Source organism: Henckelia pumila, chromosome 1 (genome assembly GCF_033568475.1).
Source record: "Henckelia pumila isolate YLH828 chromosome 1, ASM3356847v2, whole genome shotgun sequence".
NCBI lineage: Eukaryota > Viridiplantae > Streptophyta > Magnoliopsida > Lamiales > Gesneriaceae > Henckelia > Henckelia pumila.
Window position 1 is genome coordinate 86,577,400 of NC_133120.1, and position 70,495 is coordinate 86,647,894.

Here is a 70,495-nt window from a genome sequence, read left to right on the forward strand (position 1 = left end):
CTCCTGAATCTACTCCTTCAACTCTTTCATCTCGGTAGTAGCAAGTCTGTATGGTGCCTTTGAGATAGGCACCGTGTCTGGCAATAAGTCAATACTGAACTCCACCTCTCTCACTGGTGGAATCCCTGCAACATCCTCCGGAAAGAAGTCCGGAAAATCACGAACCACCTCTATCTCTGATAATAATCTACTAGCTGGTTCTGAGGCCGTGACAATACTCGCTAGGAAACCTAGGCAACCCCGTTTCAACAGCTTCCTCGCCTGAATAAGAGATATCACCTGAGGAATATCACAGCTCTGAGATGCATGAAAAGTAAACGTGTCGCCTCCCGGCGGTTTCACTGACACTGTCCTCCGACGAAAATCAATTGAAGCTCCATTGACTGTCAACCAGTCCATACCCAATATCAAATCAAATCCGCTCAACGGCAAAACCATTACATCTGCGCGAATGGAGTGCCCCTGTAGCTCCAACTCCAGCTCTCGAATGACACTAGAGGTAGAAATAATCTGTTCTGACGGCATAGTGACATCATAACCATTGTCGGCAATCTCAGGTGTGATGCCTATCCGTCTGATAAACTCTAGGAAGATAAACGAATGCGTAGCCCCTGAATCTAGCAACGCAAACATGGAGTTGCCTCCAACTAGAATTCTCCCTGCACGCAGAAGAATCCCAACAACTTCATACCACTACTAAACTTTTCCCCCAAAAATGAGTCACTAATAACCCTTAATTCTAATCACAAGTAAAACATGCTTCCTATTCTAACATGCAGATAGAAAAATCCCAAATAACAAATTATTCCACAAAGAAAAATCAAAATTCTTAACCAATAGAAGAAATTATAAAATACTAGGGGTAAGATATACCGGTGATTAAGGAGGTATCTGGGTCTGCCTCCTCAGCCTGTATCACGAACACTCTCCCTGTAGTGTTCTTCTTCCTCGGGCAATTGGTCATCTGGTGCCCTGGCTCTTTACAATGAAAACAGACGCCCGCTCCTAGAAGATATGGTCCTGGATGCATCTTCTGGCACTTCGGGCAAGTAGGATATCCTCCAGCATTAGGGGCCCCGCCCCTAGGCTGCTGTCTCTGCTGCTGTGGCTTCTGCTGATTCGGGCCATTAGACGGCCCAGTAAACTGCTTCTTCGTAGGAGGCTGCGAAGATGGTCGCTGATACCCAGACTGAAACTGCCTCTTACTCTGCTGCTCCCTCTGAATCTCTCTCCTAACCTCCTCAGAACGCAAGGCTCTACTGACTGCAGCCTTATAAGTGGGGACGTCCGCCATGCAAACGTCATGCTTGATTTCTGCCCTGAGCCCCTCAATAAACTGTCTCATCTTCTCGGGTGCACTGTCAGCAATCAATGGCACAAGGTGACAGCCCCTCTTGAACTGTCGGATGTATTCCACAACGGTCTTGTCCCCCTGTCGGAGACTCATGAACTCTCGGATCATGCGGCTGCGCACGTCCTCAGTAAAATACTTGGAGTAAAACATCCTCCAAAAGTCTGCCCAAAGCATAGTAGTCAGATTCGCTCCTCGTGATGCACTCTCCCACATAAGTCTGCATCACCCTTCAGCATGTACACTGCGCACCTCACCTTGTCCGTGTCAGTCAACCCCATATAGGCAAAGATACTCTCCAAAGAACGGATCCACCCTCAGCAACGAGTGGATCTGTGGCACCTGTGAACTCCTTCGGTCCCTTCTTCTGGAACCTCTCAGCCACGTCCTCATCATGGGAAAGTCTCGGACGCGCCGCCTACTGCTCCAACAGAGCAGTAATCCCAGCCATCATGTTTGCATTGGCTTGCTCCAATGCTGAAAGAGGGTTTTGCGGAGGTGGGGATCCTCCACGCCTGTTCACTGGTCTCGGAGGCATTCTGCACCACCACATATTTCTTTACGTAAATCGACATGCATAACTAAGTACTTAGAAATTTTCGGCTAACATAAATGCTTAAGTCTTAAACATGATACGACTAAATCATACTAAAAGCAATTAAAACTTACAGACCGGTAGCATGGATTTCTGAGCTCGCATAGCAGTGATGACCCCTCCAAGAACGCGGCTTTGATACCAATTGAAACGACCCAAACATTCTAAAATAATATATGCGGAAATTTTTTTTTTTTTAAATAGTACTAAGTAAAATAGATGTACATACATGCCCATACATATATGCACAAAATAAACAGATTTAAAAATAACATAAATAAAATGCAACATTTTTACTTAAATAACCGAGTCAAATTTAAATAAAATACTGCCAAACAATCCCCTTAAAAGTTTGCATGCAATAAAAATTAATTAATAAAAATAGTACTAAAATTCACCACTGGAAAGACATAAAAGAAATAAATAAGAAACAGAGTTTAAAAATTCTTAAAATGTTCATAAAGACTCAGCCGACGGTCACGGGGGATCACTGCATGTCCGCTCATACATCCTCACCACTGGTAGGAACTACATCTTCCTCTACGTACTCACCTGCACCATATAAGTGTAGTGAGCCTAGAGGCCCAACATTCTAACATAACAAGGGTTTAAAATAATTTAATCACTGGAATACTAATACATAACGAATACATGAATGAGCATGCTTAAAAATCATAACACATAACTTAAAATCTTGCTTAAACTTGAACTTAAATATAATCATATAATACATACATAACATTGTTGAGCATATCATTTTTTTCTAACATCGCATGGTCATATCCGTAGTGTAACCTTAAACTTAAAAGGTTTGACTGATCAGTCTCTTAAAACCAACGTACGCGGCAGTGACGAATCACCTATTACTGGTAGTAAACTACCCTTAACATGTGGGGACTTGTCCCCCTTAAATTGTCACACTACTTCAACTTCCAACATAAAAATTATTTTCTAGCTCAACCTTAAACATTAAATCATGCCATAAAATTATTTCATGAATGCATGTACTTAAAAAAAAATGTGTGTCCTTCCTATATATTTAATTTAATTTTTATACTAACATATAAATACTAAAATAACTTTCATGCATAAAAGAATTAAATATATAATTAGGACACATGCAATTTCTCATGGTTTGTGCTGAACTGCTGGCCCTAACACTCAAGCCCATTTTCTTAAATTCTGGCTCATTAACACTGAGACTGGCCCATTAACAAACTTAAGCCCAAAAATACATTTCTAAGCCCAATTAATTTATTCAAGCCCATTAACACACACTTGGCCCAATAACAACTTAATCTGGCCCAATGGGCCCAAAAGCCCAAAGACTGGCCCAATAACTTTCATGGGCCCTCAGGCCCATAAAAATTATTGGACTACCTTAATTAAATTTATTTAAGCCCAATAATAATTAAATTCAACTCAATTAATTAAATGGAACCCAATTAAATTTTTTGGATTTAATTAGGCCCATTTAACACTTAATTAAACTTAAAACTTAAAAAAAATAAAATACCCGAGCCCGACTCACTTAACCCGGACCCGGACCCAACTAACATAACTCATGACCCACTGACTTGACCCGGACCACCAAACCCGACCCGGACCCATCACTGAAACCCTAACCCGATCCCCCCCCCCCTTACCCTTCTTCCCCTCGGTCGTGAGCAGCAGGCCTTCATGGCCTGCTGCCGGCCAGCTCCGGCCACCCCTGGCCGAAGCGCCGCCGCCCAGACGTAGCCCACGTCTGGGCGGTCCTAACCCATCATGGCTCAGCCCGAGCCATGGCCCCTACCTCAAACCCGAAGCCTCCTTCCACTGAACCCTAGACTGCCGACTCCCATGAACCATCTCGATCCCAGCCTTGAACCAGGACAACTCCAGCCCTTAGCCCGACCATGATTCTCTTCCTAGGACCCTAAATCACCTCTTGACCGAGCCCTAGCCCCTGGACCGAGCCATGAAATTAAAAACGTGAACCATGAGTGAAAGAATCATCAACATGCATCAAAACCTTACCCACATGTATAAATCGAAAAGTTCATGATGATAAAAAAAAAATCTGGAATAAAACCATCATGCATGAATAGTAGCTTATATGGTATTCAAACGAAAGAATAGACATGCCTTGATAATTAAATCGACGAAGATAGATGCGTTTACGGGCTTCGGGACGACGAACGGACTAAAATATTCAAAGATGGAGCTTGTTTGGATCGACTATGGGTGTTTTCTGCTGAAGAAAACGTGAACAAGTTTGAAGAAAGGGGTTGGAGGTGGCTGATGGTTTTTTAATCGGTCATAGGGATTTAGTTTAGGTTTAAATTTGAGTAGATAATAGGTTTAAAATATCTCAATAATTTAATATATAAATATTATACCTTAAATATAAAGTTTTAAACTCCTAAAATATTTAAAAGTCTGATAACACAGCCAAAATCCCGAAATATTAATTTTAGAGAATTTTAAAGGTAATTAAAAGTCAATATTTTGGCTAAATTTGGATAAAAATGGACTCCTAAAATTATATAAAATTAAATACTGATAATTTTGAGGAAATAAAACTCAAAATAATATTTTTGGGCTCCTAAAAGACTCATAAAATAATTTGGGTAGAAAGTTGTCATCTCGTCCGTCCACGGTCCCGTCTACGCGATAAAATAACTAAATTTCCATAAATCATGAAAATCACTAATTTTGGGTTAAATGCTTAAAAATAACTTAAACATGCACAAATAATTTCACATAATTATTTAACCTATAATCTAAAATTCTAAATAAATAAAATCCCTAATTATGCATGCGAATTTACGTACTAAAAATACTGGGTGTTACAACGATACTATATATGAACTTCAAAACCGTGTGACAATCTCCTCATACTCGAAGATTTTTGAGAATCCGTATTGAGGTTCCGGTCACAGACTTGAGCAGACCATAGGCTCTCTCACTGTGCCAAAAGAGTTGCCTTTCCTTCTCTTGCTCTTCCACCACAGAAGTATCTGGTTAATAGCCTCATTTTCTCATTTTTGAATCCATCTCTTTAAGTAAACTGGATATCTCATCTTTCATGGGATGCATCGTTTCACAAGCATAGAAAACTTCATTCTCTTTCCCCAAGTCAACACGACTGTACCCTGGTTTCTTTTTCGACTCCATAGCCCCCATATATTTTCGCGTGGTAGCAACATTGTGCCACATAGTAGGTGGAAAATGTTGGACATCAATATACATGTTGGGGTATTTTTGTGTCCTAGTTTCAGTAAATCATTAGCTATCCTAACCCCTATTTCTTTTTTTATTTTTTTTCCCCCCAATTTGAGTGCAAGAACTTAACAAAGCAGGTTCAAATGGCATTGATTTAAGCACGTTCTCAGCCTCTTCAAGTTGTCCTGATCTACCATAAAGATCCACCAAGCACGTATAATGCTGAAGAGATGGACTTAATCCATATTCCACCACCATAGAATCAAAAAGCCGACGGCCTCTTTCGACTAGACCAACAAATGTTACTTCATTTGGTTTCAAACCAACCAAATTCATCTCATCGTGTACACTTTTATGATGAGATTATAAAACAATTGACGTGTGAGTTGTATACACTTAATGAATTATCAAAAATAATTATAATGTAATTAAATATACAAAAAAAGTTTTTAAAAAACATAATCATTAACAAACTATATTTTTAATAAAAGACATCTTTTTGTTCATACTTGTAAACGTATTTGATTTTTATTTATACCCCAATACAAAATGAAGCTGAAAATATATTCTAGATATATAATAATGTAATTGGTATCCACATGCTAGTATAGTAGGGAAAAAAAAAAGACGAGCTTGTTTGAATTTTTCTTGGAAAGTTAATTGTCAAAAAATACATACTTAGAAATATAGCAGCACATATCTGAGAAACACAATTCACAGTTTACCGAGTAGATCAAATAACATGAATAAAATGTAAAAATATAGATGAAGTATTCTAAAAAAAGTTTCTATTTTAGCGGCGTAGATAAATGGCTTTGCTGAAACGTAGCTCAGCTCGGAAAACATTGGAACTCTTCTACTTCCTAGGCATCATCGGTCCCCTGTTTTGAACATCAAAACAAGAAACAATTGTTAGATGAGAGAAAATGAACCAAAACTTGTTTAAGACATTCGCAGTCTACCAAGTCGATCAAATAATATGAAAAAAATGTAAAGTTCTAAATGAAGTATTTGAAAAGCAGTTTCCATTTGAGCGGCTAAAAGTAAAGTAGATAAATGGTTTGTTAAGGCGTGGCTCAGATCAAAAACATCGGAACCCTTCTACTTTCTAGGCATCTTCGGTCCCCTGTTTTAAACATCAAAATAAAAAGTTGGATGAGAAAAAACAAACGAAAATCTTCATTGTGTTTAGGACGAGTGCTTGCATACTCTTGTATCCCTCTATTGGCATTTCAAATTTATCTGCTTTCTCAAAATCAACACGAGCGATAATTAATTCGGCTCAAGGGGATCCGAATATGTTGGAAATTTGAGTAATTTTTCAAACACATAATATATTCATTATCATGCACTTGACATTAGAATCATTCCAAGAACTCACTTGAATTCGTGATCAATGAAGAAGAGGCGTCCCAACCTTGGGACAAATCCAAGCAAGTGTCGTGGGTTCTCCAGGCACATATGACGTATCAACAAGCAATTGCTTCTACAAGTTTCAAAAAAGGAAATTTACTTTTTATTAGAGGAAAAATAATTAAAACCAAGCAGTTTTTGACACAAAATCACACGTCAACTGTAGTGCAGAATGGCAGCTTCTGTGATACATTATTGAACACGAAACACTCGTAAAATCATGTCCCGCTGACCACTTCCTTGTGTTCAACAAGACCGACCAAAGCAATTTTATGTGTGTTGCTCTGTGATAAGTAACGTTCAATTACCATTGAAATTCGTAAAAATTGAAAGAAACACGATAAGGACTATTACCTCGAGCTTGTATATGTGCAGCGATGATTCAATAATCATCGCCACGAAGCGTCCTCCACGAGCCCAGTAAATGTCCTGCGACCACGTAGCCGAACAAATTTTCAAGCAGTGATCGTAACACTAAAAGACATTAATTTTGGAGTTTTATATTACTTACGTTAACTTTCAGATTGACTATCCGTATAGTGATAGATCCACCCCGATCATAAAAAGCAACAGTGTCATTTGTGCCGACACCCAAGAAGGTACCGCCGTATATGTGCTCGGCCAAGAATCTAGATGGATGTCTTTTTCTCCTGCAAATTCTTCTGTCAGATTTTTCTTGTCATTTCAATGAGTACATAACGACTTAAGAAACCTTGAAATCGGGTGTGGAAATCGAAATTTTAGACGTGTTGCATCGAGAGCACTGCCAAAACATTCGACAAAGCTATTTTTGACTGAGTAAATTATGTAATTGTCATACTCTATGTTTTTATTTTGTTTACTTCTACGCAGAGCTTAACGTATAGCCCGGATGGAAGGTTTGTATAATTACCATCCCCACAATGCATTACAAACCTTTCCATGTGGCTATACTCTAAGCTCGGCGTAGAAGTAAACAAAATAAAAGCATAAGAGTATATCTGGAAATTACATAATTTACTTTGTCAAAAATAACATTCTCGAATGTTTTGGCAATGCTCTCGATGCAGTATGGTCACATGGACGATATGTTGTTAAAAACAACACGTCTAAGATTTCGATTTCCACACCAAAAGGTAGTCGTTCCTCTTCTTTATCATTGAAATGACAAGAAAAAACTGACAGAAGAATTTGCAGGAGAAAAATATCATCCATCTAGACTTCTTGGCCGAGCACATATACGGCGGTACCTTATTAGGCGTCCGCACAGATGACACCGTTACTTTCTATGACTGGGATGGATCTATCATTATAGAGTCTGTCTAGTCAATCTGAAAGTTAGAATAAGTAACATACAACTCCAAAATTAATGTTTTTTTTTGTGTTGATGACGACTTGAAAATTTGTTCGGCTACATGGTCGCAATACATTTACTGTACTCGTGGAGGACGTTTCGTGGCGATGACTACTAAATCATCGCTGCACATATACAAGCTCGAGGTAATAGTCTTTACCGTGTTCCTTCAATTTTTACGGATTTCAATGGTAATTGAACGTTTTTCATGGCCGAGCAAGGCACATAAAAATGTTTTGGTTGGTCTTTCTAAACACAAAGAGGAAGTGGTCAGTTTCGTGTTCAATAATGTATCGCGAAAGCTGCAGTTCTGCACTATAGTTGAGGTGTGATTTCGTGTCAAAAACAGCTTGGTTTGACTTAATTTTTCTCTAATAAAAAGTAAATTTCTGCATAGAAGTAAACAACATAAAAACATAGAGTACTGTCAAAAATTTTGATTTCCACGCCTGATTTCAGGTGCATAACAAACTCTAAGCTCTGTCAAGTAAACAAAATAAAAACCTAGAGTCAAAAATGTCAGGGACCATACCACGATGCCACGATTCCACTATTAAAATAAAGGAAAAAAAAGAGGAAAAACTCGTACAACCTTTGGGGGTAAGTTCGACCCTACCAGTCAAGGTAGTGCCTGAATCCACTTATTGGCTGCCATGTGTCATTTATTTTTTGTTTAAAAAAAATTCCGAATTTCTTAGTTGTAGGCCTCTTAACCCAACTATGGTTTGACCAAAGATAAAAGAATTCAAAGTTCTCATCTGTCTCACAATTTCCATATCCACCGGTTTTCTCATCACAGTAATTCCACCCATTTCCTCCAAACGCCCCTCGCCGACAAGTGACATAGTTCTGCTGCTGCTGTTCGATATTCTCTATTTTTTACGGGGCTCTCATTTGAAAGAAAAACACCTCACTTTTTTGTGCGGTCATTTTTTTGATCTGGTCATTTAATGAAGAATCTCGAATGTGTCGACGATTGAACTACGACTTAAGGCGGAAGAAGAAGAAGAAGAGGGAGGTGTTTTTCTTTCAATTGATAACCCCTTTCTTTACTGTGAAAATGGAGAATTTCAAATTGGCGTCGGTAAAATTAGAACGGCAATTTGAAATAGAGTGAAGAGAATTTTTTGCCTGTCAAATAAGAAATCCTTTCTTCACTATAAATAATCGCCGGAAATCTCAAAAACAAAAAAAGGACTGGAGTCTCGAACGGGGCGGCGGCTGTTCGAAATAGTGGAGAGAATTTTTACCCGTGGCCACAAAATTGATATTTGACATTCTCTTTTTTAAATATAATAATTGTAAATACTATTTATTAACAATATAATATAATTTATATCATAATTATGTTATTAAATTTTACGAAATAGTGTATGTAAAATAAATATATTATTAGAATATTTTTTGGGGGTAAGATTTAAAGTGAATGGGTCAGAGATTGATATTATACAGCTTAGTGAAAATATTACATTATTTTATTTTAAATTTTAAACTAAAATATATTTATGGTTTGGAGATGATCTCGAATTCTTTTATTAAAAAAACCTAATGTACGTTTTTAATTAATGTGTGTGTTTAAAATTAATGTTCGTTTTGTATTTGTTATCCCACGTATCCAAATTGGACTCTTAGATTTAATATTGTTGAGGTATATATATATATTGATATCATGCACACTAGTGTGCGAGGAATCCATGTACATCACGTGATATTTGTACGAACATTTTAGATGTTCGCGCGAATTAAAAAAAATAAATAGATGTTCGCGATGCATGTGAGGTTCGTGCGAACATCTTAGATGTTTGCACGAACATCTAAATTTTTTTAAAAATGTTCGTGCACATGGATTTTCCGCATACTAGCCTAAGTAATAAGAATTCAAAATAAAATTAGCATCAAAACTCTTGTTAATTTTGTATGACGGATTTTTTATTTTGGTCAACGATGAAAATTTATTATTTTTAATGCTAAATATTATTTTTATTTGTAAATATGAGTATGAATGACCCGTATCACAAGAGACTTACTTCAAAATTAATTAACACAATAAAAGATAATGATAATTTTATTGTAAATACTGACAATTCATGTTAATTACTTATATGTAACTAATATGGATAAAAACATGTTTAAAATTTTTGTTTGAACTACTCAATTTTTGTGTTATTTCTATTATATGCACTGGTTAAACCTTTCTTTTGACCTTTTTATTGATAATTGCAGAAAAGAAAGAACATAAAACAAAAACAATATATTTCAATGAGTATGTGATAAGTATGCATGCATTTGGTGGACATGGTCCGTAATGTACTCATCAGATGTGAAATGGGTTGAAAATAGACGATGACCCAAAGTGAAAGGCCCAAGAGTCCAAAGCAAAATAATAGTTATGCCCATGACCCTTTTTTTGAACTGCGTTTATCATATAGTATAGACTATGGTACATGCTTTATTTTTGTAATATTGCGGCCAATATAATTTATGATTATTTGAAATCATTTAAAAATTAAAAGTACAATTTTAAATCTTGTTATTATACAATTAGTATCAACAAATTTCTTTTATATTGATTAATTGAAATTGTTCAAGCTTTATTATTACCATTATTTTACAAAATACATATAAAGGATAGTTTGGAAAACAATATGATATTTCCACTGGGCTTTCAAATATACAAGACGACAAAACTAACCCCAATTTAAGAATTAAAACATTTGTGAATCATAATTTGGACATCGAAATTTGAAAGTGTGTTGCACATTTAGTTTTCTTAAACAAAAACAAATAAATAACATCGAAACAAATTTTAACACTCAAATGTAGGCTTAAAGACATCCAATCTTATCACTCATGCACAGCAAAAATAATTTCAGAACGCTATTCTTGAATCACGTACATCGCCATGCAATGACTGACTCTATCACACATAACACATCGCTTGACAAGATACAACAACGACAATCAATTTATAAAACTTGAATCAATCATTAAACAAAAACAAATAATCAATTAACGTTTTATTTTAAGTGCCAAAACACTTATATCAAGTGAAATCACGGTTGAAAACCATAATCATAAAAGGCAGACGACCAAGGCATATACCCACCTGAGCCGAAACTGTACGCGGTAGGCGGCAGCGTCCTCGGGTCATATCCGCCGCCGGGGTAGCGGCCATACTGCTCCCACGGATTATTGGCGAAATGAAACGGTGCACCCGCGTTGTGAAACGGATGCCCGAACATTCCTCCACTCGCGCCAGCAGGCACTTTATCGTGAAAAATCGGTCTCTGTTTATGCTGTTTGCACCAGAAATCTCTGCAAATCCTCGCGTCGATCTCGGGAGGCACGTAGGGCTCGCATTTATGCTCTTCATCATCTTTTTCGAATTTGTGGCCGTTGTTGTTGTTGTTGTTGCAAGGATTTCCATAGTGTTGATCGTGATTTCCGGTATCATGTGGGAATTTTCCGGTGTCGTTTGTGTTTGCATTTGATTTGCTCCTCGTGTAGCTCCGGCTGAAGTGAAGGATTTCTGCGTGTTTCCCTGTTCTTCCAATGATATCCAGCAATAAATCTGCCTCAACTGATCTGCCTGTGACCGAAACATGATTCTTTTCTAGATCTCTGGAGAGTGAATATTCCACTGCATTTAGGAAACCAAAATCAAATCAATTGATAAAAACCAACATAAAATCGTTGTTCATACCAATTACCATTGAGTTTTTTAAGCTCTTCCCCCAGTTTCTTCTTATACTCTCTGCAACACATGTCGTGCACTTCCACAACAATAAGCTGTGATTCAACAAGATTCGATCAAATGAAAACACGAAACAATTTTGATAAATTTCATGGAATAAATCAAATTTACTCACACATTTGGGGCTTTCCATTGGAATCTCGATAGCCTAATGTTGTCCTGTATCAATGTTGCTCTCGAGCGGATGGATTTGGGTTATGGACAATTTACAATACGTGTATATAATTTCATTGGCAATTTCCTTGTGGATTTGAATTTAAATTTGTAAAGAATGAATTAAAATTGGAAAGTTAACGGATTTTTATCGAAAGATTGATTTTTTTTCGGTATTCTGTACATCTTGAATCTTGATAATTGATAGAATATCTCATAATTAATTAATTATTAAAATGGTCAATTAAAAAATTAGTTGCGTACAAAAATAAATAAATATTAAAGCACTGTATGCATTTTGACTAAAATAGACCTACCTTCTGTCTTGCCGGCCATTCAATAATAATCGTCGCATACAACGATGGATGGCGGCGGCGGTGGTGGGCCGGCGCCTTTCCTTCTGAAGACGTACGAGATGGTGGACGATTCATCGACGGACGCAATAGTATCATGGAGCGCTAGCCGGAAAAGCTTCGTGGTCTGGAATCCACCGGAATTCGCCCGAGTCCTTCTCCCCTCCTACTTCAAGCACAACAATTTCTCCAGCTTCATCCGTCAGCTCAACACCTATGTATGTGCCCCAATTCCCAAGAGATATGTGTATTTTGTTTTCTGCGTTAAAAAAAGAAATCATCTTTTGAATTTAGCTCAAATTTCTCATGACTTCTGCGTGATTAATTTCGATTGGTGATTGGGTATAGAAAATTGTCCGATTCATGTAGCTGATGATATTGTAAAGAGATGATCCTCATATCCATGTAGCTCGATTAAGTTCATTGTGGGGAGGGGTTGTGATTTAATAAATATTACCTGGGGAAAGACTCAAAATGGTTGGTGCGCGCTAGTCTTTTAGCACTCTGAAGAGAGATTCAAATGGTATTTTTTTTTATCGTTCTGTTGCACCAAATTTCTGTGTTTCGGAAACTTACTTAGCTTCCTATAGAAATAGAACTGTTAGGGTAACCTTTGCTTCAATGAATGATAGAAAGAACATCTTGGTTTGTATTGATCCTCTCGGAGAGTTCTTGGCGTGGATAGAATAATGGGGTCTAAAGGCAATCTATCAATGAGAGGTTAAGGGGGGTCAGCCATCGATTTATGGCCCCTCAATGAAGGGAATTGAAGGAATTTGCGGTGATACCTTAGCTAGCAAATCAGTGTTGGTGCAGTGATTGAGATGAAAGAAGAGAGATGATAAGTTGGGGTGATATGAGACGATTCATTATTTGCTTTACCACTCATTTTCACGCGGACAAGTACCAGATATTCATTTTAATGACTCATTTTTACAATTGCCACTGATCTTCTCTCACCTAAAAAGTTTCAGATGCTTTTGTTTCAATTTGGGTTTGGTACATGGACACATTGTCGGTAAATTACAGATATTTCTTTCATTTGTAGGGATTTCGGAAAATTGATCCCGAAAGATGGGAATTTGCAAATGAAGATTTTGTGAAAGATCAGAAACATAATCTTAAGAATATTCATCGTAGAAAGCCTATTCATAGCCACAGTCAGCCTCAAGGTTCGGTTGATCCAGAAAGAGCTGCTTTTGAGGAGGAAATTGATAAGTTGTCCCGAGAGAAAGCTGTTCTTAAAGGAAATATATTGGCGTATGAAGAGCAGGCTGCTGCAACGGTGCAGTTAGAAAATTTATCCCAGCGTATAGTTGACATGGAGCAGAGGCAGGAGAGATTATTAAGCTTCCTCAACAAGGCAGTTCAAAATCCCGAGTTTGTTGAACTTCTAGCTCAAAAGCTCGAATCAATGGATTTTTCGGCGTACAATAAGAAAAGGCGACTCCCTGAGGTAGATCACGCTCAATCGGTTCAAGAAAACATTTTGGTTGACAATCAAAGCAGCTGTAGGCCTGAGTTTGGGAACATTTGCCCTCAAGATTTTTGTGACAAGCTGCGGCTGGAGCTATCACCGACTGTTTCAGATATCAACTTGCTTTCACGTAGCACACAAAGCTCCAATGAAGATGGTCCTCTAGGAAGGATGGATAGATGGCCAAGAGATGAGTATGCAAGAGCCGCTGGTTTCTCATGCCCTGCCGAGACATTAGAGCTGTCAGACACCGGGGCATCGTTTACCTTAAAGATGGATTCATCTTTGCCTTGCCAAGTGGGACCTGAAAGCCCAAAACTTCATTCCTCGCAGCACAATTTAGCTTCGAACATGGATGACGATTGTCATATTTCCTGCCATTTAAATCTCTCCCTCGCCTCTTCTCCTTTGGAACCGAACAGAAGTCAAAGCTTGGCGCCAATTCCACACTCAAGTCAAGAAACCAATACAGAACCAAGGCCTAACACTGACGAGAATGATAACTCTCATAAGTTGCCAACAAAGGGGACTTCTTTTGATGATGCTAACGTCTCTTCTTCCTCTCAAGATGTTCATAGTAAAAAACAAGGGCCTGTGAATGATGTGTTTTGGGAACAATTTTTAACGGAAAAACCTGGCTGCTCAGATGTCGAAGAGGCTAGCTCGGGTTATAGGCCAAATGCTTACAGTGAACAAGAAGAAAAAAATTCAACAAAGGGAGTGACTAGAAACACAAAAGGTCTGGAGCATCTCACTCTTTGAAAGATTCCATTATGTGTAGGTTCCAAGAAAAATCCTATGCTTTTCATCACTTCCTGTGTACTTGTCTGAAACAGAGTTGCTATCTTGTTTCTTTCATAGTTTCTTGGTATCATGTTATTTTGTCTGAGTTGTTCAAGTATCACATGTCTCTCTCTTAGCTTTTTCTCCTTTATGAATATAATGTATTGATGTCTATGAGAATCTTGGTGGGTACACCTTCGATATTTTCTTGCTTGGTAATCAGAATGTCCTGTGTTCAAAGCATAAGGTAATTTTTTTCCTGCGAGTTCGGGTTTGGTTTTAGATTCTGGGTCCCATTGTCATCTTCAATCTCCTTGTGTGTATTTCCATCTACCAATATTTTTACACTGTAAACATTTAATTTCGCAGTGTCGCGATTGGGGCTCCTTTCCTAGCTTTTTGGCGTCTTTTCTTTCTTTTTCTTTCTTTTGTTTTTGTTTTTGTTTTTGTTTTTGTTTTTAACATCAATATGTATATATTAGAAGTCAAGAAAAGCAAAAAAAAATTGATCTCTAGTGAGTAGGACCGGAAAAAAAAAAGAAAAAAAAAAGGAATAAAGTTGAGAAATTTTGCTATTTCAAAATCAAGAAATTATATGCCAAAATAAAACAAGGGCAATTTGCTCAAAAATCCCCAAATGCAAACATGTTTTGATTTGGGGTCCCTAGTCATAAAATGTGGTACAAAACAATACAAGATGTGGTACAAAATCATACAAGATGTGGTACAAATTAACAAAAATTGTGGTACAAAAAAGTGGCTAGGGAATGCAGAGCAAAACATGTTTGCATTGGGGATTTTTGAGCAATTTGCGCATAAAACAAAGAAAAAAGAAATTTATGAAGTTTTGGTATTCGATTATTATTTGTGAAAAAAATTTAATATTTTATGAACTATGAATCTCTTTGATTTATACTCGCTCAAAAGTCAAAACATTACAATTTATTCATCGATCAAAACTCATAGGGTCCAAATTAAATGGAAATTCTATGCTAAACAAGTGATCTTCACTCAGATAAAGATAATCCGTATAGCAGCATCCACCATGCACCGAATAAAAAATGAGTGTAATCTACAAGTGTGTTGATGAAATATCTCACATGATAATCACAGAATTTCCTATAAAAATTTATAAGGGTCTTCCAAAATTATAGGGTGTTGTTGACTTGAAAGCAAATGGTGTACTTTAATTACGAGAGTTTTGAATCCAGTGTCTAACCTCGTACCAGATACATCCTCTCTTGGACACCTATCTCGAAATCATGCCCACATACGAACAAATAGTCCCATTATAAAAAATAAAAAAATAAAAAAAAACGACTTGCCTGTCTGTCACCTCATCCCGGCATTTACTTTGTTGCGAACGTGGCCTCTGTGATATCGACCGACGACAGGTAAGGCAATTTCACGTGATCCTCCCGAATTTATTTATTCTTATAAAATAAGGGACCAAAGCTGATGCTGAAAAGGGTGGCTTTATTATTTTGATATAGTGGTTTTGGCTTCTGGGTTCTGCTTGGTTTCTTGATAATCGCGGAGAAAAATGGCGACTGATATGGTGGTGTTGCAACATGCGACGGTGGATAATGGGTGCTGCAAGAAAGGACCGGGGTATGCTTCTCCTCTTGAAGCCATGTCTGGGCCGAGGGAAGCTCTGATTTATGTTACTTGTATTTATACAGGTATTTAATTAATTTGAGGTTGTTCTTTTTATTGTTTTTTCTTTGCTGAATTTCTTGGATTTGGTTATCTGCTGATGCTTTACTGGGTGCTGATCTTTTGAATCATGATGGATTCTGTCTTCATGATTTTATTTTATTTTATTTCATTTTTATTTGGAGTGGATCTCCCGAAAAGTAAATAGCTGGAATCAATTGAATATAGAGCCAGATATTTGGTTCTGATTCTTTGAAAATTATTCATAAAATTGAAAATTTTAGATTCGAAGTTCCTACCGCAAAGTGAGGATCTTTACACTTTTATTGTTGGAAAAGTACTAAATTGATTGTTTACACGATCAAGAATTTACAAGATTCAGATGGTCTCTTGCCAATTTTTTTAATAAATTAAGCTGATTCTGAATGTCAACCTTTGTCATCTATTTAATTAATCTTTGTTGCGACGAGTGTAAACAATTCCTGTTTTAAAGGTAAGATTGATTCAAAGAATTTGATTTACCAGTTAAAAAAAGTTAGTGGGGATTCGACATTTTCCCATATACTTTCAATGATTAACTTGCAACTAACACTATGATTATGTTGCTATACAAAATTTATAGGGACAGGAAGGAATAAGCCAGACTACCTTGCTACGGTGGATGTAGATCCAAGCTCACCAACTTACTCGAAAGTGATCCATAGGCTGCCTATGCCTTTCATTGGCGATGAGCTGCATCATACTGGATGGAATTCCTGCAGCTCTTGCCATGGCGATGCATCTTCTGCGCGCCGCTTTCTTGTCCTACCTTCGCTTGTGTGAGTGGCCAAATTTGTCAAAGATAAATCGATTGCTTCACGAAACATTTACCTTAAACATGTTAGGAAAATTGTGTGTGTCATGGTTTCTTTGTCCACTTTCTGTGTATAAAAAGTTACAAGTAGCCATTCGTGCCACATCCACATTTGCGTTTTGTTCATGTGTTTTTGTGTAGAAACCTTTTTGACAACAGAGGTTATTACTCTTTTTTTGACATGTTCCTCTAATGCCTTTATCTCAGGTCTGGCCGTATTTATGCGGTCGATACCCTAAAGGATCCAAGGGCTCCAAGTTTACATAAATTTGTTGACCCCAAAGATATAATACAGAAAACTGGATTAGCATTCCCGCACACAGCTCACTGTCTTGCTTCAGGTGAGATCATGGTGTCGTGTCTTGGAGATAAAGATGGAAAGGCCGAAGGAAATGGATTTCTTCTGCTCGACTCGGACTTCAATGTCAAAGGAAGGTACCTTTGTTATGATTCGTGCCCTAAATATAGACTTAGTATTTCATATTTTCATTGGCATTTCTTCAAACTTTATAGATTCACATCAATGGTCTGGAAACTAAAGATCGTAAATTAGTAAATGACTTCCATTTCTTCATGATAGGTGGGAGAAGCCAGGTCACAGCCCCCTTTTCGGCTACGATTTCTGGTACCAACCTCGGCATAAGACCATGATCAGCACTTCATGGGGAGCCCCTGCTGCCTTCACCAAAGGTTTTGACCTTCAGCACGTTTCGGATGGTCATTATGGAAGACATTTGCATGTATATAGTTGGCCTGAGGGTGAGTTGAAACAGACTTTAGACCTTGGAAATTCCGGTCTCTTGCCTTTGGAGGTATATTACATTTTATTGTTATCTGCGGTTGTGTGTTATAATTTTCTCCGTTGAATTTTTTCTCGACTCACGTGATGCCGTACTTGAATTCAGATTAGGTTCTTGCATGATCCGGCTAAAGATACCGGATTCGTGGGATGTGCTTTAACAAGCAACATGGTCAGATTTTTCAAGAATTCGGATGGGTCATGGAGCCACGAGGTGCGTCAAATGACTCTTTTTTCTTTTTTCTTTTTTTTCAGTCTCACGTTTAATGATTTAAAGTGAAGAGAATTCAATGCATTAATCTAAGCTTGTCTATTGCAGTTATCAGCATCAGTGAAGCCTCTGAAGGTGGAGAACTGGATTCTACCTGAAATGCCTGGACTTATCACTGATTTTCTGATATCTCTCGACGACCGATTTCTCTACTTGGCTAATTGGCTTCACGGTGATATTCGACAATATAATATTGAAGATCCCGCGAATCCTCGACTGACTGGCCAAGTATGGGTTGGAGGTTCGATTCGAAAAGGAAGTAACGTCGTTGCTGTGGCAGAAGATAGCACTACATACCAGATTGATGTACCTGATATTCAGGTACTAATCATTTTTCCAAACCAAGTAGTAACTGGCTTGTGTTATTGGGTATTCCATTTTCAGTGATAATTAAAAAGCTAAATTTCAGGATTCATTCGATAAGTCTGAAAGCCTTTTTTAAGTCTAATGTATATGACAACATCTACACTCATAATGATGTCTGATGATAAAAAGCACCTCTTTCGAAAACTGTTTCGTGATCAATCATCAATGGAGGAGTTGAATTAGTTGTTTCTTTTTCTTTTTGGCAATCCAGGGACATCAACTAAGAGGAGGACCTCAAATGATACAGCTGAGTTTAGATGGGAAACGTCTCTACGCAACGAATTCGCTCTTCAGCACATGGGACAAACAATTCTACCCTGATCTTACGGAGAAAGGTTCCCACATGCTGCAAATTGATGTAAACTCTGATGAGGGTGGGCTTACCATCAACCCGAATTTCATCGTGGATTTCGGATCTGAACCTGACGGCCCTTCTTTGGCGCACGAAATGAGATATCCCGGGGGAGACTGCACTTCCGATATTTGGATTTAACTCTGATATGGCTAGCTATAACGTGCGTTTGACAAAACGTAGTCATAAATTTATATAAACTTAGCATAAGATGTGTTGTTATACACATTATACATTATGTTCTTGTTTATTTAACTTGGATACAGAATTTGCAACTTTGATGAAATTTTATTTTGGAGATTAACTGTATCCCTTTCGTATAGAACCTTTACAAGAGCGCTGGAATCGCAATAACAGACCGATATTTGAATCTGGTTGAAAGTGGCGATTCAGCTAGTTTAGATGTACAAAACTTTAAGCCATAAAAAACAAATATTAAGCTCAAAAGTTTCTTTGTTCGAGGTCACCACGCAAGGCCTAGACCTCATCGGAAACATTAAGGAAGCAGGAATGCTAATCTTAAATCAAGCACAGCCAGTGAGTCGAGAAAAAATGCGACAACAGGCTCGAAAATTCTTTTGACAAGAAGATTTCATGTCTAATAATTATCTCCAAAATCCAAGATCACCAAAAGTCCTTACAAGAGCACACGCCATTCTGGAAATGATGGAATCTGCTGGCATCTCTGACAACAATTTCTCTACCCACGATGCTGCATATGAACTTCAAAACCGTGTGACAATCTCCACAAACTCGAAGGTTTTTGATAATCCGTATTGAGGTTCCAGGCACAGACTTGAGCAGACCATAGGCGACAGCCACTCTCTCACTGTGCCAAAAGAGTTGCCTTTCCTTCTCTTGCTTTTCCATATCATGCAAAACCACAGAAGTATCTGGCTCATAGCCTCGTTTTCTCATTTCTGAATCCAACTCTTTGAGTAAACTGAATATCTCATCTTTCATGGGATGCATCGCTTCACCAGCATAGAAAACTTCATCCTCTTTCCCCAAGTCGACACGACTGTACCCTGGTTTCTTTTTTGATTCCATAGCACCCATATATTTTCGCATGGTAGCAACATTGTCCCACATAGCAGCACGGGCAAAAATGTTGGACATCAATATACATGTTGAGGTATTTTTGGGTCCACGTTTGAGTAAATCATTCGCTATCCTAACCCCTAGTTCTTTTTTCCCAGTTTGAGTGCAAGAACTTAACAAAGCGGCATACGCAGCTGCATCAGGTTCAAATGGCATTGATTTAAGCACATTCTCAGCCTCTTCAAGGTGTCCTGATCTACCATAAAGATCCACCAAGCACGTATAATGCTGAAGAGATGGACTTAATCCATATTCCACCACCATAGAATCAAAAAGTTGTCGGCCTCTTTCGACTAGCCCAACATGACTACAGGCGTAAATGAGCCCAACAAATGTTACTTCATTTGGTTTCAAACCGACCAAAGTCATCTCGTCGTACAATGAGAGTGCTTCTTTGGCACGACCATGCTGTGCCATTCCAACAATTATAGAGGTCCAAGAAACAACATCTCTCTTCCTCATTTCAATAAAAATCTTCTCTGCAGATAAAATATCACTTAGTTTAGCGTACATATCAATCAAAGCATTATTGACATACAAGCTTGACTCATACCCGAGACCGATCACTAATTTATGAATTTGTTTTCCAACCTCCAATGTAGCTGAACTAGCTGAACCGGCGATCAAACTTGAGATAACAAATGGTTCCTCAATACCAACTAGTTCTCTTCTCATTTCATCAAACAGCCTAAATGCGTCATCAAGATGTCCGCTCTGCACCAAGCCAGATATCAGAGCGGTCCAAGAGTACAAATTTTTACGAGGCATGTGTCCCAAAAGCTCAGCCAACTTGATTTTGTTTCCCACTCTTGCATATCCGTACATCAAGCAAGTCCATGAAACCAAACTCTTCAGCAAAATGGAGTCAAACACCCTACTCGCAGTATCGACCATTCCACATTTCGCATAAAAATCAACTAACGCCGACTTAACAACATCATCGTCCGAGAACGGCGACACAACAAACTGAGCATGCAACTGCAGGCCAAGTTTCGAGAAAGCCAGACAAGCGCATGCCTTAACTAGACTCGCGAAGATGAAATGATCAGGTTGGAAGCCATCCAGAGATAGCATGGAAGAGAATAGAGAAAGGGTGTTCCGGCAGAGATTGGCTTGATTGTAAGCGGTGAAAATGGAAGCCCACGAGGCTAAGTCTCTTCGAGGCATTTCCTCGAACAGTTGAACGGCATCCTTCAGGTGGCCACTTTTTCCATAACAATCCATCACGGTGTTGGAATAGAAGGGTCCATTAACACCTAAACCGCATTTGATTACATGGGCATGGAAGATCTTGGCTTGGATTCGAAGCTGCAGCTTGTCGCATCGTTTTAGTTCTATGATCAGACGTTGGAAGTGATGCATTCATGCCTGGAAAATATTGTTCTTAATTAAAGTAGCATTCTTTTTTTTTTCCGTAGATTAATAAAGGTTTTTTCTTTTTCTTTTTCTTTTTCTTTTTTGGAAGGGTTAATAGAGGGTCATTTAAATTAAATAATTGTGATGCTTAATTCTAATCATCTTATAATAAGAAAATTTTGAAAAAATAAGTAGTGAAATGCTAAAATTATAGTGCAATTAAATATATTTTTTTTATTTTTCATATTTAAATAAATATAATTACTTCTTTTGAATAATATAACAATCACAATATTATATAATGCATTTACAAAAATATTATATTGATGTATCCTTATTTTTGAAATTTCTGTGTATTCAGCAAAAGCGTGTCCTATTCGCAACCCGAGCTCTGTTTTCAGAGATGAACTATGAGCCATTATGCTTGGAATGGATCTCAGCATGCTGTGTGATTTGTCAAATGTTTGGGTTTACCCTGATTTATTGGAGGCAATTCATGCAGTGTTAGATGGTGATGGTTGCTTAGGCCCAAATGATAATCTTATCAAAGCAATATAAGAGCTACTTTTGGATGGTTCCTTTCAAAAACTCCAGCATGTCAAGAGGATCGCAAATGCTGCTGCTCACAAGATTGCAAATCTTGCTTTATAATGTTCTCGTTCTTATACGTGGACTTTTTCATGCTTTTCGGAATGGATTTGTAATGTTATTTTGAAAGATATATGAATTTGATTTTTCAGTTCAAAAAAATAAATAAATAATGGATAGCCATTTGGTTTCAGGAACTTAAATGGAGCGCACTTTTATGGCCCAATAGTTATTTTGAGCCCAATTAACGGATCATGTGTAGCAAAATATTATACCTGACCCAATACATTTAGGGTAAGTTTGGTTCGAAGGATGTGATTATTGAATGATTAGTAGATAAATGATAAGAAGAATGATTGATGTAGAAATGTAATGTATTGTGTTAAAATTGTATTTTGTTTGGTATGATTTCGTGGATGTGATAAATTAAGAATTTTTATACATTTGGACTAAATTACCCTTCAAATATAATGAAAGTATTGCTGCCCTAATTTATTTATCTCAACTGCTGCTTGGATTTTGTAAGGCCGTCTTCACCCTTCTTCATTCGAATTCTTCTTCATTTTTCTTAAATTCTTCCAATCGAACCATTCTTCTTTGATATATTTTGAAATATTATGGGTAGATCGACAATCTGTTGCTTCTCATCTATCATTTTTCCGTGTTCTCGAAATATTCTAGAAATAAATATACATAATTTTTCTGTGTTTTCTGCTGTGTTGTTTTCATGATGAATTACCGAGAAATTAAGACATTGTTGTATGATTTTACTTGGGTACGAGGACGAGTCCGGATTTATGATGTTTTCGCACCTGTGAGAGAAAACCCAACACACAGCTTTTTTCTTCCAACGTTGACATGGAGAAGCGATGAGCGAGATGCTGGGCCCTCCTTTTTCTTGGGTGTAGGATCAAGGGCAGAATTGGAAATAGGGATTTGATTATGAAAATGATTGTTAATACATGGGAGGTAGGCAAGTTTACTATCCTTCAAATAATATCAGTTTGTCCTTTGTACAATGTATTCACTAGATTTATTAAAAATTGTACCAAACACCATATTAATCGATGAAACCAGCCACAATCTTAGTCAATCTTTTATACCAAACGGGCCCTTAATCTTGCTAACGAGATTGACAAACTATGAGATTAGCTTCGAGAGATTAGAATAGATGGACATTAATAACTGATATGAGTTCTATTTCGTAAAAAAAAAAAAAAATAGCTATTATTATAAAATATTCAAAATTTAACGCACACGACGAGTTTGACAAGACATTTCGAGTTCAAATAATTGACTTTTTCACTATATTCAGAAATTTAATCTATTCATATTAGATACAAAAATTGTTGTAAAAAAAAACTCAGAAATATTTTTTAGAAGTAATTCTAAACACTACTTAAATATATATATAGTGGGCTGTTTAAATTCACTCCTTTGTCGAGTTCCTAAGTTCGGCGGCAGAAGTCTTCATGCATAATAATAATAATTTAAAAAGGTCCATTATAATTCAGCCGACCATGCACATGAAATATGCTTTGTTTAGGGCCTTTTTGTTTCTTTTTTTTTTGTGAAAACAAGAACATATATATAAAAATCAGTTGCGGTCGCGGATTACAGATTTACCTAAAAAAGGAAAACATAAAAAAAAACCACTATACAAAGCCTTAGATGTCAAAACATGAGCAACCCAATTTGCTTCCCTTGAACAATGATCAATAACAGCTATAGGGTGTTGCAAAAGCAGCTCTGTAATAGAGCGAACGAGCAATTCTTCCATCGCAAAAGGTGAACAATTGGAGATTTGTTCAATCACAGTAGAAGCATCAGATTCAATAGTCCACCTTGACCAATTGTAAGAAATAGCCAGTAAAATACCTTCTTTTATAGTCATCATCTCCACCATATGTGGACTGAAAGAGCCTTGAAGACATAAAAACGATGAGACAATCACTACTCCACTCGCATCTCGAGTAACAATCCCAACCCCACATTGAAATAAGTCTGATCGGACAGCCGCATCCACATTTATTTTAACACACCCCTCAAGTGGCCTGCGCCATCGAGTCTGTACAATAGGGATAGAGCTCGGTGATGATGGTACTGGATTACAAGATTCAAAAGCTACCAAGAGAGAATCAGCGCGAGATCTTTGTTTAGGGCCTTTAGGCCATCCAAAACGCGCATATATATATTATAAATTATTTATGTAGCTATTTTGTGAAACAGATTGACTAGATTTATATTTATAAATTATAATTAAACGTAATTTTTTAATTTTTAAAAAAATTAATACTTCTTTTATGAATCAAATCAGATAAAAAAAATCTGTGTCCAAAATCAATTCACGAGAGTTTTTAACATTAACTCGAGTTCGATTAAAAAAGGCAATAAAATACGCAACAAGAATCGGTTTTTAGTTGCCGCCGATGCTAATAAAAGACAGTTGGCTTATGGGCTACAAAATTAAAGAATTTAAAATGGGAAACAAATATATAAATCAAAGAGAATGGAGGCCGAAATATGCGGAGCCAGCAGCCAGCTTAGTTACAGCAAATTTCCTAAAACTTCATCTTTAAACTTTTGACATCATTCATCATAAAACAGCCTGGTACGGGTTGTCTCTGTTCATATCCATTTATTTGTTTTATTTAATCAATCTCGCATTTGTTTCTCCATAATTTCTCCTATTCTTTTATTTTATTCCTCCACCAATGGAGATAAGAATAATTGTTTTTCGACTATCGGAAAAAGGAAAAATTCAAACATGAAGTTTAAATTCTCTAAAAATTACAGTGTAAGAATACATTTGCTTACCCCTCATTACATTCTTAAAATTGAACAAAAAATCCAATCCAGTACAGCAAATAACTACACCACAGAATGCTATTATCAAAACAGGTACAAAAGAATAAATTGAATACAATTTGGGAACTTGATTATCTATATCAGTACAAGTGTACAAACAGACCGAAACGAGACTCGAACCATGTGGGGACTCGAACCTCAACACATCAGTAGTACTACTCCGTTCACATCACCTACAGTCCACAGAACCAAACGAGTCCGCAAATCCAGCTGGTTTCGATGGAATACTCGACTGAGTCTGACTGCTGTAAGACAAGTCGTCGAACATTCTTGAAGTACCTTCATCAGATTGCCATCTTTGCAGCGCTTGAGGGAGGCTCAAATGTAGATCAATACCATATTGTTCTTCATCTTCTTGTTCCGCGGGTTTGGATGGTTTCCACTGCTCCACGAGAGGTCCCAAGACATTCACAGCATGTCCCATATCAGGCCTCTGAAATGATTCACGGGCTGTGCAGTGACCAGCCAATTCAGCCACCTTGCAAATGCTCTCATAAGTTTCATCGTCAGGATCAAGAAGGGGGTCGATGGATTTTCGGATGTTCTCTTTGTTGATTATGACCCTTCGGAACCATGCTACCAGATGTGCCTTCTCGTCGGGCATTGTTTCATCGAGGGCCTTTCTGCCGGTGATTATCTCCATTAAAACAACTCCATATGCGTACACGTCTACTTTTGTAGTCACTCGTCCAGTAGCTGCGCGAATATATCCATAGGTTACATCAAGGAATTATCAAAAAAATTATTCAAGAATCAAGAACATAAATCGTGAATTTAATTTTGAGGTAATTGTCCTAAAAGCTTAAGATTAATTTATACTCATTAGAACATTTCTGCAAACCATCTAGTCATAAAAGTTGCAGCTATTTTTAAATACACGCACATAACAGCAACTCCATATGCAATGCTTACCAGCATATTCAGGTGCAAGATAGCCAAATGTCCCAGCCAAACGTGTCTCCATGGAATACTTCCCATCGGGGGCATTTTTCACCAATCCAAAATCCGCAACCTTTGCTCTCATGTCATCGGAAAGGAGAATATTGGACGGCTTCAAATCTCTATGGATGAAGCTTTGTTGGGCCAAGCTATGAAGATACTCGACTCCCCTAGCTACGTCCAATGCAATCGTCACCCTTTGCTTCCATGTCAGAGGCTGATACCCCAATTCTTGCCATCCAAATAAATGCTGGGCTAAGGTTCCTTGTGGCATATACTCGTACACCAAAAGCTTTTCGTTTTCATGAACACAAGATCCCAAAAGAGCAACAAGATGTCTATGCCTAACTTTGGTTAGAACAGCTATTTCAGCCAAGAATTCATTCGTCCCTTTCATTCCCATCGCTCCACACTCCATTCTCTTAACAGCAACCTTAGTCCCATCATGCAATTCGCCTTTGTAGACAACCCCAAATCCACCTCTACCCAATACATTTTTTTCACTAAAATTATTAGTCACTTGCCTAAGAACTTGTATCGAGATTGCAGCATTTCCACCATCGGAAACGGGGATTTCACTATGGTCACCACTGCTTTGGCTATGTAATTCACTTGGAACACTACCATGTCCATTTACTCCGTTCAGCACACTAGTTTTTGCCATTTCACTGCCTTGCTCAGCACTCTCAACTGTGCCAAATCTCTTCTGCCGTTTTTTCATATAGCATTTGTAGGACACAAACAATAGAACTCCGATGAACACCACAACAGCTACTATAACACCAGCAATCATACCGACAGAAAGCGAACTTTTTGATGAACCAGATTTGCTTCCATCACGAGAAACAAGTCCCGAGTCAGTCCCCAGCTCCCCACCTCCACCAGTGACATTCTTGCCAAGAAAAGGATTACCACTACGAATAAACCTCACGCTAGGAGGAAATAAAGGAATTGGTCCAGATAAATTATTATTCGACACATCAAAATTTTGAAGCTGAGACAGGGTAACCAACGTGCTAGGAATCGTACCAGTAAGATTATTATCACTCAATATCAAATTCCTCAAAGAAGTGAAATTCGCAAATGCAGGAGAAATAGAACCCGAAAACCCCTGCTTGGCCATGTTCACCACTGTAACATTCTTCCCTTGCGTATCACAGTTAATAAATCTCCAGTCTTGGCAAACATTATTGCCCAGCCAAGATTGAGCCAACGCCATGGGATACCCGAGTGCAGCCGCAACATCAAGAAGAATGGTCACCTGCGGATCACAGGGCCCGGGTTTGTCCAAACAAAAGCTGTTAGTTGTCCCAACTTCGAAATGAACTTTATCCGAAAACTGAGGGTAAGGTCCCTGTAACTTATTGTTTTGTAATGTTATATTAAGAAGATTTGGAAGATTCATCAAAGAAACCGGTACAATCCCAGTAAATCTATTATCCCTCAACTGCAGGTCAAACAAATTCACACAGTTTGATAAATCTGGGATCCCACCAGAAAATGAATTGGAGTGTAACCAAACCTGAGACAACTGGCTCATGTTAGACAGTACATCAATGATACCAGATATGCCTTGTTGCTGATTATTTAGCCAAAGATTCTGAATTTCTGACCCCGCAAAAGATCCAGGCAAAGATCCAGTCAAGTTGTTGTAAGACAATCTCACGTTCTGCAAATTTGGAAAAGACCCAAAAATATCCGGAATCACACCTGTGATGCTAGCATTGCTGGCATAAAAAGAAACAAGATTTGAACTGTCCGACAGATACGTAGGGATTTCCCACGAACCCAGATTAGAATTTTCACTGATGGAAAATATCTGAAGGTTTACGAGGCCTAAAAGGAAGTTTTTGGGAGTTGATGTAAAGCCATTTATGTCGAGATATATCTGTTCGAGCGAAGTCATGTTCTCAAAAGAAGGAAGAGGCCCCGACAGAGAGTTTTTCTGGAAGGCGAGCGATTTGAGCATGGTCAGATTGTTGACCTCTGGCGGCAGCGTGCCGGAGACGGAGGCGGAGTCGAGGTTGATGGCGGTGACGAAGGTGGAGGTAGTGTCACAGTTGACGTTCGTCCAGCTGCAGAAGTGGGTGGAGGGTGACCAGCCGGAGGGGGCAGGAGAGAGGGAGGAGAGGAGCTTCAACATGACGGCAGAGTCGTCGGCAAAGGAAAGTAGAGGGAGGAGGAGGAGGAGGAGGAGGAGGCGGCGGGCGGCCATTGATGCGGTGGCGGTAGAGATGGGAATCTAAACAAAGAGGATATAAAGAGACTACGCAAAGCTAGCTTGGGCCGATCAGATTATGAATTTCTTCAATTATTTTCAAGCCCATACCTATAAAACATCATCATCACTATGATTTATTTCGGTTTTATACTTTTGTTTTTAAAAAATACATTTTTATTTCCATTTATAATAAATATAAAATTAATTTTTTTTGAGAGGAAAACTAATTAAATATTTAACATGTTCTATTTAGTAATCTTTCATAATGAGTACAATAGAAACGCGTCTCTCTTTATATATAAAATAAAATAAAATAAAATAAAATAAAAATGCATCTACTTTACTTTACACTAATTATAAACTCTGAGATATTATTATATGTCTTCTTGTTTGTTAGATGATTACAATGAATGTCTGGAATATGTTCACAAACAGCTGCACTATGATGTGTGTTCGTTCGTTATATTTTATAGCCAAAAATGTCAAGTTGGCTTAGTTTGTTTCACATTCAAATTTGTTGGAAAGTTAGAAATAAATAAATATATATATAGGATATTTTGACATATGTTGCAATTTTACAGGTTCGTTGAAATACAAGCATGTATTATGCTTTTACTTGTCTCAAGTGGAACGGTGAGCCATTTTTTGTAGGAGAAAATTATACTTCTATATTTGTTTTTTTGGATTTTGGTTATATGTGGCTAAATTTCGGTCTAATTTTTTATTTTTATTTTTGTATATAAAAAAAACTAGTCATTTTTCTTATTTGATGTTAACGTGTTAACAATTGGCGCAAATTTATATTTGTTGTGTCACATTAATAATTCTGATAACAAATTCACCAAATTTGAAAAATGTAATATTAGAAATGAAATTGCGACAACATCAATGATTAAAAAATAATAGATTGGCACATATATGACAAAAAATGTTGTTATCTCTGGATCAAGCACATAGGTATGATCATAACCAAAAAATAAATAAATAAATAAATCATCCCTCCTCAATCAATCTGATCGCATTTTCATAGATTCTATTATCAATGTAAATATTAATATCTATATTTTTTTACTGGACCAAATATATGCGATAGCTATGTCTAAAAAATATATATTTATTTGATAGTAACATCCAATTTTAAATTAACTCTTAAGGTATTAATGTAAGAGTAGCATCAAATTTTAAAAATATTATAATTTAATTTTTATGTTTGAACATTTTTTTAACGCAAAAGGAGAAACATATATTAATAAGTCAAGTCTAGTACAATAGCTTTCGAAATAACAGTAGGAGATGGAGCAAATCTACCTACTAGTCAAATCCGATATAATAGCTTTCATAATAACAGTAAGAGAGGGAGTAAATCTAAGTACTAAATATTTGAACATTTAGTTATCATAAAACAAAAAAAAAAAAGCGAATATTATATTATTATTTAAACATTATATATATAATAAAAAAATTAATAAAAAATAAAAATAAAATGATTTTTGGAATTAGGTGCAAGAGTCACAAGACTGATGGGGCGCTACTATTTCCACTGCAGGCCGAATACAGCACGAAATTGGCGTTTCACCCTATTTTGGTGCTGTGTTATTGAAGATGCTATAAACGTCCTAAAATCTTATTCCTAATAATAATGATAACAACAATATTCCTAAAATATGAATTTTTATACAAGAAACCGAATGTGTATTTTTTTTGGAGCAATATTTTGTTACCAACTATGAAATTTTACAGTTTAAAAAAATATATAAAAAATTTTACGTATGTAAAAAAAAAAAAAAAAAAAAAACTATAAAATTTGACGTCTCCCTGCATCCTCCACGTACATCGATCGATCATTTCCTGGTAGCAAAAGAAGGATGGAAATGCATCAGCCACCGCTCATCGCCACCAATCGCCGCCACTTCCTGCTCATGTGCTTCCCCGTCCAAGGCCACATCAATCCCACTCTTCAACTAGCCAAAACTCTTGCACACGGCGGCGCTAAGGTCACCTTCACCACCACCGGCGGCGGCCTGCAATCTATTCAGCAAACACTCCCTTCGCTCAAAGGTTTGACCTTTGTCTCTTTCTACGACGCCCCCGACCACGAATCTTCCGATGGTTTTTCGTCCTTCATGTCGGATTTAAGGAAATCAGGGTCCGAAAATCTCCTAAAGATCCTCGACAAGTTCGAAGAAATGGGCCAAAAGGTGGACTGCTTAGTTTACAGCTTTCTGCTCCCGTGGGTGGCGACGGTGGCGCGTGCATCGAACGTTCCTTCTGCTTTTCTTTCTATACAATGCGCCGCCGCCTTCTCCATTTATCACCGCTTCTTCAACGCCCATGACGGAATTTACAATGTTAATGGCGGAATTAAAGATGAGTCCTCTGTTTCTGTAAAGATTCCACGATTGCCATTGTTTTCAGCCGCTGATTTGCCTACCTTCCTGTTACCCGATGACCCCATGAGTCATCTCGTGATCCCTTTAATGCAAGAACACATACAAGAACTCGAGAAAGACGATGAACCGTGTGTTTTTATGAACACATTCGAAGAACTAGAGGAAGATGCAATAAATATGTTCAAAGATTACAAGATGAATGTTATCGCTATCGGCCCTTTGATTCCATCGGCTTTCACCCGCGGGAATGACTCCACGGACAAATCCTACGGGGGAGATATGTTCCACAAAATTGACGACCACTATTTCCAATGGCTAGATAACAAAGATGAACATTCTGTGATCTACATCTCATTCGGCAGCCTAGTTGTGCTCAATAAAGAGCAAAAAGAAGAGATTCTGCATGGACTGAGGGAAACAAAAAGACCCTTTTTGTGGGTCATCAGGTCGACAGACAGTGAACAGGAATACATTAAGCAAAGTCTTGAAAACGAGGTGAAAAATGGGGATGGCCTCATAGTTCCGTGGTGTTCGCAAATGGAGGTTCTAGCTCACAAATCCATCGGATGTTTCGTGACGCATTGCGGATGGAATTCGACGCTGGAGAGCTTGGTCTCCGGGGTTCCTATCATCGGTTGTCCGCATTTTTCGGATCAAACTACGAATGCAAAAATGGTGGAAGAGGTGTGGGGGACAGGGGTGAGAGCCAGGGTCAACGGAGAAGTGGTGATTGGGAGAGATGAGTTCAAGAGATGCTTGGAAATGGTGATGGGGGATGGAGAGAGGGGGAGGGAGATTAGATATCATTGTAAGAAATGGAGAGGCTTGGCTTTGGAGGTTGTCAAAGAGGGTGGCTCTACAAACAACAACTTGAAGAGTGTTGTGGATATATAGGAGCTTTTAAGGTTTGTCTGAAATCTTGATGGAATTACTCCATAAAAATAAGAAAATGATGCATGCTCATGCACGGTTATATATATGACACTTCATATCATAGAATTTCGTCAATGAAAAGATATTCCGTTCTTGGATTTGAGATGATTTTGTAATTTTAGAAGAAATGTATAACTTATACGTGTACACATGACATAACTCTGAAAATAATGTTATTATTGGCTACTTTCCTTGGGAAAATTTTCACTCCGTTGATTTTGAATGTATAACTAACTTGGTCATTAACAATCCTCCGTCGCTTCACATTTGAGTTCGATGTTGTTCGATTCAAGAAAATTCACCATCTGTTTTTATTTATTTTAGGATGCGTGTTGTTATCTTTTAAGTTTTACATGTTTCTAGGTAAAATTTCAAGTTGGGAGTATCAAAAGCGAAAAGATTATGATGAAATATCGGTAGTTGAATTTATACTTAATTCCGGCTCTCTTGGTATCACATTGTGTCTTGATGATAGTAGTTAATAATTTAAACAATTGATATATAAACATTTGCATCACAATTATTTATAAAGTGGAAAACAAAATTTAATTTTTTATTTTGAGGATGAAAACAAAATTATACTTATCTTACCGATATCATGTTATATATATTTTTACCTCTATCGATTAGAAAATCAATCTCAACCACATTTTTCCACAAAATGAAAGAAAAAAAATCCTAAGATGTTCGATTCGTTAATGAGATATCCTATTTGTAAACAAGATGTGATCATGATTCATGTGATGGGAGACAGTCCTATTTGTAGCAAAGATGGTATTAATGATGATGATGATCGAACGTACGTGCCCACCTTTTAATTAATTTTGGATGAATTGACAAAAAATATTCTCATATAATGATCATGGTACATATAATCTAATTTCTTTATTATCAAGTGCAAAAGACGAAATCACGACCAGTAACACCTCAATCTAGAGAATTATAAATACAAAGCACAAACCTACTTCACATAGGATATATAGAGAAGTTAAATAAACAATCTGAAATGAATGATGAAATTGAGCTAATTAATACAGAAAATATCATCAACTAAACCGTGGGGATGCAAAAATCACAACTCAAAATCCCGTTTTATATATGAACACGATGTTATTTTTATATGAATTCAGAATATATCATATATTCATTTTTATTTAATATAAAATATTTTTTAAAAAAATACAAATACAATCTTAATATAAATGACAAAAATAAATTATCATAATCTTTTTTATATTTTAAAATATCTTCCGTCATAATCTACGCATTTTTTTTATTTTAACATATACTCTGTCGTAATCTACTCATATGCAAATCTACTCAGCCACACACACGTATATATTATATACATGTTCATGATAATTGACTGCCCTATGACAGCTGGATTTAAAATTTGACCGAGGCCCACTCTAGCTTACCCAGAGATACCACTGTCTCAATACGGGAGACTGTTTTTTACCCATACCAATACGATTTTGCTATGGGATTTCAAAGTAACAGTAGCTTTCTCCAAAATCAAACCATTTTGGCAATTTGAGAGTCTGTAATTAGACTTGGCCAAGGGCCGGGTTGGACCCGGACCGGAACCGACCCGTGGTCAACGGGCTGGTTAACCGGGTCAATGGGTCCAACCGGAACCGGGACCGGACCGGCCACTAGGCTGTCCGGTCCCCGTTTTCCCTGTGGAAAACCTCCGACCCTCCGAGTTCGCCGGATTGACCAAGCAGATTTACCTTTTTAAAATAATATTTTAATTTTATTTTAAATAATATATATTTGATATTCATACATGGGTGAGATTTGAACCCAAAACCAAATGATTTTGATTCTTCATTCTTGCAACTTGGTCAAGTGTTAATTTGTTAATATTTTATGATTGAATTTAATTAAATGTAATAATATTTTTTATACATGATGTTTAAAGTTTAAATGTAATATATTTTTTATTGAAATAAATAGAGTTTTTAATTGAGATAAATAGAGTTTTTAATATAAGTGTTGAAATATAATATATATTTTTATTGAATAAATATAATAAATTTTTTATTGATATATATAATTTTTAATATAAGTTGTGAAAAGTTGAAATGCAATATATTTTTTATTTAATAAATATATATATATTTTTTATTAAACTAGATAGAGTTTTTAATATACAATGTTGAAAGTTGAAATGCTATATATTTTTTATTGAATAAATGTAATATTATAAGATGTTAAAAATTGAAATATAATATATTTTTATTTAATATATGTATTAGCTTTTTATTGAGATAATAAAATATTTGATAGAGTTTTTAAAGTTTAATTTTACAAGTTTTTTTATTTTTTATTTTAAAAAAAAAAACAAGGGTCGTACCAGACCCGAAATCACCAGTTAACCGGACCCGGACCGACGGTTCCGGAACCCGTACCGGAACCGGCCACGGGCGGGCCGGTTAAGGGTCGGCCTATTGCCGACCCGGACCCAGCCCGTGGCCAGGTCTATCTGTAATTAGACATGTTACTACGTACTTTCAATTGGAAACTGGACCACAAAACTGAATAAAGAAAAACCAAGTCCATCAAATTGCCAAAGCAAGCAAAAATATAATTAAAGATGAAAATCTCTACTTAATTAAATGTTAAAACGTCCCATCTCCCATTTCTCGAAGAAATGCTTTCAAGTTCTTGGTAGAAGATCCATCTTCCTCCATGGCTTCTCTTGCCAAACCCTTCCATTTTCTTGCATTCTCTCTCAACTCTCTCCCATTCTCACCTCCTTCCATCACTTTCTCGATGCAAAACCTAATCTCATCACTCTCCACCACACCATTTTCAATATTCACTTTTACCCTTACCCCTACTTTCCACACATCTTCCACGAGTTTTGCATTCGTCCCTTGATCGGCATACCGCGGGAAAGCCACCATCGGCACGCCACAAGATAGGCTCTCCAGAGTCGAATTCCACCCGCAATGCGTCACGAAGCACCCTAAAGACCTGTGCTTTAGAACTTCCAGCTGAGAACACCATGGCGCTATTTTCCCAAGATTTTGAAGCTGCAGCTCCATGCAACTGATCGTATTGATCATCGACTTCTGATCGTCCTCATCTTCATTGTTGTCTTCTCCGTTGATTCGAATAACCCACAGAAATGGCCTTCCTGAATCTATCAACCCTTTGGCAATCTCCTCCACATGTGATCTTGGAAGCTTCACCATGCTACCAAATGCCACGTAAACCACCGATGATTCTTTCTTCGAGTTCAACCACTGAGAAAGATCGATATCGCCGCATGAATCTTGTGCATCCATGGTTCGAAAAAACGGTCGCGGAACGGGTGGAACGGGCAGCTGCCGAGACAAAGTTCCGGGTGAAAACGGTTGATTAATATAACGCTGTTCTTCTTTAAAATATCGGCGATTTTGCGGACGTCGCGGAACGGAACGGCGATTTCACGGATTTCGCGGAACGTTTTATGTAATTTTTTCAATTTTTTTAAATTAAAAATATTTCAAATTATATAATTATTTATATTTTTATTATTAAAATACTTCGCGACAATAACTGCGACCGTTCCGTGAAATATCAATGGAACTGGAACGGCAGACACCGCGATCGCGAACCATGCATCCCAGAGAGCAAGAGGAATCAAGGGTCCGATCCCAATTAACTCCTAGTTTTCGATTGATTTTAGTGCATCAGGCTCCAATGCATCAAAAGTGTTCACTAAAACTATCGGTTTTGCTTCAGAATCTAGGTTCTCTAGTTTCTTCTGAACTGCTGCGAGCACAAAGCTTAACATGAGAGAGCTTGTAGGAAGCACTAAAGTCAAAAGTTCACGTTGGGAGAGCTTTATAAATGGGATTCCGGGTAATTGAATCTTCCACGTGGGATCACTAATAGTAATAAACAACAAAAGCTATAGCCGGCTGAGCCCAAAGAAGTGCACTTGGGATGTTGGCTTCGCGCGCCACCTCCGCCGCCCACGGGAGCAGCAGAGTGTAGACCACGTACGTAATGGGTTGGCCTTGCTCCGACGAAGTTTGGATGACATCTTTCATGGTTTTCACGCCGCCGTTTCTCAACTCCGACATGTAGAGATTCCCATCGTTGTGCAGCTCATACCCGTCCACCGTGCCGTCTGAAAATGTGACGAATTTGAGGGTCTTTCTGGCTTCGGAGCAGGGAGGCTGGACCATGCTCCGCCGTGCGTATACGGTGGTGGCGAAGGTGACGTCAATGCCGGCGTCGATCAGCGTCCGGGCAAATTGAAGTGCGGGATTTATGTTTCCTCGGACTGGAAATGACACGAGGAGAACGTGGCGCCGAGGCTTCATCGATATACAATCAGAAATATATATATATATACGTTCTTTGTTTCCCCAGAGAGATTTGTATATGATAATAAAGTGAAACAACTGTAATTTTGAATGCTTGGGAAGAACGGCGTTTTAAGTTGTGTTGTATGAAAAAAAATCTTCTTTTAGATAATGTTACATTAATTATTTTTTACCATGTATTTGGTAGAAAAAGAAATTGAAAATTAACGTAATAAAATAACACATATTTATCAAAAAAATAATTGATGTAACAGAAAATATTACACCAATTTATAACACAAAATTTTCTCTTCGTATTGTATATGTTGCGTCGAAGAAGAGTCGAGGAATGGATATAATCATGCCACGTGTTCATTCCCCAATGTTACAGAAATAATTTATTTTCGTAAATAAAAATTTAAATTTTATTATATACTAAAAACTCGCATGCACTGCACAGTGTTTATATATAGTGGTGTATAGTACGTGTGTTCATATAATATTTTTTAATTAATTTTACAGAGAATTTTTAAAAAGCTTTCTATAAAAATAGAATTTTAGAGGGAATTTTTAAAAAGGCCTTTTATAAATGCCTATAAGGGAAAATGAAATTTGGCCTTTAAGTTGATTTAATTTTTAAAATTATCCTTTAATTATGTTGAAGTCCAATTATATCCTTTATACCATTTTTAAAAAAACTTTCTATAAATACCTGTAAATTGTAATTACTTGTATTTGTATTTACATGCAGATATATTTTATTTTTTCTTTATTTAATTTATATTATTAATAGTAAGACTTTAATAAAATTATCAATTTTTGGTATGAATTAGTGAGCATATACCCGGAAGAGGAAATCACCACAGCTCATAGATGACCCTAAGGTAAAGATCAATCCTTAGCTAGCCAGAATCGTCCGGGGGATCAGCTCAGGTCGGGAGTTTGGGAACTCGGGAGCTCGGCCAAGGTCTACCATTGTAATGTCTAGCTCAGCTCGAGAGCTCGGGAGCTCAGTCAAACTCCTCCACCTTCACCTCCAGCTCGGCTCGGGAGCTCAGCCAAATTCTTTCACCATCCTCTCCAACTCGGGTTGGGAGCTCTGGAGTTCATCTCAGCCCCGATGTCAGTAGGAGCTCAGTCAAACTCCTCCACCTTCACCTCCAGCTCGGCTTGGGAGCTCGGGAGCTCAGCCAAATTCTTTCACCATCCTCTCCAACTCGGGTTGGGAGCTCTGGAGTTCATCTCAGCCCCAATGTCAGTAGGGAGTTAGCTTAGTAGAGGGGTTGAATAACCTTGATGAGCTAGCTAAGATGTTAGAATCAGTGTTCAGGTGGAGTTCAGGGGTTCAGCAATAACTTACTCACCTCTTTTCCATATGACCTCAGGGAGAGCAGCAATATAGCATCCTCATGATGACTATTCAGCTCAGATTAAGTGTATTGTTATTTTCTTTGTCCGACAAGATTCGGACGAGATTTCAGCCTAAATATTCGGGATTGTGATCCCAGGATTCGCGGATTCTTGATAAGAAAAGTAGGCGCTAAACCCGGAGCCCTCTTCTATAAATACCAGGTTTACTTTCATTATTTGAATCCTAATTTTTCACTCGTGTGCACACACCTCTCTCTATATTTTCGCTATCCTAGCATCTGACTTGAGCGTTGGAGGGGATACGCCGAAACACCTTCCGGCCCCCCTTAACACTCTTGTTAGTGGTTTCAGGTCAGCAGCAGTTTATCTTTTATTTGGAGGAGCTTCTTCAACTCATCCAAGGAGATCACTTTATTGAGGTATATCAATTGGCGCCGTCTGTGGGAAATTCAAGCTAAGACGTAGATATGGCAGGAAGAGGAAGAGGAAGGGGAAGAGGAAATGTGGCGGATATGACTGTAGATCAGCTCAGCCAGTTCATCACTCAAACGGTGCAAGCGGCCATGGGTCAAAATCCACCACCTCCTCCCGTGGGTCAGCCAAACCCAATGGATGCGGTGTGGGAAAAGATCAGGAGACTAGGTCGGCAAGTTGGAGGTCGGCCTGGGCCTATACAGAGAGAAAGTCCTTTTGCTCGGGCTATTCTAGATGAAGAACTCCCTGCAAATTTTAAGCAGCCTACTTTAGGGGAATATGACGGGAGCTCAGATCCGGAGGAACATTTGGGTAGATTTGAAAATGCAGCCTTGTTGCATAGATATTCAGATGCAATTAAATATCGGGTCTTCCTCACTACTCTGGTAAGGTCAGCCCAGCAATGGTTCAATCTTTTACAGCCTGGTAGTATTCAGAGTTTCAATGACTTTAGCTCAGCTTTTCTACACCAATATGCGAGTAGCAAGAGATATTTGAAGACTTCTCTCAGATTGTTCAATATGAAGCAATCTGAGGTGGAACCATTGCGGGAGTATGTTCAGCGCTTCAATACGGCAGCTCTGGAAGTACCTGCTGCCACTGCTGATACCTTGGTCAACTCTTTCACTCAAGGGTTGAGAGGAGGAGAGTTTTTCAGATCCTTGGTCAAGAAGCCTCCTTTAACTTATGATGAGCTCCTTAGTCGAGCTGAGAAGTACGTGAATTTGGAGGATGCACGGAGGCAAAGGAGATAGGAAGGAATGTCTGGGAGTAAGCCCAGTGCCAAGGTGGGAGCAAAGGCAGAGGGGAAGACAGAAGGAGGAAGAAAGAGGGTTGCAGAAGAGATGAACAGGGTCAAAGGACCCTACCCCTATGTACCACTCTCGATAATCCTGGAAAAGGCAATGCAAGTATGTGAGGATAGGCGAGAACTTGTGAGGCCCCGTAATGCTGAGAAAGGCCCGCGGTTACCGCCATCTGACAAGTTTTGCGATTTTCATCAGGAGTATGGGCATATCACCAATGATTGTCAGAGGCTAGGTGAGGAGGTTCAAAGGATCATATATGATGACCCTCGAATCAGAGCCGAGCTGACTCGAAGGGCAAATCCTCCTCGCCAAGGCCGAGCTCCCCAATGGAGGAATCAAAGGAATGAAGTTAGAGAGAATCAAGGTGATCATCAAGGAAGAGCTCCTCAAAACGGTCAATGAGATAGGGTGCAGCAAATTGAAAATCATCCCAATCGGGGTGTTATCCATATGATCTCAGGGGGTAGTACGGATGGAGATTCGGGAAGGGCTTGCAAAGCTCACGGGCGTAGGTTGGAAAATTTTGAGGTAAATTCTCAGCTCAGCTGTCCCACTAATCCGAACATCAGTTTTGGAAGGGAAGATTTAAAGGATTTGGTGCTACCTCATAATGATCCCCTCCTGGTCACCTTGACCATAGCCAATTATGACGTGGCTCGTATCTTTGTGGATACTGGGAGTTCAGTAAACATTATCTTTAAAGAAACTCTGGACCAAATGAAATTGGAAGGATTTGAGTTGGACTCAATCACCACAGAGTTGTATGGGTTCACGGGTCATGCTCTGCAACCGTTGGGACAGATAGTGCTCCCCTTGTCCCTTGGGAGTAGAGAGCAGAGAGTAACCAAAATGGCTTGCTTTACAGTGGTGGATGCCCCATCTTCTTTCAATGGAATATTGGGACGTCCTGCCCTGAGTGATTTCCGAGCTGTGGCTTCCACCTACCACCAGAAATTGAAGTTCCCAAGTGGAAAAGAAGTGGGGGTTGTTAAGGGTGATCAAAAGGCAGCACGTTTGTGTTATGTGAATGAAGTGAAGGTTGATGCAAAGAGAAGTAGGAGGGAAGTAGGAATGGTTTTGATAGGCCGAGACCCAAGGGTGTTGGGTCAAAAGGTATTTTTAATGTCTGAAGAAGATCATGAGAAAGTAGAGCTAAGTCCTGGAGCTCTGATGGTGAAGTTAGCCGCTGATCTCAGTTTTTCAATGAGGCAAAGCTTGATTGATTGCTTGAAGGAGAACAAAGATGTTTTTGCTTGGTCTGTTTCAGAGCTCACAGGGGTTAGTGCTGACGTTATGGTTCATCGGCTCAATATTTTCGCGGGAGCGAAGCAGGTAAAACAGAAAAAGAAACACTTTAGACCTGAAAAGGATAAGGTTATTAAGAAAGAGATGAATGAACTCCTTAAGGCGGGTCATATTAGGGAAGTTCAGTTCCCTACTTGATTGTCAAATGTGGTCCTTGTCCCTAAGAGTTCAGGCAAATAGAGGATGTGTGTTGATTTTCGAGACTTAAATAAGGCATGCCCAAAAGATTGCTATCCACTGCATCGAATTGATCAGTTGGTTGATTCTACGGCAGGTCATCAATATTTGTGTTTCATGGATGCCTATCAAGGGTACCATCAAATTCCGTTGGCAGAGGAAGATCAGGATAAAGTAAGTTTCACTACCTCCCATGGAACTTTCTGTTACAGAGTGATGCCTTTTGGTTTGAAAAATGCAGGGGCTACTTATCAGAGGCTCATGGATAGGGTGTTTGCCTCCCAAATTGGCCGAAATGTGGAGGTTTATGTGGAAGATATCCTGGTAAAATCCCAGGATGATGCAGGTTTGATGATCGACTAGAGGGAGACCTTTGAAACGCTCAGGTCCTACGGAATAAAGCTCAATCCTGAAAAATGTGTGTTTGGAGTAAGAGGAGGCAAGTTTTTGGGATACATGGTGACTGAGAGAGGGATTGAAGCTAACCCCGAGAAAGTGCAAGCTATCCGATCCATGTCTCATCCTCGAAATCTGTAGGAAGTTCAGAGGTTGGCAGGAAGGATAGCAGCTCTATCTCGGTTCATATCCAGATCAGCTCATAGAAGTTTACCTTTCTTTAAGGTTCTTCGGAAATCTAAGAAGTTTGAGTGGGATGCTGAATGTGGGAAGGCGTTCGAGGACTTAAAAAATTATTTAGTCGAACTTCGTGTATTGGCTAAGGCAATTCCGGGTGAACCGTTATACATCTACCCCTCAGCTTTGGAGGGGGCGGTCAGTTCGGTACTCATTAGGCAGGAGGGAGCGGCTCAACATCCTATCTACTTTTTCTCACATGCTCTCAAGGGTGCAGAGCTCTGGTATTCAGAGGTCGAGAAGTTGGCACTTGCACTTGTTATGACGGCCCGAAAGCTCAGACCTTATTTTCTCTCACATCCTATTGTGGTGTTAACCAATAGTCCCATGGGAAGGATATTAACTCACGCTGACATTTTGGGACGATTGGTGAAGTGGACTACTGAACTCAGTGAGTATGATATTCAGTATGAACCAAGAGCAGCGATTAAAGCTCAAGCATTGGCTGATTTTTTAGCCGAAACAAAACATATGGAAGGGCGGGGCTTATGGAAAGTGTATGTTGATGGTTTTTCTAACAGCGAAGGATGTGGAGTGGGGGTGCTTCTGATATCCTCTCAGGGAGATGAGATCCGATTGGCAGTCAGGTTGGATTTTCGAGCTTCCAATAATGAGGCAGAATATGAGGCCGTGTTAATTGGCCTTCGGGCAGCTAAGCAAGTTGGGGCAGCCCGAATACATCTCTATTATGATTCGCAATTGGTAGCTCAGCAAGTGAATGGGTCTTACGAGGTAAAAAGTGAGAAGTTAAAAGAGTACATGAAGGCAATAGAGGAAGCTCGGGGCCTCTTTGATGAGGTAATGTTTGAGCAGATCCCTAGAGAGAGCAACGAAAAGGCGGATGTTCTGGCTAAGATGGCTAGCTCACTTCATAACTGGAAAAACAGAGAGGTAGTCGTACAAGTGGAATTAACACCTTCTACGGAGCTCGCACCATTAGCTCCAGAAGAGAGTGACTGGAGAAAAGAGCTCTTGGAATACATGGAGAAGGGCGAGTTACCAAAGGATCCAAAGAAGGCATATCGGTTGAAACAGAGGAGTCTCCGCTTTGTGATGGTGGAGGGAGTTCTTTATAAGAAGTCATTTTCTGGACCTCTTCTCAAGTGTTTGGGTCCTAAGGAAGCTCATTATGTCCTGAAGGAGATACACAAGGGGTGTTGTGGCAATCACTTGGGATCTTATTCTCTAGCCCGTAAGGTTCTTTTAGCAGGATATTTTTGGCCTACTATTTTGAAAGGTGTCATAGCTTTGGTGACTTCTTGTGACAGTTGTCAGCGACATAGCAGACTTCAGCATCAGCCAGTGGCGTTAATGAAAGGAATCGTGGCAGCGTGTCATTTCGATCAGTGGGGAATGGATATTGTGGGTCCTTTCCCTCTAGCCCCAGCTCAGAAGAAATTCTTGTTGGTCACTATAGATTACTTCTCTAAATGGGTGGAGGCGGAGGCCTTGACACGAATTACTGAAGGAGAAGTTCTAAAATTTATGTGGAAGAATATTGTATGTAGGTTTGGAGTACCGCGGAAGATTATCTCCGACAATGGGAGGCAGTTTCAGGGAGCCCGGGTGCAAGCTTGGTGCAAAGAGATGAAAATTCAATAACACTTCACATCTGTCCATTATCCTCAAAGCAATGGTCAGGTGGAGGTCACTAACAGATCTTTGGTGCAAAGCTTGAAGACCCGATTAGGAAAAGCCCAAGGAAATTGGGTGGAGGAACTCCCTAGTGTGTTATGGTCATATCGTATCACACCCAGAATTGGGACAGGAGAGACTCCATTTAGTCTGGTTTATGGAAATGAAGCGGTCTTGCCAGCAGAAATTGGAGAAGAGTCAGCTCGGATCATTTTCTACGATGAGAAGAATGGAGAAAAGAGAATGGAAGACTTAGACTTTATGGAGGAGAAGAGAGAAGCTGCTGCCATCAGAATGGAGGCATACAAGAACAGGGTAACTCGATCCTATAATCGTCGGGTGCGGAGGAAGGGCTTCCAGGTAGAAGATTTGGTGCTGAGAAAAGTTCAGGAGGAGGCTATAGGGAAGCTCGACCCTAAATGGGAAGGACCGTACAAGGTGGTGATGAGGCTCAGATCGGATGCTTACTACTTGGAAGATTCAAAGGGGAAGATGCTGAAGAGACCTTGGAGTGCTTACAATTTACGCAAATATTATTCTTAAATGTTGCAAGAACAATTTTCTTTTCTATTGTAATTCATGCAGGCTGCATTTTACTTTTATCTATAAGCAGTTGCTCTTTTGAAAATATTGATGTAGACATGCCTCAGTTAATCACCTTAGTCACGCCTCTTAGGCCCTTGACTTTGGTTCAGTTCATCACCTTAGTCATGCCTCATAGGCCCCTGACTTTGGTTCAGTTCATCACCTTAGTCACGCCTCTTAGGCCCCTGACTTTGGTTCAGTTCATCACCTTAGTCACGCCTCTTAGGCCCCTGACTTTGGTTTAGCTCATCACCTTATTCACGCCTCTTAGGCCCCTGACTTTGGTTCAGTTCATCACCTTAGTCACGCCTCTTCGACCCCTGACTTTGGTTCAGTTCATCACCTTGGTCACGCCTATTCGGCCCCTGACTTTGGTTCAGTTCATCACCTGTTGTGACGACCCGGTTCTTAATCTCTCAAATCACAAAATTAATCTAAAATCATGAATTAAATCTAACTTTAAGCTATAAAGAAAAGGAAAAGAAAATAATAAAAAAAAAATTAAAATGAGCTGCGCTCGCGCGGCTAAAAAGTGCCGCGCGAGCGCACCCTGTTTTACTCAAAACAGAGGTGCAGCTCGGGGCTGCGCGCGAGCTGCTCTTTTCTACAGCTCGGGCGCGGTCCTGGGCAGAAAAATATTCAGAAATTCTCAACCTTTTCTCAGCTTAGAAAACATTCTCAATCATCTATACCAAGTCTAAGAAATCTCATACAAATTCCAAAATGTATTAGACAAGGTAAATGAAGTCACGAACAAGAGCATAAACATTTCTCAAACTTGAGTTTACTCAAATAGTTCAAACTATATTACAAAAGCAAAGAATCACACTCTAAACAAAGTTCAAGTGTAATACATAGCCAAGGAGTAGAAACTCTAGGCAATAACTCAACTCCAACAGTTCATACATCCACTCTTGTTCTTAACATAAAGTTAACAACATCTTGACTTCTAATCCGGATCATCACTCTAATCTCTCATCCCTTGTTCTTAAAGTTCGCTTTTGTCCAGTTCCACTCCCGCCTATTGCCAAGACACATACAACACAACAATAGTCGGATAACTCTGGTGAGAAATACATTTCCCAGTAAAAGCAACTAAACATGCGTATACAACATATATCAAGCTCATAATATAAATACAGACAATGCATGTTTTAAAAAACAAGGTTTATTCAAGAACTCTCTCATTTCGTCGGTTGGGATCCCGAGAAGAAGATATCATAGCTAACCACCGACTCTCTCGATTGAGGTGGGACTACTTATCCTACTTCTCTAGACTTTGAAGCCACTATATATGCACTTCAGACGCTAGGCTACGTCAACCACCCAGGCCATACATATATAATCCCTCAAATCGTCTATTCGAACGTTTCCGTTCATTTCAAAATCAAGGAATAAGTCTTGCAAGATGAATACAACATATATCATCATAAAAGCATTCATTAATATCAAAGACTCATTCACCAAATCATAGAAGAGCATATAAAAGCAAATAAGTATGTGATTTAGGGAACTTGATACAAACCATCTCGAGTTTTAATCCCAATCGAATAATAGTTCACTTTTACCTTTCAAATGAGATGTTTAAAATGTCTTCTAGCTTGTCAAAATCTGTACAAGTATCAACTATAAACCTATTCTCAAAATCTGCTCAAACTTCAACTAAACTTCAAGGCAAAACGCTACCAACCTTGTTCTTTCTTCTATCGGTTTCGTAGTCGGAATTCTCAAGTTGATGTGCCCTGTTTATGAACTGAAATCATAGCATAACAACCAAGAAAATATCAGCTAATACTCAGCTCAATAGCAGCTCGAGCAAAAGATAGCATAACACTTCAAATCATAAGTTCGACGGCGTAACGGTTAAAGTCGGCAATCCCGAAACTCAAGTATAACCCTTCTATAATGATACAGCTGAATTTCAATCAAAACTAGCAGAATATAGAATAGAAACTTTGCAATACTTGCTGAGAATTCATACGAAATGAATACAACAACCATCTTCAACCCAACTTCAACAAAACACAACATAGAAGTTCAATAACAACAATTCATACACAAATAAAATCTCTGTCATTTTCGAATTCCCAAATCATAATGAACGAAGAGAAAACTCATCAAATCTAAGATCTTCTTGCAAGGATTCCAAAACATCTTTCGGAATCGAATTCGGATAACCGGATCAAAAGATACGGCGATTACAAGATGAAGAATAAACTTGAGATTTCTTTCCTCTTCTTCTCTCGGTTCTCTTCTGAATTTATGATGGAAATTGATATTATACACGTGAACATGCATGAATCAAACAAGTGTCCCAACAATTTTTCAATAATTGCACTTAGGCACCTCAAGTCTTCCAAAATTGCAATTCAGTCCTCAATTTCTCATTTCATTCAATTACAATCCTAATCAATTTAAGAATATTAGAATTTAAATCAAAACTACAAATATTCCCAAATTAAATATTCTTGGATTAAAATTAAATAATTCCGGGCGTTACAATTCTCCCCCACTAAGACACGATTTCGTCCTCGAAATCTCAAGTAGTATCAACAGATCATATAACATAAAGAACAAAAAGACTAAAGGAGACTTACATCATTGAAACATCTTTGGAAATCGTTGCCTCATATCTGATTCCGTCTCCCAAGTTGCTTCTTCAATATCATGACGACTCCACTGGACTTTCACAAGTGGAATAGTCTTCATTCGAAGTTGCTTTTCTTTTCGATCAAGAATCTGAATTGGCTTTTCAAAATAACTCAAAGTTTCATCGAGTTCAGCCTCATCAGATCGAAGCACATGAGATTCATCAGCAAGGTATTTTCTAAGCATCGATACATGAAAGACATCATGTATTCCAGATAAGGATGGAGGCAAAGCTAATCGATAGGCAAGATTGCCTATTCTCTCCAGAATCTCATACGGGCCGATATATCGTGGAGACAACTTCCCTCGCTTGCCAAATCGTACAGAGCCTCTGAATGGAGAAATCTTCAGAAACACCCTATCCCCTTGTTCAAAAGACAAAGGTCGACGTCGGATATTGGCATACTTCGTTTGTCTATCTTGTGTTGTCTTCATTCTCTTCTGAATAAGCTTAACTTGTTCAGTCATATCTCGAATCATATCAGGTCCAATATTAGGTACCTCTGAAATATCATCCAGTAAAGAGGTGATCGACACTTTCTACCATATAGAGCTTCAAACGGAGCCATCTCAATACTCGATTGATAGCTGTTGTTGTAAGAGAATTCACAAAGTGGTAATGAATCTTGCCAACTCGTGCCAAAATCAAGCACGACAGCTCTCAAAATATCTTCTAATGTCTGAATGGTACGCTCAGACTGTCCATCTGTCTGTGGATGATAGGTTGTGCTCAAGTGTAACTGAGTACCCAAAGCACTCTGTAAACTGTACCAGAAGTGAGATGTAAATCGAGGATCACGATCTGATACAATAGACTTCGGTACTCCATGCAATCTGACAACTTCTCGGACATAAATCTCTGCCATCTGGTCGTGTCTATATGTCATGCGATAAGGAATAAAACACGCGGATTTCGTCAATCTGTCAATAATCAACCAGATAGCATCGCAACCTCTAGAAGATCGAGGTAACTTCGTCACAAAGTCCATGGAAATATGATCCCATTTTCATTCAGGAACTGATAAGCTATGTAACAAACCAGGCGGTTTTTTCCTCTCAGCTTTCACCTGTTGGCAATTAAGACATCGAGACACATAATCAGTGATATCTGACTTCATTTGTTTCCACCAATATTGCGTCTTCAAATCATAATACATCTTCCTACCACCAGGATGAATGCTATAACGGCTAAAATGCATCTTTTTCAGTAGTTGTTGTCATACATCAGAAATATCAGGCACTACAAGGCGATTGTTTACATAAAAAAGATCATCTCGAACCTGGTATTCAGATACATGCCCTGATCAAACTGTCTCAATCGAATTCTGTACATTCTGATCAAGTTTCTGAGCTTCTTTAATTTTCAAAAGTAACTCTGGTTCAACTTGAATTTGATAAGTCGCAGAGGCGGACAATTCATGTCAAATACTAATCCAGAAAGACAACAGTCTTCAATCAAATGGGATACACCAATCGTCGATAGAGATAAAGAACATACCTTTCGACTCAATGCATCAGCTGCTGCATTCGATTTTCCCGGATAGTATCTAATTTCACAATCAAAATCTTTAAGCAAGTCAAGCCATCTCCGCTGTCTCATATTCAGTTCTGACTGTGAAAACAAATATTTCAGATTCTTGTGATCAGAATAAATCTCAAACTGTTCCCCATACAGATAATGTCGCCAAATCTTCAAAGCAAATACAATGGCGGCCAATTCAAGATCATGAATTGGGTATCTGGTCTCGTGAGGTTTCAGCTGTCTCGAGGAATAAGCAATCACATGCCCTCGCTGCATCAATACACATCCCAAACCTCGATAAGATGCATCACAATAAACAGTGAAACCACCAGTACCTGAAGGAATCGTCAAGACTGGTGCACTGGTCAATCGTTGTTTCAACTCAATAAAACTGGATTCACAGGCTTCAGACCAGATAAATGGAGCATTCTTCTGAGTCAACTGAGTAATCGGCTTCGCAATACTAGAAAAATCTTTGATGAATCGACGATAATATCCAGCCAAACCCATGAAACTACGCATCTCAGGAACAGATGTTGGTCTAGACCAATTGATCACTGCCTTGACTTTACTTGGATCAACAGATATACCATCTCCGGATATGATATGTCCAAGAAAAACAACCTGTTTCAACCAAAACTCACATTTCGACAGTTTAGCATACAGTTTCTCAGATCTCAAAGACTTCAACACGGTTCTCAAATGCTCAGAATGATCAATCAAATTCTTCGAATATATCAAAATATCATCGATAAAAATTATCACGAAGTCATCGAGATATTTCTGAAAAATACGGTTCATCAAAGCCATAAACACAGCTGGAGCATTTGTCAGACCAAACGGCATAACTATAAACTCATAGTGGTCATACCTGGTTCTGAAAGCAGTTTTCGGAATATCAGAATCTCTAACTCTCAGCTGATGGTACCCAGATCTCAGATTGATCTTGGAATACACAAAAGAACCCTGCAACTGGTCAAATAAATCATCAATACGAGGAAAAGGGTATTTGTTCTTTACCGTTGCCTTGTTCAGTTACCGGTAATCAATATACAATCTCATTGAACCATCTTTCTTTCTGACAAATAATACTGGAGCTCCCCAAGGAGAAACACTAGTTCGAATGTATCCCTTGGCCAGTAAATCTTCCAACTGATCTTTCAACTCTTTCAATTCCACTGGTGCCATTCGATAAGGTATTTAGAAATCGGTGCAGTACCTGGCATCAGTTCTATATTGAAATCAATCTCACGGTACGGAGGTAGTCCTGAAATCTCATCAGGGAAAACATCCGCAAATTCACTAACCACTGGCAAGTCAGCCAGGTTCGGGCTAGTTTTCAAAATATCAACTGCATATACAATAAATCCCTCCACTCCTTTCTGCAAAAGTCGGGTCATAGATAATACAGAAATAAGAGGAATCTTAGCACGAGAACCCTTGCCATAGAATTTTCATCCTCCAGCCATCTCAGGTCTGAACGTCACTATCTTCTGAAAATAATCTACGGTAGCTCTGTACTTGTTTAGCATATCAATCCCGATAATGCAGTCAAAATCAGACAAACCAAGCACAAAACAATCTATCTCAATCTCATTACTGTCATACCGTAGCACACAATTCTTAACTGTCTGAATAGATACAAGACCTCTCCCCAAAGGAGAAGAAACAGATACTACAACAGGTAATGTTTCAACAGGCAAAGAATATAATGAAGCAAATCGTGCAGAGATAAACGTATGGGATGCACCTGTATCTATCAATACATATGCAGGAAAACCACAAATAGAATAGTTACCTGCAATCACATCATCTGGTGCTCCCTGTGCCTGTTCCTCCGTCAGTGCAAAGACATGAGCCTGTTGTCTCTGTGGCTGACTGCCTGTCTGACTTCCTCTTGGCCTTGACTGTTGTTGTGGATGTGGTGGTTGAAAGGAATGAATAGAAGAGGCTTGCCTCGCAGGTTGAGCCACTGATCGTGATGACTCTGCACCTCTTGACTGTCCAGAACCTCTCTGAGGACATACCCTCGCAAAATGGCCAGTCTGATGGCATATATGGCACCTCTCAGATACACCTTGGTACTGATCGGTTGGATGTCCTCCACCACAACTGTTACAAAACACTCCAGGCTTTGGTTTCGGACCACTGGAACTCGAAGAACTACTCCCTGAATTCTTAAACTGCTTTCCTCGTGCTTGCAAATATCCCTTCTTGCCACTGCTGCTACCACCACCTTCTAATCGAGGAGGTTGTGAACTTGGAGCTGGGGATTGAGGCTGTCTCGGAGGCTGAGCAATATACGAAGCTCCTCGCTGCTGTACCAAACCAGATTCCCCTCCCTTGGCACTGTTCAAAGCGTCAGCAAAATTATCCGGTCGTCTTGTGTTTACTAATGTAAAGACTTCTGGAGTCAGTCCATTAATGAACTGATCAGCCATTTTCTCGTCACTATCAGCCACATGTGGAGCAAAACGTAGTAAGGTAGAGAACTTTGCTGCATACTCTTCAATGTTTAAGTGTTCCTGCTCAGGTTAGCAAATTCTGCACCTTTATCTTTGCGGTAAGACACCGGAAAGAAGCGTTGGTAAAACTCTGTTTTGAAGACATTCCACGTCAGTACAGTTCCTCTACGCTCCAAAGCTTTCTTGGTCGTGGACTACCAGCTCTTTGCAACCTCATGCAACTGATTTCCAATTAATCTGACTCTCCGCTCATCACCATAATCAAGCGAATCAAACAACATCTCCATGTCAGCGAGCCATCCTTCACATACAACTGCATTTTCAGTACCATTCAAAGTAGGCGGATGGTATGATTGAAATCTTTTCAATAATTTTTCCATCGGAGTGGCAGTCATATCTGTCATATCTCGAGAGGTACTTCCTGTTCATTGCTCGGGACTGGAGCTTGAGGCACTATCGGTGTTACCACTGTTTGTTTCGGTAGAGGAGTATGAACTGTCTGCTCTGGTATTAAAGTAGGCGGATGGTATGATTGAAACCTTTTCAATAATTTTTCCATCGGAGTGGAAGTCATATCTGTCATATCTCGAGAGGTACTTCCCTGTTAATTGCTCGGGACTGCAGCTTGAGGCACTATCGGTGTTACCACTGTTTGTTCCGGCAGAGGAGTATGAACTGTCTGCTCTGGTATAGAAGTAGGAACTTGTGGTCTAAGAGTAGGTCGTCCTGGTCTTCGAGAAATATCTGATTATCAAAAGGGTTAGAATACCAATATCATCAAATCTATCTCAGTCCTCCTCTGATCATCTTACCTCTGATCAAGACTCGGTTCTGATTTAATCTTAAATAAATAATCGAGGTACTCAACAAGACATGCTTCCAATCCATTCAGATAATCAGGTAGCATATCATAATTCATCAAAACACATGCCTCTAATCATTTCAGATATTCCAGTAAGCATGCGTCTTCATACTTTCAAATAAAATAAATACAACATCATGTAATAAAATATTTGAAAGTAAATCATGCTAGCATTTACCACATGTAATTCAATCATGTAATTAAATCATAGCATAATAAAATAAATAAGCAAGGACGATGACTCGATCTACCCCACTCGCTATCTAACTCAGTCCAGAATTTTCTCGCTCTGATACCACCTGTTGTGACGACCTGGTTCTTAATCTCTCAAATCACAAAATTAATCCAAAATCATGAATTAAATCTAACTTTAAGCTATAAAGAAAAGGAAAAGAAAATATTTTTTTTTTTTAAAATGAGCTGCGCTCGCGCGGCTAAAAAGTGCCGCGCGAGCGCACCCTGTTTTACTCAAAACAGAGGTGCAGCTCGGGGCTGTGCGCGAGCTGCTTTTTTCTACAGCTCGGACGCGGTCCTGGGCAGAAAAATATTCAGAAATTCTCAGCCTTTTCTCAGCTTAGAAAACATTCTCAATCATCTATACCAAGTCTAAGAAATCTCATACAAATTCCAAAATGTATTAGACAAGGTAAATGAAGTCACGAACAAGAGCATAAACATTTCTCAAACTTGAGTTTACTCAAATAGTTCAAACTATATTACAAAAGCATCACACTCTAAACAAAGTTCAAGTGTAATACATAGCCAAGGAGTAGAAACTCTAGACAATAACTCAACTCCAACAGTTCATACATCCACTCTTGTTCTTAACATAAAGTTAACAACATCTTGACTTCTAATCCGGATCATCACTCTAATCTCTCATCCCTTGTTCTTCAAGTTCGCTTTTGTCTAGTTCCACTCCCGCCTATTGCCAAGACACATACAACACAACAATAGCCGGATAACTCCGGTGAGAAATACATTTCCCAGTAAAAGCAACTAAACATGCATATACAACATATATCAAGCTCATGATATAAATACAGACAATGCATGTTTTAAAAAACAAGGTTTATTCAAGAACTCTCTCATTTCGTCGGTTGGGATCCCGAGAAGAAGATATCATAGCTAACCACCGACTCTCCCGATCGAGGTGGGACTACTTATCCTACTTCTCTAGACTTTGAAGCAACTATATATGCACTTCAGACGCTAGGCTACGTCAACCACCCAGGCCATACATATATAATCCCTCAAATCGTCTATTCGAACGTTTCCGTTCATTTCAAAATCAAGGAATAAGTCTTGCAAGATGAATGCAACATATATCATCATAAAAGCATTCATTAACATCAAAGACTCATTCACCAAATCATAGAAGAGCATATAAAAGCAAATAAGTATGTGATTTAGGGAACTCGATACAAACTATCTCGAGTTGTAATCCCAATCGAATAATAGTTCACTTTTACCTTTCAAATGAGATGTTTAAGATGTCTTCTAGCTTGTCAAAATCTGTACAAGTATCAACCATAAACCTATTCTCAAAATCTGCTCAAACTTCAACTAAACTTCAAGGCAAAACGCTACCAACCTTGTTCTTTCTTCTATCGGTTTCGTAGTCGGAATTCTCAAGTTGACGTGCCCTGTTTATGAACTGAAATCATAGCATAACAACCAAGAAAATATCAGCTAATACTCAGCTCAATAGCAGCTCGAGCAAAAGATAGCAAAACACTTCAAATCATAAGTTCGACGGCGTAACGGTTAAAGTCGGCAATCCCGAAACTCAAGTATAACCCTTCTATAATGATACCAGCTGAATTTCAATCAAAACCAGCAGAATATAGAATAGAAACGTTGCAATACTTGCTAAGAATTCATACGAAATGAATACAACAACCATCTTCAACCCAACTTCAACAAAACACAACATATAAGTTCAATAACAACAATTCATACACAAATCTGATCTCTGTCATTTTCGAATTCCCAAATCATAATGAACGAAGAGAAAACTTACATCAAATCGAATTTCTTCTTGCAAGGATTCCAAAACATCTTTCGGAATCGAATTCGGATAACCGGATCAAAAGATACGGCGATTACAAGATGAAGAATAAACTTGAGATTTCTTTCCTCTTCTTCTCTCGGTTCTCTTATGAATTTCTGATGGAAATTGATATTATACACGTGAACATGCATGAATCAAACAAGTGTCCCAACAATTTTTCAATAATTGCACTTAGGCCCCTCAAGTCTTCCAAAATTGCAATTCAGTCCTCAATTTCTCATTTCATTCAATTACAATCCTAATCAATTTAAGAATATTAGAATTTAAATCAAAAATCCAAATATTTTCAAATTAAATATTCTCGGATTAAAATTAAATAATTCCGGGCGTTACATCCTTAGTCACGTCTCTTCGGCCCCTGACTTTGGTTCAGTTCATCACCTTGGTCACGCCTCTTCGGCCCCTGACTTTGGTTCAGCTCATCACCTTAGTCACGCCTTTTAGGCCCCTGACTTTGGTTCAGTTCATCACCTTAGTCACGCCTCTTCGGCCCCTGACTTTGGTTCAGTTCATCACCTTGGTCACGCCTCTTCGGCCCCTGACTTTGGTTCAGCTCATCACCTTAGTCACGCCTCTTAGGCCCCTGACTTTGGTTCAGTTCATCACCTTAGTCACACCTCTTCGGCCCCTGACTTTGGTTCAGTTCATCACCTTGATCACGCCTCTTCAGCCCCTGACTTTGGTTCAGCTCATCACCTTAGTCACGCCTCTTCGGCCCATGACTTTGGTTCAGCTCATCACCTTAGTCACGCCTCTTCGGCCCCTGACTTTGGTTCAGCTCATCACCTTAGTCACGCCTTTTGGGCCCCTGACTTTGGTTCAGCTCATCACCTTAGTCACGCCTTTTAGACCCCTGACTTTGGTTCAGCTCATCACCTTAGTCATGCCTCTTAGGCCCCTGATTTTGGTTCAGCTCTCTACCTTAGTCTAGTCACCTCGACCCTGATTTTTGGGCTCAGTTCTGTTACGGCACTTTGATTTCAGCCCTTAGTTCATTTTAGATACTCAAGTACAAATGGTGTTAGCAGGTTAATTAAACACGCGCTTGGTAATTATGAGGGGTCACTTCATAGTGCTCTCATGTAGTTGGGCTGGCGGTCAAGGAAATTTGGCTGGGGAGCTCAGGAGCTCGGGAGCCCATTTAGGCGATCTGAGAACATATTTCAGGTCAGGTCGGAAGTTTGTTTCCGGAAGCTCAGCTCGGCTCTGGCAGCTCAGCTCGGCTCCGGCAGCTCACCTCGGTTCCTGAAGCTTCAGCTCAATACAACGCCTCTGGGTGTTAGTTTATCTTTAAACAAGTACTTTGCTCCCCTTAGGGAGCTCAGCTCAATTCAACGCCTCCGGGTGTTAGTTTATTTTTAAACAAGTACTTTGCTCCCCTTAGGGAGCTCAGCTCAATACAACGCCTCCGGGTGTTGGTTTATTTTTAAACAAGTACTTTGCTCCCCTTAGGGAGCTCAGCTCAATTCAACGCCTTCGGGTGTTAGTTTATTTTTAAATAAGTACTTTGCTCCCCTTAGGGAGCTCAGCTCAATACAACGCCTCCGGATGTTGGTTTATTTTTAAACAAGTACTTTGCTTCCCTTAGGGAGCTCAGCTCAATACAACGCCTCCGGATGTTAGTTTATTTTTAAACAAGTACTTTTCTCCCCTTTGGGAGCTCAGCTCTGTTCAACGCCTCTGGGTGTTATTTTATTTTTAAACAAGTACTTTGCTCCCCTTAGGGAGCTCAGCTCAATACAACGCCTCCGGGTGTTAGTTTATTTTTAAACAAGTACTTTGCTCCCCTGAGGGAGCTCAGCTCTGTTCAACGCCTCCGGGTGTTAGTTTATTTTTAAACAAGTACTTTGCTCCCCTCAGGGAGCTCAGCTCAATTCAACGCCTCCGGATGTTAGTTTATTTTTAAATCCGTACTTTGCTTTCCTTGGGGAGCTCAGCTCAGTTCGATGCCTCCGGGGGTTAGTTTATATTTAGGTGACAATCTCACCTCCCTTTAAGGAGCTCAGCTCAGCTCGACACTTTTAAGTGTTAGTTTATTTTTAAATATTAATCTTATTTCCCTTCAGGGAGCTCAGCTCAGTTCACCGTCGAGTGTTGGTTTTATTTTTAATGTTTATTATGCTTTCCTTAGGGAGCATAGCTCAGCTCATCGGGGAAGGTTAAGGAGATCAGTTTGAATTAGGAAGACTAAGGAAAATGTAAAGCAAATAAACTGGCGTAAGAAGGCAAAAAATTTAAATGTTTACATCCACAAAAACCCCTAACTAACTTTCATTCTCTCCCTCGCCCTCATCCTCACCCTGTTCATCTACGCCCCCATCCTCTTTTACTGCCTCTGCTGAGGTAAGGGAGAGGGCAAACCCGTCTAGGTCCAGGAAGTCCACAGGGGTCCCTTCAGGAGGATAGCCTTCTGCCCTGAACTGCTGAGTGTAGCCGTCGAACCCTTTGGCCAGGTAACCATAGGCTTGGACAGCCACCTCATCCATATATTCATCGGACTTCAAGAATGCCTCCTTGAAGCCTTCAGCTCCCTTGGACAGCTCAGCTCGGGACTTTTCCAGTTCTTGAAGGGCCTGAGCAAGTTGATCATGGGACCCCTTGAGTTCGCTCCGAAGATTCTCCTTCTGCACCTCGGAGACCCGAAAGTCACTTTGATGCTTCAGCCGTTCAGCTTGGAAGCCCATCCTTATTTCCTCCATCTGGGCTCGGAGATTGGCCACCTCCTTCTCATAACCAAGCTTCGCGTCCTCCGCTAACTGGTTAAGCTCAGCAAAATGAGCTTCATAACCTCGGGCATCCTTAGAAAGTTGCTTTCGAGTCATGGAAGCTCGGAGGGACATTTCGGCGTTCAGGACAGCAGCCTAGGAAAGAAAAAGAACAATTAAAAAAGAATATAAAAGAGGAACATAAAGTAATGGATAATGGAAGGTTACCTCAGCTGAGGTAGTGTTAGAACGTTGCATCACCTCAGCCCATCCAAGGCTTTTCACATAATCGGCGTCAGCCTGGGAGATCATATCCCGGAGAACTGACCCAGCCGTTGGAGTAGGCTCGACCCCCACAATACGCAGGGCATCATGGTACATTTCGAAGAAATTGGTCCTGCACCAAACCACGGGAGTCTGAGGCTTCTCTGCCCTGAACTGACGAAGGGGTGTCATCTCCGGAATAGAAGACTTCCCGGAGTCCAGCTCCACTACCTCAGGGTGAGGGCTTGACGGTGCCCGCCTTTTCGAGCCTTTAGACTGGGTGGCAAAAGGCTCAGGCTTGCTAGTGGCCCGTGGTGAAGGGGCTTTAGACTTGGCTGAGCTCCCTTCAGCTCGGCCCCCTGATGGGGCAGTTGCTTTCTTCTTCTCCAACATTCTCTTCATGGCTGAATCCATGACCCTTTTTTCTGCACGAGACATAGGGAAGGTCAGGATAAGAAATGAGAGAGCATAACTGAAACGACCCTAACTCTCTAAATATAAATAAATATGCAGAAATTTTTTTTTTTATACTTACTAAGTAAAAATACGTACATACATGCCCATACATATATGCACAGAATAAATAGATTTAAAAATAAATAACTTAAATAAAAATTCAACCTTTAATAAATTAAATATCTGAGTCTAACATTTAATAAAATACTGACATAAGCAAAATAAATAAAATTTGCATGCACTGAAAATATTTAAATAAGATGAGTAATAATATCCACCACTGAAAATAAATAAAAATGTATAACACGATAAAAATATTCAAAACATGACGTAGACTCACACAACGATCACGGGGTTACTGCTTGTCCGCTCAAAGGTCCTCGCCGCCGGTGGGTACTACATCCTCCTCTACGTACTCACCTGCACCATATCAGTGTAGTGAGCCTAGAGGCCCAACATGCTAACATAACAAGGGTTTAAAATAATTTAAATCACTTTAATACTAATACATAACATATACATGAATGAGCATGCTTAAAAATATCATGAACATAACATAAACTTAAATTAAACTTGAATATCATAATAATACATAAACATTGTTGAGCAAAGTATTTTCTAACATCGAAAGGTCGTATCCATAGTGTAACCATACATACATTAAATACTGATCAGCATGGTAAACCAACGTACGTGGCGGTGACGAATCACCTCTTAAATTGGCAGTAAACTGCCCTTCAATAGTTCACATATGGGGACGAATCCCCCTTAAATTGTCACACTACTTCAACTTCCAACATAAAATTATTTTCTTTTGCTCAACCTTAAACATTAAATCGTGTATAAAAATTATTTCATGAATGCATGTACTTAAATAAAATGTGTGTCCTTCATATATATTTAATTTAATTTCATACTAACATATAAATACTAAAAATAACTTCCATGCATAAAAATAATTAAATATATATTCAGGACACATGCAATTTCTCATGGGTTGTACTGAACTGCTGGCCCTGAAACTCAAGCCCATTTTCTTAAATTCTGGCCCACTAACACTGAGACTGGCCCATTAACATACTTAAGCCCAATAATTAATTATTCTAAGCCCAATTAATTAATTCAAGCACATTAAAACATTTCTGGCCCAATAACAACCTATTCTGGCTCAATGGCCCAAAAGCCCAAAGACTGGCCCAATAACTCCCATGGGCTCCCAAGCCCATAAAATTATTGGCAAACTTAATTAAATTTAATTAAGCCCAAAAATGATTAAATTTAACCCAAAATAATTAAATGGAGCTCAATCAAATTTTGGGATTTAATTAAGCCCATTTAACCCTTAATTAAACTTAAAACTTAAAAATAAAAATACCCGAGCCCGACTCACTTAACCCGGACTCGGACCCAACTAACCTGACCCATGACTTACTGAACTGACCCGACCCGGCCCGCCAGAAAACCCATATCCGTAACCCTAACCGTGAATTCTATCTTCCTTCTTCTCTAAACCTGCGCCCAGCTGAGCGGCTTCACCAAAAACGTTTGTGCTGCCTACTCCGACCACCTATGGCCTTGAAACCACCGCCCAAACTTAGACAACATCAAGCCGGTTCTAACCCAACAAATTTAACCTCAAACCAAGTCCTGTAGTAGGAGAACAAACCAAAACACTACAGGCCTTGTTTCTGCTCGCGCACAGAACGCAAGCACGGACTTCCGGCCAATCGGCCGGCAATATCCGGCCACCACTGGCCGGAGAACTACCTGGAATACCTTTGCCAATGTCTTGAGGTTCTAACCCAACTGGAATCACCTTAAAACACGCTTTGTGGACCAAGAACGAGCCAATCTCCCAACCCCGCTCAATCTGCGCGATCTGCTGTGCATCAGAAGGACTGGCTTCGGTTCCATCCCTTTCCAACCTTAAACACCGAGCCAACCCAAGTCTAAGAACCCTAACACACCCCTCTGAACCTCGGACCAGCAGCCAGCCCGTCTCCCATGACAAAAACGTGAGCTTTAGCATGAAAAACAAGTAAAACCATGAGTTGTTCATGTTCTAACCAAGAAACTTCATCATAATCGTAAATAACATCAACTAATCAATGAAAATCTGACATGAATGAATTAACTAGCTTATATGGTGTTCAAGAAGAGAATTCAACATGCCTTTATAATTGTTTGATGAATGATCACGCGTTTACGGCTCCGGGACGACGAAAATTCTAAGAAACTTGAGGATCGGCTATGGCTTGAAATCTTCTGTCAAAACGTGAGAATGGAGGCTGAAGAATATGGGGGGATGTCGGCTGAATGGGTGGTGGGGTTTGGGGTAGGTTTAGGTTTTTATTTTATTGTAGATTGTAGATAATATCTTAAAAATATCTCACTAAATTAATATGTAAATATTATACCTTAAATATAAAGTTTTAAACTCCTAAAATATTTAAAAGTCTGATAACACAGCCAAAATCCCGAAATATAATATTAGGGAATTTTTAAATATTAATAAAAGTAATTAAAATGACTTATTTTGGCTAAAAATAAACCCTTAAATAAATATATAACTAAATATTTTGGCTAAATATTTTGGTATCTCGTCCGTCCACGGTCCTGTCTACGCGATCAAAAAAATTAATTTCCATAAATCATGAAAAATCACTAATTATGGGTTAAATGCTTAAAAATAACTTGCACACATAATTTCACATAATTATTTAACCCATAATCTAAAATTCTAAATAAATAAAATCCCTAATTATGCATGCGAATTTATGTATTAAAAATACTGGATGTTACAATAACATTAGTAAAGCGGAGCACGGGCGGGGGAAGGGCCGTACCTAAGTTTCCTCGAACAAAAACATCTGCCGAGCTGAGCTCATGGTGGCAGAGCAGGTCCTCTGCCAAAAGGGCAGAGACATCAAAGCACCTTCCCCCTTATAGCCCTTTGGGCTCCAGTAAACAATTCCCCTTGACGGAAGCTCGGGACGGGAACAGTTAGGAGTGGGAGAACATCCCTCCAAGCTGAACATATGTCCCAATCATCGGAGGGACATACAAAAAAGAAAGCATTTTTCCAATTTTTATTGGAGCTGGGAGAACCCTTAAAAAATTTGCAGTTGGGTCGGCAGAAAAAGTAAAAAGGGCCCTCCTCAGAACGTTTGGGCAGCAAGAAATTACAAATGGTAAAACAGTTAACTTCGAAGCCCAGAGTCCTAAAAAGAACTACAAAACCACAGAGAGTTCGGAAGGAGTTGAGGGTGAACTGTCCTAGGTGAAGCTCATAGTATCGGTTGAATTGTTGGAAAAGTAAGGGGAGGGGAAATCTAAGACCTGCCTCCAGCTGATCTTAATAAAAAGTATAATACCCTGGAGGAGGGTGGTTAGCTCGGTCTGTGGGGTCAGGAATGATGAATTCATAAGTCTTCGGGGCGTGGGATAGAGCTCTTATCTTTTCCTCATCCGAGGCATCTAGCTCGGAGGGATACTGCTCAAACCACGACACCACAGAGGCTTCTGGGTCATTGCCCAGGTCATCATCCCGAGCTGAGGTCGAGGGGTGAGCAGGGTCCTGGCCTGTAGGCTCTCCTGCGGGGGTAAGTGCGAGGGAATCAAATCGATCCACCTCTCGGAATATTTCATCCGAGCTTCCAGAGTTAGCTCGGGAGGAGGAGGCCATTACTTACAAGGATACTTAGGCGGGGAGCTCGGTAACAGAAGAATCGAGAAAGCATGGGAGCTCGGAAAAGGGAATCTGAAAGAAAATTAAGAGAAGCAAAGTGAGGGGAAAAGTGAAAATGAATTTTCACAGTCAAGACCTATTTATAGAAGCAGCAAGTGAATCCAGGCCGTTGATTTTTTGGAAGAGGGACGGCTCGGATTTTCTGAAATTTGAAAAGTTACCGTTACATGATGACACGTGTTATTAGAATTAAAGTTGTCCTCACTCATGTACCTCAGCTCAGTACAGTCGAGGGTAACCTCACCCAGGCACCTTAGCTCGACATCCATTTAGGGTCATCTCAGCATAAAAACGAATTTCGAGTCTTTGACCTCAATTCGACTTTTATGGGAGGGACTTGTGATATCCGGAAGAGGAAATCACTTCAGCTCATAGATGACCCTAAGGTAAAGATCAATTCTTAGCTAGCCAGAATCGTCCGGGGGATCAGCTCAGGTCGGGAGTTTGGGAACTCGGGAGCTCGGCCAAGGTCTCCCATTGTAATGTCTAGCTCAGCTCGGGAGCTCGGGAGCTCAGTCAAACTCCTCCACCTTTACCTCCAGCTCGGCTCGGGAGCTCAGCTCGGGACCTCGGGAGCTCAGCCAAATTCTTTCACCATCCTCTCCAACTTGGGTTGGGAGCTCTGGAGTTCATCTCAGCCCCGATGTCAGTAGGAGCTCAGTCAAACTCCTCCACCTTCACCTCCAGCTCGGCTCGGGAGCTAAGCTCGGGAGCTCAGCCAAATTCTTTCACCATCCTCTCCAACTCGGGTTGGGAGCTCTGGAGTTCATCTCAGCCCCGATGTCAGTAGGGAGTTAGCTTAGTAGAAGGGTTGAATAACCTTGATGAGCTAGCTAAGTTGTTAGGATCAGTGTTCAGGTGGAGTTCAGAGGTTCAGCAATAACTTACTCACCCCTTTTCCATATGACCTCAGGGAGAGCAGCAATATAGCATCCTCATGATGACTGTTCTGCTCAGATTAAGTGTATTGTTATTTCCTTTGTTCGACAAGATTCGGACGAGATCTCAGCCTAAATATTCGGGATTGTGATCCCAGGGTTCGCGGATTCTTGATAAGGAAAGTAGGCGCTAAACCCGGAGCCCTCTCCTATAAATACCAGGTTCACTTTCATTATTTGGATCCTAATTTTTCACTCGTGTGCACACACCACTCTCTATATTTTTGCTATTGTAGCATCTGACTTGAGCGTCGGAGGGGATACGCAGGAACACCTTCCGGCCCCCCTTAACACTCTTGTTAGTGGTTTCAGGTCAGCAGCAGTTCATCTTTTATTTGGAGGAGCTTCTTCAGCTCATCCAAGGAGATCACTTTATTGAGGTATATCAATAAGATTTTTATTTTTTAGAAAATTAAAGTAAATGTCATTCTCATTTTTTAAAACGTGTAATCATGACTTTCTAAATTTGGTGAAATCATTTTTTGTTTTTTTCAATAAATTTTTAAAATTAATAATAATAGTAATTTTTCATTATCATACAAAAAAATTATTTAACTCAGCTTGCCACAATGTAAATACGTCCAACACCCTTATTTCTTATTATTAACAATATTGATAGATAATATGACAAGCTTATTAATTAATATTTTCTATTATTCGGTAGATTGCTTTATAAAATAATTATTATTATATTTTTTATGATTAATAATTTATTTCTTATCATTTTGTATTCTACGGAATATATAACTGTTAATATATTTTTAATTTTATGCATAAATACAACTATTTTTACATCCATTATCAATAATATTATTAATTAATTTATTATTATTTGAATAATAATATCATATTATCATCATCAAATATTTATTAAGAAAAAATATAATTCATAATTAAATGCGTATGTATTAATTATTTTGAAATATAAATATTGCTTTTATAATAGTTTATTGAGATGGAGAAAAATGATAATTAAGGAATGTATATTTTAAGATTATCAACTTATAAAAGGGTATATTGAATAATCTTTAATAAAAAAAGCTATTTTTAAAAATAACTTATTAACATAGGCTAGAATAAGTAATTTATCTTAATTTTATTTATATTTAAAGAACAATAATATAATAGTCGTAAAAATTATTGATGTACTAAAGTACAATTTAAAATGTCAAAATTTAAAAAAAGAAGAAAAAAAAGTGTAATATCTATAAGTGTAATTTCGGGGGAAAAATGATAGTGTCTCTTTTATCTAATATATAAAGATTACTTATAGACTGTGTTAATAATTTTTTGACATATATATAATGAATTAAATATTTAAAAGTTTAGATAATTTTTAAAATTTTAGTTGAGATAAAATTTTATTTAGTAATTAAAAAGATTAAAATCAAATAAGATAAAATGATTATAAATACATTACAAATAATTTAATTATTTTATAAACATTACATTATTAATATAGGCTCAGATGAAGATATAATTATAATTTTTTTAGGTGAATAGAAAATTATAATTCTTATTTAGGTTTCACGGCCAAATCATCAGTTTGAAAATTAATTACTATAAAGTGAAGATTTTTAGTTAAATAGTAAGATAAGATTTTAGTAAAAGTATCGTTTGCTTCATGGATATGATCATATTAAAGTGAATAGGGATATATATATAATTTAGAGTAATGCTAGATGTACACATCGGTGTACACCTTGGTTTACACCCTTTCTTATTAATTATAAAATTTTCATTGATCAACTAGATATTTATTTCTTATCATGGGTATTTTTGCAATTAATGAGGGAAATTAGAAAAATTTTAAGTAATGATGTAAACTAAGGTGTATACTACAAGGTGTACATCTAGCATTTTTCTATAATTTATGATAAATACTATAGTTTGATAAATTATGCAATGTTTGGCATAACTTTTATGTATAAGATTATTTTGCATTCGATTTACATATACCAAAATATCTTTACCACTTTTTCGCAAATACCTAAACCTGCTTTCGTTTGCACCATCCGAATCCCCTCATTTAAATTAATTCATTAGTTGGGATTGTGGACTGTAAATTTACCAAAATATATTTACCACTTTTATGTATAAGATTATAGCTTCACCAAATAATTATCTCCCAGTATCTTTCTGATTCGTTCCATCTTAATTTTATATGCATTAATAAAAGCGGTACTGGATTTGTGGACTGTAAATTAGTTGGGGAAACCGATTATATTGAATGGTACTGTTCGGTGGATGCATTCATGTATTAGGCGGGACATGACACATCATTCAATTTGACACGACATACAAAAATCAGCCATATAATTAATTAGGAAATCATATGATCATCAAATTGATTCATCATTAAAAAAAATAATTGTATTTAAAGACTATAAAGACGTATAGTCAATTAATTTCTAATAAAATCGAAACATTTGCGTAGCTTCACATCGGATCTTCTCTCGAATCATTTTAAAATAGAGCACATGGCCTTAGCTGCATGGAGCCATCCATGGACAGAGATGGATGAATACCGAACACTACTCTAGTACTCTCATTCGCATTTATGATTTTGTCATAATCATTATTAATTAATTCACTTTTGTGTAAGCTCCATTTTTTTTATTATACCACGTAATGATAGCAAAATAGCACGTGATAACATAAAATATATATTTATAGATATAGATGCAAGCCCAAAAAAAAATAAAAATCGAAGAGTCCAATTAGGTATCTATATTTGATGAAAATGCATATAATATGAATCTATTAAAAAAATTGCAAACGAGTCAGTTTCTTCAGAGCAAATGTAGTGGGACAATTGACAAATAATATATATATATATGTAACATTTAATATTTTACAAAGAACATTCACCGTGCGATATAGTGAAATTAATGGTCAACTATAAAATATATAAAGATGAAGTGTACATAAATGCATATACCCAGCTGTATCGATCATCGAGACTGCCGTCACCATTTCATTTTCTTTTGTTTCATCGTCGTCACCTCAAACGTCATGTCCATCCAACCATATCATTCCTCATGTTTGCATAAAATTTATATCATCATATTTTATTACGTAAAGTTTATATGAATTAATGATTTCATATTTATATTTGCATTATTCGATTTAATATTGACTCATTATCCTTGTATTAGAACTCGATAGACCTCAATGGTCCTTGCGTGATGAGCAAGGAGACATTGATTTCATATAATTTATTCGGACAAACAAATTTGTAAGAAAATTTGAATTAGAATTCTAAAAAGCTAGCTAGCTAGCTAGCTTCGATTATAAATATATACACATACATAGAATGGTGGCCACACAATACAAATACACAATCAAACGCACTCATCACAGCTAAAAAAAAAAAAAAGAATAAAAATTCGCATATACTTATCAGTGCAGCCAATGAATTCCCGCCACGTCCTCCTCATCACATATCCGGCACAAGGGCATATCAATCCGACGCTTCGCTTCGCCGAAAGGCTTATCCACATCGGGATCGATGTCACCTTCGCCACCACCGTGCATTCGCGCCGCCGCATGGCCAAAACCTCCGCCGGCGACGCTCCCAAAGGCCTCACTTTCGCCACATTTTCCGACGGCTGCGATGAATATGGGTTCAGGCCCGGAGACGATATCAAGCGCTACATGTTGGGATTAAGAGAGGGTGGCTCGAGAACTCTGAAAGACATCGTCGCCGCCTCGTCGGAGCAAGGCCGCCCCGTCACCTGCTTGGTGTACACCCTCCTGCTCCCGTGGGCGGCGGCGGTGGCGCGGGAGGTTCAAGTCCCTTGCGCGCTTCTCTGGATTCAACCGGCGACGGTGTTGGATGTGTATTACTATTATTTCAGAGGATTTGAAGATGAAATAAAGGCCAACTCCGATAATCCCTCGTGGAAAATTCGGTTCCCCGGGATCCCATACGACTTCTCCAAAAGCGATCTTCCATCTTTCATGCTTCCATCCAACGAAGCCATATACACCTTCGCGCTTCCCACTTTCAAGGAGCAATTTGAAGTTCTTGATAATTACGAAACCAAACCCAAGGTTTTAGTGAACACTTTCGATGCGTTGGAGCCCGATGCTTTGAAATCCATTGAAAACTACGAGTTCATCGGGATCGGACCCTTGATCCCACCTGCTTTCTTAACGGATCTTGATGATTATAATCAAGTATCGTCTGATGTCAAATCATTCGGTGCCGATCTTTTTAAAAAATCAGACGATCGTTACATGGAATGGTTGAACTCGAAGCCGGATTCATCGGTAGTATATGTCTCATTCGGCAGCCTGTTGAATCTTCCGAAATCACAGATGGAAGAGATCGCTAGAGGGTTGTTAGATTCGAAAAGGCCATTTCTCTGGGTCATTCGAGCCAAGCCAGACGAGAATGAAGAAGAAGAAGAGGATCAGAAGCTGAGTTGCATGGAAGAACTCCAAAAGGTGGGGAAAATAGTGGGATGGTGTTCCCAGCTGGAAGTGCTGACACACAAGTCGTTGGGGTGCTTCGTGACGCACTGCGGATGGAACTCCACTCTGGAGAGCCTGTCATGCGGCGTTCCGATGGTGGCCTTTCCCAAATGGACGGATCAGGGGACCAACGCCAAGCTCATCCAACATGTGTGGAAGGTTGGGGTTCGTGTGAAAGTGAATGAGAATGAGAATGAGAATGATGGGTTGGTTGAGAGTGATGAGATCAGAGCTTGCATCGACAAAGTTATGGATGGAGGTGAAAATGGGAGAGAAATGAGAGATAATGCAAGAAAATGGAAGATTTTGGCGAGAGAAGCCATCAAGGAAGATGGATCTTCTACCAAGAACTTGAAAGCATTTCTTCAACATACCGGTGTTTGATTTCGTCGCGATGAAATGCATGTATAATGCACTTCTTAAATAAGTTAATGAGATAATTTTGTATTTTTTAAATGTTAAATGTATAGTCTAATGTGTAATCTTAGTTATACATTGGGGAATTTCGTGTCAGGAGTGATGCCATATGAAGATATATATGAAGTATAACTTTTCAACGTGATGAAATGAAACACCGGTATGCATGTTGTTTGTATAGTGTGTAATCTTAGTTATACGTGTGGCAAATTTTGTTAGGAGTGATGCGATATGAAGTAATATATATGATGAAATTACAAACATGATCTTTATGAAAGGAATATTCATGATACTAAATTCAAAAAAAAAAAAATTTAATTCGAAATTTGATTACTATTTATTTTATTTTATGTTAACAAAATATAATAGTACAAACAATTAATGGGCCACATAGAGAATAGGCTATGTTGTTAATACCGAACGATAAGCCCAACATATCGGGCCCATTGAATTAGTTTGTGAGCCCGCTCATGAAAAAAAATAAAATAAAGAGGGAGGACCATTAAGTTCCCGCCACCAACATCAAAACGTTCCCTCCAAAAACCACTTGTTCTCTACTGCGCGCTCAAGAAACCCTCACTCAAGCCCTTTCTGCAGCTCAACAAGAATTGATATTGGGAAATTTCATCGAGAAATTACTCTCGCTATGGAGGAATTGTCATCCGTGAATTCCATTTCCCGGAAAAGAAAGGAAATCCCAGCTCAACGAGACCGATTTGAAGGCACTTTGACCCGGAGCAGAACCCAGATGTGCATCTACCGTCCTGAAGTAATTTCCGAAGAACCATCGCCAGCGGCTGATTTTTCGGTTCTAAATTGTGGCAATGCTTGGGGAGGATCGTCGATTAAAGATCTACGGGCACGGAGAGTGTTCACTCCTGATATTAATTCGATCCTTCAAGCGCAGGACGAGAATAAGTTGGAAGAGGGAAAAGAATCTTTGGAAGGTTTAGATTCGGGATCCGTTCAGGGTCGTGTATTGGATATGGGCTCGGGTTCTATGAAGGTGGACGAGATTGGAAGCTGTGATGAGGTTATGACATCGGAGGCTGAAGAGGTCAAACCATCTAATATTGATAATGGGATTTCTACGGTAAAGAGTGAGGCGATTTCCGAAGATGAATCTGTTCTCAGAAGCAAAATGGTGATGCATTTATCTTTTTTTTTAATTGTTTACATGTTGCTTACCGTTGGTTACTACTATGGATCTGTTCCGCATCCTTTCATATATCTTCGTGTAATTGTAGTCTCACAATTTTGTCGTTTTTTGATAGATATGAAAACTATTTCTTATTATTATTTGATGTTTAGGTATTTGTGGTGATCAAAATTTTGTTGTTTGCTGTTATTTCAATTTCTACATAAAGCCATGACATCCAAAAATTTACTTCTTTTTTAGGCCCTTACTTTGTGTTCTAAAAGGAAGGTTTTCAAGACTCCAGGATCTTTCAGTTATAGAAGGTTGCTGCCATATCTAACGGACTTGGTGAATGATGATTCCCGTAAGTTTCTTGCTCTGTTGTTTCTTTTTGTTTTTGTTTTTTCACAAAAAATTGAATCTCATATGCCCAGTTATTATTTTTTCTTTCACGCGAAGAAGGTTAAATTTATTCTATCTAATTGCTCTTATAGGTAGTGTTGATGTATATTGATTTTAATAATGCATTTAAATAGTGAGAGACGAGTACCTTGATGTCATATTAATATTCTTGCTATATGTTTATTGTTCGATATTAGGTGTTTCGAAAATTGAAATAGTAGATGCAGTAACTCCATGTATGTCAAGGGAGTCTTGTTCTGTGAAGTCTAATTCGAAGGCATATATCCAACATTCTCATAATGGTTGGGCTGAGCGTCAGAACTATAATTCTGAAAATACCAAGTCATCGGAGGACAAAGCAACGCAGAATTTTCAATCAGGACACGAGGATTTGTGTGGTAGAAAAGATAAAAGGGATGACCCTGCGGAAAATATTGTGCTACGTAGACCGGAACAGAGAAAGCACCAGGAAGGCGCGACTCATGCACTTGTTTCATTGGAAGAGAAGTCAATTCAAATGACACCTCCTGATCCTGATATTTTCATTAAAGCTGAGATTGGTGTTGATAAAGAATTTGTTGAAAGTAGTACTTTTCTGACTGAGAACCAAATTCGTACGAATGACAATGTTTGCCTAGACCAAAGTTCAGATAGGAAACAAATCTCTGATTCAATCGACAGTCTGGTAAACTTTCTTCAATCCATAAATGTCTTGAAAGCATAAATATTATTTTGTTTATATTATCTCTACATATTCTCTGAAGTATTATTACCTGTAAATGTGTTGCGGACTTATCCAGAATAAGTTTCTTGTGTTCTTTCAGGTTCTTAATCCTAGCAGTCGACGAAGGGTGTTTAAGCATCCACGATCTCTCAGCTATCGAAGACTGCTTCCTTTGCTGTTGGAAATTTCCAATGATAATTCAAGTAATTTCCTTGCCAAATGTAGTTCAATCAGTAAATGGACATACTAAATTGCTGCGTGAGTGGTTAATTGCTTGCATGCTAATTATTATTTATAATTTTTTCTTGCCATGACCTCAAGAACAGTTAAACAGCAAAAGCCTATTGTAGAGTTTGTAGAAAAACCACATCCTCTACCTGCTACTACTTCTGTGGAACAAATGCATGTGAAGAAATTGCAAACTGAGAGTTCTTACGGGAGCCAAAAGACTGAGATTCTGGAGGAAATTCCACTGCCTGCATCTATTCCTCCAGGTGGTTCGTCTTGGAATGCTGGGGCCAATCCAAGCTTATCGACACATACATCTCCTTTCCCCGCCGATCCATCAAATGTCATGCTGAGTTTAGATGATTCTGAAAATGGGGCTAGTCCAGCTGCGAATCTTGGTTTGCAGACCGGAGGAATATTGCAATCTCAAAATAGCCCCAGAAAGATAGAATCAGAATATCCCCACACTGATACTAATGGGCTTGAAAGGAAGGAGCAATCTGCTCTCCAAATTGAAGAATCTGAACGGGCTGATAAGGAGATCAAATGCCCGGACCTGGGATTGGAAATATATAATGACAACAGAGAATCAATTGAAAAAGTTCAATTGAACCAAGGCATGATGAAGATGGATGTATGCAATACTTTCTCTGCTATCGCTGGTCCTCCCAAGGGCATTATAAAGAAAAATCCAAGAGGCTGCAGAGGGCCCTGTAATTGTCTAAATTGTGCTTCTTTCCATCTTCATGCTGAGAGAGCATTTGAGTTTTCAAAGAATCAGATGCACGATGCTGAAGAAGTAGCATTGGAGTTGATGAACGAGTTGGCAAGACTTCGCCATTTGTTGAAAAAATCAATCACCAATGAAAATGGTTCTGAGATTGTCCCCCTCAATCTGGTTAGTTCCAATTGAATCGATTGCTGTATACAAATGAGTGTCATGCTCTTGCTCTTCAGCAACATGGTCTTGCTCTTCAGCCAAGCCATAATTTAAAATTCAAATCTCAGTTTAAATCTTCCCTTTTTGGCAGTTCACAATATATACTTTTAATGTTTCTTTCACATTTCATTGTTCTGTGATAATCATAATCTTTCCAAAACTTTGGTAAGTCTCAATTTGTTTTTGTCTTACTATGTAGATTCAGGTTAAACAAGCTTGTGCTGAGTCACTTGATACAGAAAAACAAGCAAAAGTGCGCCTCTGCCAATTGAACTGTGATCTCAATATTCATTGCAGAGTGCCGGTAAACTCGGGCATCCCTTCTGAAATATTATCTTGAATTGCTTTTGATAGATAGAGGTTGTTTTTTCATTTTATCGTGCCACCTGCAGGCCTTGCTCCAGCCTAAGGTGACCTTCTCTAGTTATGTCCGAGAACGATCTTTTCCAATATCAGATCAGCTTGTCAGCATTGAAAAGACAGAATAAAGAGGAGTAAATTATTTGACGTGAATTAAGGAAGCTCATCGAATGATGAAATCAAGGGAACGGTGTCATCTGCGAGTTTACGCATTAAAGTTTGAGATAATTTTTTTTTGTTATTTAATCGTGCTTGCTAGAAAATTTTCACTTGTGTAGTGATTGCTGTTAAGATAAATGATCGAGTCAAAACTATGAGTTTATGTATGAATATGATGTGATCCACTCATGGTTTCCAATGCTTTTGTACCAATTATACAAACCAACCAATAATTATTAGTCTTGTTCTTTTGTGAAACTAAGTATATATTTTTTAATGACATCTGTTTAAACTCATTCTATATATAGCTATAACTATAAAGTACAGCCCCTAAAAGCAAATGTGTTTACCATTTAGTCGATTGGCGTGTGCTATGTTATATATTCATGGGCAGAGAAAAAGCTAAAGAACAGATTATTTCATTTTATTAGAACCATGTACTAATTAAACATGGCAAGATGGAAATAAACAAACTAATGGAATTTTGAATTGCACAACTTGATTGTCTTGTTCCCCTGCATGCAACTTATTTATTATTATATTTTGCATTCTGGAGGAAAGCCTTGAGGGAAGCGTTTATGATCCGTGCAATAATTGTATATCATGAAATTCTTCTGAACCCATCTCAGCCTCCTACGACCATAGGCGTCGAGTTCTTGGTTTTGCCATGCCCCGTTGGAGAATCCTGATGTGCAAGATCCAGAACAAGTTTGCACGTTGAAGTTCCTGTAGTAGGCCGTAAATGGTGCCTTGGACCAGTCGGTTTTCACTAGCCCGCCTCTCGTGGCCCAGTCATCGGCGTTCCATAGGCTAGAGTAGATCCTCATGGGTTGGTTTTTAGGGTACGAGACACCAAGGGACTCAGCATTTTTGAACTGCCTGATAGGAGTGTTGTCCACCAAGAATCTGAAAATATGCAAGACATCATGGGGATCATATATTATATAAAAACTTGAGATTAGACAATATTATATATATTGTTTGAATATGATCATGTGCTTATAACGTACACTATTTGATAGGGGTTCCATTGGATAGAGTAAGTGTGGAAATTTTTGGTGGGATCAAACCACAGATAGAATTGTTGCTCTCTGTTCCCTTTGCCTTGAGCGTACACGTTTGTGTGCACAATGTAAGGTTGTCCACTCACGTTTCCCAGGAACTCGAAGTCGATTTCGTCGTGGTTCGCCCCTTGAGAAGACAACTGCAACATCAATTGCAAACATAGTATATAATTAATGGTCACTTTTACTTGGAGTATTTATTATACAAGCCCGAAATTAAACTAATGAGTTCATGCGTCAGTCCTAGCTAGATGAATTTTATATAATCTAAGTTCATTACAATATTAACATATTAATGTATCCTTGTAAAGTTGTCACGTAGACTCTCTTTACAAAGGTTTTGAATCAAGCGAGAAACGAATACAATTTACTCGTGACGGGAAAATATTTGTTAAGATCTTATATAAAAGAAGTTATAATTAAAACAAATTTAATTTTGAGAGGCGTTACCTATTTTGTACGCCACAGAAATAAATGTCCCTCTACTTTTTACACG

At 38.7% G+C, this 70,495-nt stretch overlaps 9 protein-coding genes and 1 pseudogene across 11 annotated transcripts in view; 5 read left to right on the forward strand and 5 right to left on the reverse strand.

Annotated features, from left to right (window-relative positions):
• Window positions 1-10,789: 10,789 nt before the first annotated feature.
• LOC140885288 (uncharacterized) lies at window positions 10,790-11,902 on the reverse strand. The gene is made up of 3 exons (XM_073292251.1): window positions 11,769-11,902; window positions 11,610-11,688; window positions 10,790-11,539 (listed from the first exon to the last, which is right to left on the reverse strand). Exons 1-3 carry the CDS (start codon window positions 11,784-11,786, stop codon window positions 10,953-10,955), a joined length of 684 nt encoding a protein of 227 aa, XP_073148352.1. The 5' UTR covers window positions 11,787-11,902; the 3' UTR covers window positions 10,790-10,952.
• A 132-nt stretch (window positions 11,903-12,034) lies between these two features.
• On the forward strand, window positions 12,035-14,689 carry LOC140885278 (heat stress transcription factor A-5). The gene is made up of 2 exons (XM_073292240.1): window positions 12,035-12,377; window positions 13,208-14,689. Exons 1-2 carry the CDS (start codon window positions 12,168-12,170, stop codon window positions 14,396-14,398), a joined length of 1,401 nt encoding a protein of 466 aa, XP_073148341.1. The 5' UTR covers window positions 12,035-12,167; the 3' UTR covers window positions 14,399-14,689.
• A 954-nt stretch (window positions 14,690-15,643) lies between these two features.
• On the forward strand, window positions 15,644-19,000 carry LOC140879410 (selenium-binding protein 1-like). Of its 2 annotated transcripts, XM_073283113.1 has the most exons (8): window positions 15,644-15,813; window positions 15,913-16,101; window positions 16,698-16,893; window positions 17,136-17,363; window positions 17,509-17,740; window positions 17,834-17,941; window positions 18,047-18,319; window positions 18,576-19,000. In XM_073283113.1, the coding sequence occupies exons 2-8, from the start codon at window positions 15,963-15,965 to the stop codon at window positions 18,855-18,857; spliced, it is 1,458 nt and encodes a 485-aa protein (XP_073139214.1). In that variant the 5' UTR covers window positions 15,644-15,813; window positions 15,913-15,962; the 3' UTR covers window positions 18,858-19,000. The 2 variants fall into 2 exon arrangements, with proteins under 2 accessions (XP_073139214.1, XP_073139220.1); XM_073283119.1 differs by lacking the exon at window positions 15,644-15,813 and having other exon boundaries at window positions 15,835-16,101.
• A 119-nt stretch (window positions 19,001-19,119) lies between these two features.
• On the reverse strand, window positions 19,120-21,190 carry LOC140879402 (pentatricopeptide repeat-containing protein At4g14050, mitochondrial). Its single transcript, XM_073283101.1, has one exon. It carries the CDS (start codon window positions 21,177-21,179, stop codon window positions 19,341-19,343), a length of 1,839 nt encoding a protein of 612 aa, XP_073139202.1. The 5' UTR covers window positions 21,180-21,190; the 3' UTR covers window positions 19,120-19,340.
• A 3,339-nt stretch (window positions 21,191-24,529) lies between these two features.
• On the reverse strand, window positions 24,530-27,911 carry LOC140874587 (receptor-like kinase TMK4). Its single transcript, XM_073277898.1, has 2 exons — window positions 25,542-27,911; window positions 24,530-25,325 (listed from the first exon to the last, which is right to left on the reverse strand). The coding sequence occupies exons 1-2, from the start codon at window positions 27,781-27,783 to the stop codon at window positions 24,799-24,801; spliced, it is 2,769 nt and encodes a 922-aa protein (XP_073133999.1). The 5' UTR covers window positions 27,784-27,911; the 3' UTR covers window positions 24,530-24,798.
• A 1,724-nt stretch (window positions 27,912-29,635) lies between these two features.
• Window positions 29,636-31,290, forward strand: LOC140875970 (UDP-glycosyltransferase 75C1-like). Its single transcript, XM_073279803.1, has one exon. The coding sequence runs from the start codon at window positions 29,655-29,657 to the stop codon at window positions 31,071-31,073; it is 1,419 nt and encodes a 472-aa protein (XP_073135904.1). The 5' UTR covers window positions 29,636-29,654; the 3' UTR covers window positions 31,074-31,290.
• A 2,446-nt stretch (window positions 31,291-33,736) lies between these two features.
• Window positions 33,737-35,434, reverse strand: LOC140867388 (crocetin glucosyltransferase, chloroplastic-like; annotated as a pseudogene).
• A 27,972-nt stretch (window positions 35,435-63,406) lies between these two features.
• On the forward strand, window positions 63,407-65,060 carry LOC140893873 (UDP-glycosyltransferase 75C1-like). The gene has a single exon (XM_073302744.1). The coding sequence runs from the start codon at window positions 63,503-63,505 to the stop codon at window positions 64,949-64,951; it is 1,449 nt and encodes a 482-aa protein (XP_073158845.1). The 5' UTR covers window positions 63,407-63,502; the 3' UTR covers window positions 64,952-65,060.
• Window positions 65,061-65,515: 455 nt separating this feature from the next.
• Window positions 65,516-69,211, forward strand: LOC140887250 (uncharacterized). 2 transcript variants are annotated; one of them, XM_073294372.1, is made up of 7 exons: window positions 65,516-66,128; window positions 66,384-66,486; window positions 66,722-67,209; window positions 67,349-67,451; window positions 67,575-68,374; window positions 68,616-68,720; window positions 68,809-69,211. In XM_073294372.1, exons 1-7 carry the CDS (start codon window positions 65,631-65,633, stop codon window positions 68,902-68,904), a joined length of 2,193 nt encoding a protein of 730 aa, XP_073150473.1. In that variant the 5' UTR covers window positions 65,516-65,630; the 3' UTR covers window positions 68,905-69,211. The 2 variants fall into 2 exon arrangements, with proteins under 2 accessions (XP_073150473.1, XP_073150482.1); XM_073294381.1 differs by having other exon boundaries at window positions 68,622-68,720.
• Window positions 69,212-69,338: 127 nt separating this feature from the next.
• The window catches only part of LOC140887262 (xyloglucan endotransglucosylase protein 1-like), a 1,796-nt gene continuing 639 nt past the window's right edge, over window positions 69,339-70,495 (reverse strand). The window contains exons 2-3 of the mRNA XM_073294395.1: window positions 69,946-70,139; window positions 69,339-69,841 (exon numbers count right to left, since the gene is read on the reverse strand). Coding sequence (XP_073150496.1) covers window positions 69,472-69,841; window positions 69,946-70,139 — 564 coding nt within the window. The 3' untranslated portion in view covers window positions 69,339-69,471. The remainder of the gene's footprint in view (window positions 69,842-69,945; window positions 70,140-70,495) is intronic.

Excerpts from the sequence above, each read along its gene's own strand:
- LOC140885288 (XM_073292251.1), bottom strand. Across the intron at positions 11,540-11,609 it reads AGAGCTTAAAAAACTCAATG|TGGAATATTCACTCTCCAGA; the intron begins GTAATTGGTATG and ends TCCTAAATGCAG.
- LOC140885278 (XM_073292240.1), top strand. The coding sequence starts at position 12,168 with ATGGATGGCGGCGGCGGTGGTGGGCCGGCGCCTTTCCTTCTGAAGACG. Across the intron at positions 12,378-13,207 it reads TCCGTCAGCTCAACACCTAT|GGATTTCGGAAAATTGATCC; the intron begins GTATGTGCCCCA and ends TTTCATTTGTAG.
- LOC140879410 (XM_073283113.1), top strand. The coding sequence starts at position 15,963 with ATGGCGACTGATATGGTGGTGTTGCAACATGCGACGGTGGATAATGGG. Across the intron at positions 16,102-16,697 it reads TGTTACTTGTATTTATACAG|GGACAGGAAGGAATAAGCCA; the intron begins GTATTTAATTAA and ends CAAAATTTATAG. Across the intron at positions 18,320-18,575 it reads TTGATGTACCTGATATTCAG|GGACATCAACTAAGAGGAGG; the intron begins GTACTAATCATT and ends TTGGCAATCCAG.
- LOC140879402 (XM_073283101.1), bottom strand. The coding sequence starts at position 21,179 with ATGCATCACTTCCAACGTCTGATCATAGAACTAAAACGATGCGACAAG.
- LOC140874587 (XM_073277898.1), bottom strand. The coding sequence starts at position 27,783 with ATGGCCGCCCGCCGCCTCCTCCTCCTCCTCCTCCTCCTCCCTCTACTT. Across the intron at positions 25,326-25,541 it reads TCTTGCACCTGAATATGCTG|CTACTGGACGAGTGACTACA; the intron begins GTAAGCATTGCA and ends ATATTCGCGCAG.
- LOC140875970 (XM_073279803.1), top strand. The coding sequence starts at position 29,655 with ATGGAAATGCATCAGCCACCGCTCATCGCCACCAATCGCCGCCACTTC.
- LOC140893873 (XM_073302744.1), top strand. The coding sequence starts at position 63,503 with ATGAATTCCCGCCACGTCCTCCTCATCACATATCCGGCACAAGGGCAT.
- LOC140887250 (XM_073294372.1), top strand. The coding sequence starts at position 65,631 with ATGGAGGAATTGTCATCCGTGAATTCCATTTCCCGGAAAAGAAAGGAA. Across the intron at positions 67,452-67,574 it reads AATTTCCAATGATAATTCAA|TTAAACAGCAAAAGCCTATT; the intron begins GTAATTTCCTTG and ends CCTCAAGAACAG. Across the intron at positions 68,721-68,808 it reads ATATTCATTGCAGAGTGCCG|GCCTTGCTCCAGCCTAAGGT; the intron begins GTAAACTCGGGC and ends TGCCACCTGCAG.